The sequence below is a fragment of the Rhynchophorus ferrugineus genome, unplaced genomic scaffold (assembly GCF_030347505.1).
Source record: "Rhynchophorus ferrugineus isolate W39M unplaced genomic scaffold, kcgeb_rfMv2 rfM3, whole genome shotgun sequence".
Lineage (NCBI taxonomy): Eukaryota > Metazoa > Arthropoda > Insecta > Coleoptera > Curculionidae > Rhynchophorus > Rhynchophorus ferrugineus.
In genome coordinates this window covers 47,700,563-47,762,329 of record NW_027472582.1, presented here as the reverse complement: position 1 = coordinate 47,762,329, position 61,767 = coordinate 47,700,563, and the positions used below count along the sequence as shown (strand labels likewise).

At 31.4% G+C, this 61,767-nt stretch overlaps 3 protein-coding genes across 3 annotated transcripts; 2 read left to right on the top strand and 1 right to left on the bottom strand.

Moving 5' to 3' along the window:
* The first annotated feature begins 2,109 nt into the window (after positions 1 to 2,109).
* Positions 2,110 to 2,918, top strand: mRpL23 (mitochondrial ribosomal protein L23). Its single transcript, XM_076400034.1, has 3 exons — positions 2,110 to 2,263; positions 2,325 to 2,604; positions 2,661 to 2,918. Exons 1-3 carry the CDS (start codon positions 2,250 to 2,252, stop codon positions 2,817 to 2,819), a joined length of 453 nt encoding a protein of 150 aa, XP_076256149.1. The 5' UTR covers positions 2,110 to 2,249; the 3' UTR covers positions 2,820 to 2,918.
* A 446-nt stretch (positions 2,919 to 3,364) lies between these two features.
* On the top strand, positions 3,365 to 12,494 carry TTLL1B (Tubulin tyrosine ligase-like 1B). Its single transcript, XM_076401259.1, has 6 exons — positions 3,365 to 3,663; positions 3,713 to 4,072; positions 4,148 to 4,349; positions 4,777 to 5,007; positions 5,055 to 5,164; positions 12,237 to 12,494. The coding sequence occupies exons 1-6, from the start codon at positions 3,491 to 3,493 to the stop codon at positions 12,361 to 12,363; spliced, it is 1,203 nt and encodes a 400-aa protein (XP_076257374.1). The 5' UTR covers positions 3,365 to 3,490; the 3' UTR covers positions 12,364 to 12,494.
* Positions 12,495 to 17,280: 4,786 nt separating this feature from the next.
* On the bottom strand, positions 17,281 to 61,417 carry LOC143194441 (nose resistant to fluoxetine protein 6). Its single transcript, XM_076401238.1, has 11 exons — positions 61,051 to 61,417; positions 42,291 to 42,529; positions 33,131 to 33,342; positions 32,993 to 33,075; positions 32,739 to 32,935; positions 26,452 to 26,612; positions 26,230 to 26,398; positions 23,845 to 24,038; positions 21,403 to 21,734; positions 21,203 to 21,345; positions 17,281 to 17,519 (listed from the first exon to the last, which is right to left on the bottom strand). Exons 1-11 carry the CDS (start codon positions 61,265 to 61,267, stop codon positions 17,313 to 17,315), a joined length of 2,154 nt encoding a protein of 717 aa, XP_076257353.1. The 5' UTR covers positions 61,268 to 61,417; the 3' UTR covers positions 17,281 to 17,312.
* Between the last annotated feature and the right edge of the window lie 350 nt (positions 61,418 to 61,767).

Below are 61,767 nucleotides of genomic sequence, written 5' to 3'. Positions count from 1 at the left end.
CATTTACGACCGTGTCCCAGCAGGATTCGAACCCGCGATTATCGCAACAGTAGGTTTTAAACATCCTGTCGCCTTTAAAACTGCGCCAATTAAGCTGGCAGATGGCGCTTATATCGGTCTAAGAAACCTGACAAACCGTCAGAACAAGTCGTATCTTACAGGCCTATATCGGTGCTACCTGCGATATTAAAATTATTTGAGAAACTACTGTATGGCATTTGGGATTAATCTACAAAACGAGTAAATTGTTAATTACTGTCATCTGCTGGAATAATATCTTTTATCTGGAAAAAAAAGTAGAGTCTCACATGAAAGGGTATTCTTAACACTTAAACCTATTTCAGCTGGGGTTCTTCAGGGTAGTGTCTTGGGACCACTCCTGTATCTGCTATAGACTGTTGATATCCCACCAACAAAAGAAACAGTACTTGGGACATTTGCCGATGACAAAATTTGCAAAGCAGATTAGTCTCAAAATCAAGTAACTCTACTTACAAGTTTCAATAAAATCAAAGAGACTGATTTATCAGTCCATCATAAAGCCAATTTGGACCTATGGGGTTGCACTAAAACACCAAACCAACTGGCAATCCAACGCAGCCAAAATTATTTTGTACGATTAATTACCAATGTTTATCGCTACGTAACCAACAAAGAGCTGCAGGAAGACCGAAATCGAAGGGATTTTTAAGAAGTGATCCAAGATTTCGCCTTAAGGCATAAAATAAGGTTGCTAAATCACAGCAATATAGCTACTAGACAATACGCAGGAATCAGAAGATTAAAGTGAACCAAATCAAACGAACTTGTAAAACGTATAAGTGTTATACTTAACTTTATCTGAAGTAGTTTAGTTTTATTTTAATTTGGGAAATATAGATTTATGTATTAATCCTGTAGTCGCTTTGCTTGTCTGTTAATGCAAGTATAACATAATAGTCACAATAAAGATTGTATTAAGCATATCTAATGTATGAGCTAATTAATAAAAACATATTTGGTTACGAGAGGCATCTTCTCTCCCTTTAACATCTGAAGTACTTTTGTTTGTTTCATTAATGTGACGTTTTACACTTTAATACAATAGGTCTATTATCTCATTTCAGGCTTCTAAAATGTTCTAATAGTAACATACAATTTGAAATAAGTAACAACTACAATTTAATAAAAATGTGTATTGATCGATAACGTATCTATAAAACCAGACTCACCACTCGTTAATCTATTAAATTGCTGAAATGTTTTCCTATAAACTCAAATAGCTTCTATATAACAGTAATTTGCATATTATTATCGCTGATGTATTAGCAAGAATATTATAGGGTAACACGACAACCCTTTTATAAATAAATTAATGTTTATCTATCGCCCTGCGTCGGGTTCGGTGCGCATTAGGATTTAGACACTTTAACCTTCTTTGTAATTTATTAAAAGCGCTAATAATCATGTTTTCTTCAGGATTATGGATTTGTACACTTTAGACAAAATCTTAACTCAAGAAAAAATCAACAATTTTACAATTAGATTGAGTATTTACATTGTAAATATGTTGTCAGGATTACTACAAAAATGTCGCCCCGGGCAAATATTCCTTAACAAAAAATTTATACGGTGTGGTTTTGCATACCCATAGTACTTTTTTAAATAAGCTTTTCGGTCAGAAACAGTCAATCAGAAAATTTAAAATGGAGTACTTTGTATTTTGGCCTAGTAGTATTACTGGTAATCGCACAGTTTTACTTTTGCTGATGAAAATAAGTTGACATCATACCGAGATGACATAAAATAGATAACAAGAAAGAATTGAAACTTGTAAGACCGATTCATAAAAATAATATATTTCAGTTGAAAAGTTTAAAAGTTTCAGTTTTAAAAGAAAAAATGTTTATACCCTACGTTATATCTAGTATTGGTAATACTGTTCATAGCAGTTAATAATTTCTGTTCAGTTAAATTTAATTCATTGTTTTTATAGGGATGATTTAGATATAATATATTTCGGTCCTGCAACTTTTATTTACAACGTATTGAAATTTTGTGGCCACTAGAAATATACTTAATTTAAATCTGAATCAATGATGGATCATAAGTATTAATAATTATGGTACAACAAAATAGTCAACTAAACATACACAACTTAATCTGTAGCTGTATATTTCTTAACCTTAGTTCTTTTTTCCATAACCGCAAAGTATAGAGTTTGAGTTTATAGTACTTACAGACGATCATAGAATAGACGATATAATACAATGTCAAGTAGATGGTCACTCTTTTAATTATGTTTGGAGTAGGATAATTAATAATTGTAAATTTGTCTATTGTAGGTATCCAATATATCAGAAAGGAGGACCGCAATTGAGGGTCTTTTTACCAAATTTTTGGATGAAATTAGTAAAACCTAAGCACGAACAACCACCTAATATTGTTCAGTTTGCTTGTTCTATGGAAATGACGAAATATGATATTAAGAACTACTTAGAAAAAATATATAATGTAAGTGTAGTTGAGGTTCGTACTCGAATAGCTCTAGGTAAAACCAGAAGAGATCCTGGATTAGGGTATATTGTTAAGGATGATGACACAAAATATGCTTATGTGACTTTGGTAATAGAAATACTGTATTTATAAGCTTGTCAGATTATTAATTATAATTATTGTAGCCCAAGGAAGAAAAATTTGAATTTCCCACTTTATTCCCTAAAGTTTCTACTGATTTAGAAGATTATGAAAAAACTATTAAACAATCAAAGGATGGATTTAAAGCTTATGTAGATAGAAATAAAAATAGGCCAGGAATGCCAGGATGGTTTACGATTTAGATACTTATACAGTAGAAAATGTAAATTTGAATTTTTTTATAGTTCATGTAAATATATGTATTAAAAATATAAAATAAAGGGATTATTAATACACATATAGTCTAACAATTATAACTAGGTTTATTCAATCTATTATTCAAATATAGTATGAAAATTGGTCATTAATTTTAGAGGGTGGTTATTTTAAATAAAAGGAGTTAAATAGAAATTTCAATGTGTTATGAAAAATTCTTATAAAAATATTCCATAATGTACACTTTGACCTAGGTTTTAGCTACTGATTACTCTTAATTGATACATTATTTTATATATACATTAGTTCTGAAATTTGTGAGGTCTATTGATCAACTCTGTGATTGATCAATGTAGCAAACGTTTCATCATGCATCAGTCTTTATCTGGTTTACTTATTAATATGACTGAGATGATTATATCTTGTCAGAATTGTACATTTATCCCTAAACAATTACCCAATACTCATGTCCAGAGCATTATTGGGACTTACTATATTCTAGCAATAAGGCAAGTGGTTCACCAAAATTAAAACGCTCATTGTATATCTATGATATATGTTTTTGTAAAGTGACTTCATGCTGTGTTGCTATAACAATGAAAATGTTTAATCAATATGTTTAGGTTATATCCAAATTTCAATGTAAGTTTCAATCAGAATGAGGGTAAGTTTTTGTACTGACTTAGATAAAAGTGTCGTGGTGACTAATTGTGAAAAACGTGGGTGGATACAAGTGGGTCCTGAGGATGATTGGAATATATACTGGGCAGGAACGCAAACCTGCCGTAGTTTATTTAGCGTTGACAGTGGATATAGGATGAACGACAATCAGTAAATGGCTAATATATTTCTTTTCTTCTTAGACAATTTGTTTTTTTAGACTTATAAATCATTTTCCAAATCATTACGAAATATCTCGTAAAGATCTCCTGGTTAAAAACATTAAACGTTATAGAAGAGACCTGGAAAAAGAAGGCAATATGATGGCTGAAAGAGGCGATTCAAAGTATTTGCATTTAGATTTTATTCCAGTTACATTTGTCCTACCAGCTGATTATAATATGTTCGTGGAGGAGTACCGTAAAGCTCCACAAAGCACCTGGATTATGAAACCATGTGGCAGATCCCAAGGATCTGGTATCTTTCTTATCAACAAACTTTCAAAGCTGAAACGGTGGTCTAGAGAATCGAAAACTCCCTTCCAGCAACAATTAACCAAGGAAAGCTATGTCATATCAAAGTAGGTATACAGATCAGAATTTACAGGTAAAATAATGTTAATATCTAATATTGAAATAAAATGTTATGATTGTAGATACATTGACAATCCATTATTAATAGGTGGGAAGAAATTTGATCTCAGATTATATGTGCTCGTTACATCATTTAGACCCCTAAAAGCCTATCAATTCAAACTTGGATTTTGTCGTTTCTGTACAGTGAAGTACGATTCCAGTGTAGCTGAGCTGGATAATATGTACGTCCATTTAACAAATGTATCAGTTCAAAAGCATGGTGTAAGTTAAATGGTGATATACTAGGTGGAGTTAGTTTAATACGAGGGTTGGCTTTTTCATTTCGCGATTTGAGATCAAGTGATAAAAAACGCTTTTATATTTTCTTCAATATCATTGTTTTAGTGTAGGTTCTATATTTTTAATCAGTATCTATGCTGACACAAGAATATTGATTATGTAAGATGATTATAGAAAAAAGATGAAGATGATCTTAAAGGGTTTCACGATAAAAAATATCAATTGTCAGATGGCAGCACTGTGTTAGTATAATTGCGAAATATGAAAGGAAACCCTGGTATTTATTTGTGTTTTAAAATTTATGGAACTAAAATTTCTATTTAACAATTGCCAGCATAATATAATAAAATTACATAAACCTGCTTTTTAACATCTTGGATTTCGTAAATGTCTAAAATATTAATTTTAGGGCGAATATAACTCTTTACACGGAGGGAAATTAAGTGTACAAAATTTACGATTATACTTGGAGAGTACTAGGGGCAAGAAAGTGACAGAAAAACTCTTCGACGAGATTAGTTGGTTGATAATTCATTGTTTAAAAGCGATAGCGCCAGTGATAGCAACGGACCGTCATTGTTTTGAGTGTTATGGATACGATATTATTATCGATAATAAATTAAAACCGTGGCTTATAGAGGTAAGTTTTAGATGGATCTGTCAATTTGTCTCATTTATATTTTTTAGGTGAACGCTTCACCATCTCTAACGTCTACCACGGCTAATGATAGGATTTTGAAGCATAAATTATTGGATAATATTTTTAATATTGTCGTACCGCCTTGTGGCATACCCGAGTAAGTTCTATCTAACAATCCGTTCAAAACAGTGAACTTACGTCATTTAAATTTATGTCGCCAAAACGTTCCAATGTTGTCGCATCAACTTTGAGTTTTAGTTCATTTTGGCCTTGATATATAAAAAAATTCGAATCTAAATAAAACAATAAAAAGAAAATGTTATCAAACATAATTTATTTTAACATTATAATGCATTTAATGCTCCACAGTAATAATTTATCAAAACAAGCAAAGCTCCAACAAAAATATTTGCCAGTCTATAACTTGTAATTATTATCACTAATGTTTTGAAGAATTTTACAGACGTTTTACAACCATGCGAATTTTGTAGGCTGATTCGGTTACATGTTCGAACGTATCAGACAGCATTGTATCTCCTTTTAGCTAAAATAAAATGAGAAGGAATATATTGTCTAATTAATATACGATTATAATACGATTTTACAAATTGCGATAGGCAATTTTGATTGGCGATTAAATATTTTTATCTAAAAGGCTAGCTGAGTTAGATTAAATTCATGAAACATCTGCTCCTATGTTTGGTTTCTTTATAATTGGTCATTGAAAGTTGATCCAATGTATGTTTTTCAAAGTACTATGTGGTCCGCCGTTAGTTTTTTTCAGGCAGCATACTTGTTGATGTCTTGAGGCGAACTAAGAATCGATCTATAATTTGTTTTTTTTCGTAAGTAGTGAAGTATTGCTTAGTTAAGCAATACCAGGAGGGAATAATTGATGGTAAATATGACAGGAGAGGTAGAAAATCACAACATTCCTTGATTATTTTTGCAGCCGATGGAAATAAAATGCATTAATTTTCGGTTCGATTACATTAGTTCTCATTGGTAACGTTCCCTGGTTCAAATCACTTCAAGTTGATCCCATCAGTGTTATCATGTCATATTTTATTTGATACTTGAAGTTGATGAATCGAATTCATGTTTTTATTAATGTAGCACCAATGTGATTCACGCAGATGTCCGGCAGCTGCACTTTTCTTCAAAGCAAAATCGAAAGCAGTGCCATGTACAAGTTGTGTTTTGTTGGCATAAAGGTTTATGTGGTTAGAGTATAGAGAAAGTTAGATTTCATTAGAGTTCACAGGAATAACACGTATTGAATTTTAGTGGGAAATAATGATGTTTTAACATAAAGCTATCAAAACCTGTCAAAAACTACAATAAAGAATTTATCCAATTTTTGTTTTCAAGAGAAAGGCTTCTTATTGGAGCATGAAATGTACGAATGGGAAACTATGGAGGAAGGAGGTTATCGCTTTTAGAATTGTCAAAATGTAAAATCGCGCTCGCTGATGAAGTTTGCCGTGTTTTATGTTATGTTATGCTTACCTTGTTTGTTTTATGCCGGTAGTGAGCTAATGAGCAGGCGTCAGTTTCATGGTCGACAAAACAACGCCTTCCATAGTCTATCCAAAGTAGCAGTGAACATATGTTATCTAAATTTATGATGTCAAAATGTCGCAATGCTGTCGCATCTACTCTGAGTTTTAGTTTATTTTGGCTTTTACATCTAACAAAATTCTAGTTCAAATAAAATAATGAAACAAAAATATTATCAAATATAATTTATTTTAACATTATAGTACATCTAATGCATTTATTATCGAAAGACTTAAACTACAGTTAATTATATGGCCACAATAGTTTATAGGTTAGAGTTGTTTTATTAAATATACATTGAATTCTTTTCCCCACCACTCATAAGGTAGTACTAGGCGTGTTTTTTTAGGTAGTGGTATCCCCTAAGGGGCTAATCCACCTAATTAACAATTGTATATCCAAGTAATGTATTTTATTTTCATTAGAGAACATATTTACCTTTTACGTTTAATTCTTGTTTGATTCGATGGTGTATTTTCTTGTCAAGTAATTTTGGTATCACTGTATTTTTTGTTTTTTTTTCTGGTACTACATCTGTACACCATTGTTGATTAAATTAATTAGCGTTGGGAACTATCGACTGAAAACAGTCAAAACAGTCGATAGTTAAAAAATTAGCGACTGAAAATAGTAATTACTATTTTCACACTTTACAATACAACTTCCTACAGTTATCGTATATTCATTATATAGTCGTCATATAGTTGTTTCCACTCTCACTGTCCTGTTTTGGAAATTATCAGGAAATTATCAATTCTAACTAATTCTATTAGTTAACAGTCTATCTACCATTTGTTTACGATTACGATTTCATCATTTGTAAATTTCTTCTTCAATGTGCCTGATCAAGTTCATCCAAACCAAAGGTGTTATTAACCATTCCAACTCAAATCATTTAAATACACAAATTGAAATAATAAGTTTTCTTTGATTTTATTATATGTTTTAAAAATTGTATTATTTCAAAAGCCATGTCTGGAAGTTCCATTAGACCTCTCTAACCCTCGTGGGTTATATAACAGTGTACGAAGTGTGTGTTCTACATGCTTCAAAGACCATATCTCATAACTCAAGCTATTTATCGATACTTTCCAGACAGTTTTGTTTAAAATAATTGTATTAAATTATGTTAATATTAAAAAACTACTCACTGTTTTTATACTTTTTATATACTTGTTCTCTGATATACTTGTTCTCTCATATACTTGTCACTCGTATGAAGACTGTGTTTTTTCGTTGAATCCAAGATTATATTTTTCATTTTTGAGATATTTTAATGATCGTGCCCATACTAATATTTAGCGCATCTGCAACACGCTAAAATACTTTCAATACAAAACTTTAAAACTGAATATTTAACAGTAAAAATATTTACCTCTAACGAATTTTACTGACAAGAGGGGGCAAGAAGTAATTGATTAGAGACGCAATCTGTTCGGTCTGGCTTCGGCATTCTGTTATAACTAATATTTTTAAGAATTTTGACATCCGAACGGCTTTTGCAGGTCCCTTCGTTTACGTGTTTTTATGTTGTTACGTATCCTTTTTTAACTGGAATAAAATGAAAATATTGTCTGACTCTATAACAAATTTAAAAATTGCGACAGGGAATACGTTAAACATCTGGATGACGTATGTTCACTGCTCCTTTGGATAGACTCTAGTGCCATTGCTTCTCAGCCTAAATCAGATCGTGGTCCACGGTTCAGAACTACTAAAGATCGCTTCTACAACTAACTTCAACAAGTGTTTAATTCAACTCCAACAACTCTCAGTCTCAGCTAAAATTGGCTGGGAAGAAATTTGGCTATGGAGAAATGATTGACAGTGGTTTACGTTTATTGTCGTTTACCTTATTAAATAACTTTGTAGTGGGTAACACTGTATTTCAATACCTTCCGGAGTACCACGAACATAGTCAAATCCAAGATATATTGATTCAGCGGTGTTGGATTATATTTGCGTTAATACTCGGTTTCGTTCGATTCTTAACAATGTAGGAGCGATGCGAGGACCTGATTGTGGATCTCATCTCCTTCGTTCAACAGCGCAACTGCGACTTCAACGGGCAAATTGTAAAAAGTCACATACTGCTTTTCTTTCGTTTGTATATAAATTTCTTTCACTAGAACACCTAAACGATACAAATGTTGTAAAGCAAATATCTGAAACAATTGTTGATGTGCCACTAAAGTATGCATACCTGGGAAGGTCATCAGCCAATGACCTCGCCAAAGGTGTTATTACAAATGGTTAACAAATTATAAATACATTATATTATAAAGATTTTTCCTAATATGTAGATCGTAGGGTATCCTGGAACAGCTTGAGTGGGATCTGTTGGAGGAGGAGAACAAGCTTTGGCTCGTTAAGAAGAACTTCTTCTCCTCTGCTCTTTCTGCTCACTGTCAATTTGTCAAAAAATTTGCCCGATGAGCCAATACATTTGATATAATTTAAGTCCAAGTTGTTTTCGTTTAGAGAGTATGTGCTTCTTCCAGGTTAGGCGTCGATCTAAGTGCATACCAAGATATTTAACATGCTCTGCTTGAGGGAGTTGACGATGATTGATATTCACTGGTGGACATGTTCTTCTACGCAGGGTAAACGTTACATGGGTGGATTTTGTTTCATTGGCTTTAATGCGCCATGTCTTAAACTATAATTGTATTTGCTCCAGGTGGGTTTGTAAGTTTATTGATGCTGTGACTGAATCTTCATGGGATGCTAAGATTGCTGTGTAGTCTGCGTATGTTGCCACATTAGTTATTTTTGTGGTGGGCAGATCAGCCGTATACAGAAAATACAGTACTGGACCCATTACACTACCTTGCGGAACTCCTGAATATATGGGATGGAATTCGGTATGTTCATCGCCTTGATTTACAATAAAATGTCTATCAGTGCGTATGCCATACTTTGTCAAGAGCTTGAGATATATTTAAAAAAACAGCCAAACAATATCTTTTGGCATTTAAGTCAGTGTTTATTTTGTTCACAAGTCTATGCACTTGTTCTATAGTTCCATGCTTATTGCGAAACCCAAACTGATGTTCTGGAATAATTTTTCTTTTTTCTATCATACAGTTTAGCTTCTTTATAGGTAATAAACTAATAGGCCGGCAGGAGTTCACATCTTCTGGTATTTTTCCTGGTGTGAGAATCATTAATATTTTAGCTACTTTTCAGGGAAGTAATTAATTCGTAGCATAGCATTAAATATAAATGCTAATAGTTTTATACCCTTTTCCGATAGTTCTTTTAAAATTTTTCCTGTAATTAAGTCATAACAAGGAGCTTTTTTAATATTAATCTCTCTCATTATTGTTTGTTTAACTTTTTTGACCGTTAATTTCTCGTGCGGTAAGTACCTTTTGAAATGGCGAATCTAGAAAACTAGTAATTTTATTTTCGTCATCTTTATGTAGCTGAGACTGGAAAGGTTTAAAAACATTTTTTAAGTGTTTTGAGAAAATATCGGCCTGAATGATCAGAACAGGTCGAAAGGTCAATATTTTTTGTAATACAGAAATCTATTGTATCTGGTTTTTTATTTCTGTCTGAAGGCCAATATGTTGGTTCACTAGTAGAGTTTTTATTGCTTTTAGCAGTTCTCTACCTTTTGAGGTTATTATTCTTGAACCCCACATTAAATGTTTTGCATTGTAATCTCCTCCGGCTATAAATCTATTACCTAGCGTACTAAAAAATTCTTGAAAGTGTTCTACCTTGTTGTTATGTTTGGGTGGGCAATAAATCGCAAACATTGTTAATAATCCATGCACTCCCTATATGTTTATACTGGTTGCTTGCAGGTAGTCTTTGCGGAATTTTTCTTTTATTTGGTTGGAAGTTTATATTTGGGAATTTTCTAATAATGTTTGTCCGTAAAATGTGTTTCGGAAACCATCATAACGTCAATATTTTGTTCAGTTACGAAAATTTTTAGTTCCCTGTCGTGTTGTTGGAACTCATTGGCATTTCAGACTGCGATTTTGTAGTTAATGTTTTCAGGTATTAGGCAAGTTTGCTGACGACGGTTGTGAGTAGACCAAGCATCGTATTCATTTAATCCATTACTTTGGCCATCATGTTTTCTAATCTAGAGATGTTGCTGCTAATTTCAGTAGTTTGTGATGTTGTTTCTCGATTTTGTATTGAACCATTTTCAATCATTTGGGCATAAGTTATATCTGGTTGACTTGGTCTAGTGGGTAGACTCGTAGGTGTGGATTGTTTTTATTGCTGTTGATGACTTTTTTCTCTTAATGCAGGATATAGTTTCTGTTGTTTGTGAACTGCGCAACCCTTGCAGTTCGCTGGATGATTTGTTACAGTTAGCACATTTCACTTTATCATATCATTCTCGTGCACATTTTACGCATCTAAATGATTTGCGACAGTAAGTTTTTGTGTCCCGTACGCTTGACACCCCTTGCATTGTGGTATTATTGTTTTTGTATGTGGTGGTTCGCATTTAATAATATTGTTTTCTAATTTGGTTATTTTATACACCGCCTTATTATTTCCATTATGTTTTAAAACAATATAGAACATAGGCAAAGGTTTCTATCTCATGCGATGTCGTATATTGTGAACATTTACGACCTAGTGCCCTTGTTCAGCTGGCACAAGGTAGCGGTGGTATTAAAGTCCGTCCCGTGATGTAATCCTTTTTAAAACACGAATTTAAATGTTTTCTCGGATTTAGGCCTGAATGTATGGTACTGGGTATTTCTTTCGTCTAATTCTTTCACTAGAACTTTAAAGTGCTCCGCTTCGAACAATTGGATTTTTATTGTTTCATAGCTCACTGTTTTAATTATATAGTTCGTAGTAATAGTTTTCAGTACGTCATAGATTTGTTTCATGACTCCTACCTTATAAACTGTTATTGGTGGTGGTTTGGGAACAACTTTTTCAGGGCTTGGTTGTATATTCTCTTCAATTTCTTCCGATAGATCGCTAAAGCTGTCTTTTGTCTCTATTGCTTTCTGTAACCAATAGTCACTGATCCTTGTTTGTTTCCTCGCGATTTCGTCTTCTGAGCTTCTCAATCGTTTTTTGATAATGACTGTAGTCCATTCTGTTTGTGGGGTTTGCGTTATTGCTGATTCTTCGAATTTTGTACCATAGTGTGCAGGTGATTGGGTTGAATCGCTATGGTTTGCCATTTTTAGATTTTTAATATTTAATTTTTTTTACTTCCAAAGGTTAAAAAGATATAAAATAAAAATACATTGTTTATTTCACGCATTTCATTTTTCACTCGCGTATTATTTTTTGAACTAGTTTTTGACCAAAAATACTATAAATGAGTTTTAAAAGGACTGTAGTGAAGTAGGGAAAATAATTTTTAGAACACTAATAAAAACGAGATGCAGTCTTTTTGTCTGGTCACGTAAAAATGTATTCACTACACTTTAGGTCCACTGAGAGTCGGATATCCGCATCTGTTATGCGTTTTTAAGACTCAAATAACCGTAATAAAATACTGAATTTAATATGCGTCTTTACCCTACGAAGGTTGGAACCGAACTTTAATAATATTATAATATGATTATTTTTTAGTCGATATTATACCTTTTAATAAACATGTTTCGTATTAATTTACGTTATGTTATGTTAATTAGCTTTTTCGTTATTAATTTTTTATTTTTAACTTCTAGCGTTAGATGGAACAAAATTCCGCCGGCTGAAGCCTTGGGCGACTTTGAGTTACTCATCGATGAAGATTTGTTAAACCTAAACGAAAATGGAGAAAACGGCTCTATGCGAAACTCTAAGTGGAAATGAAACTATCATCTTGATTTTCTGTTTCATCTTATCTTTATTTATTCATATTCCATCACTGGACATATATTTAAACCTATTAATTTAATGTAGAGTATAGAAGAAATATATAAACTTCGATTATCACAATAAAAAGAAACAAATTAAATATTTAATGCGAAAAAACTATTTAATTTCTTATATAATAGTTTACAAATTACATTGCCACATTCAAATTTCCATATAGTTTAAGCTTGATTTTTATATAATTATCTAATTTTAATTTTTATGTATCTTTTGGTAATACATTATATAATATATTGCCTTTTTATAACACTCTTTGATTTTTGTATAACTATTTAAACTTAATTAATAAATTAGTTACAATTGATCCTTATTAGTGCTATTCACTTAATACGATGGCAGTTTGATAAATCGGTGCGTGTTTTCCCGCTGTAACTTTAAATCCATCACTGCGATCCTCAACTGCCATCTATAAACAGATGTCTGCAATGTGCTCCATGTAGTTGGTATTTAACTGCAGAGAACCTCTTGAATTTTAACAAAAATAGTATTTTCTGTGTGCTGGTTAAGCATAACTTTTTGTGCAAAAATGTCATAATCGAGACATAGAAAGGCTTAATAAGTACTATGGTCGTACCAGTCCAAAAGACACCAAATGTTCAGATTGTCCAAAAAGATCGTCGAGCCAGATAAAATCCATGGAAGTGTATGGATGATCGGAAAATAAACTTATGCGAAGTGGCTTCTACTGTAGGCATTTTATTTTAGTTCACCAGTCTGTAGGATACATCACATTTTACATGAACATTCGGATACAATATAGCTATCTATTGTTCAAACTCAAACTATAAGTTCGACCGTGTGACCTCTTCAAAGGAGTGCTTGGCGGCCTTCAGTCGTAATCTGAATGAGTTTTTGCGCCGTTTCGAAATATGAATATATCACGAAATACCGGAGATCAAAGGACATTTAAAACAGTGATTGTCTCCAGGTGAAAGTACACCAAAAATTCCAAGTAGACACAACTTGTCAAGTAGACACAACTTGTCAAGTAGACACAACTTGTCAAGTAGATAACACTCTGTCAGATATAGTTCTTGGGATGTACGCGTATCATTCATACCGATTATCTTGAAAAGTGTAAAATGTTCATCGGCGAAAACTATTAAAAGCTCTTAGACAGATTTGATGTTGATTTAAGAGAGACAAAGAAAAAAGTGTTGTTCCATCAAGACAATTCACGAATGTATACGTCTATAGTCTTCATGACAAAAATCCATAAATTGAGCTAGGAACAGCTACCCTATAGATTCTGTTTCTAAACTTGAAGAAATGGCTTAGAGATTAGGGTCGAATAAAGATGAGTGAAACAAACGTCTATTTTGAGGGCCTTAAGAAGCACTAATATTTCGAAGTAATTAGATAAGTGGAAAAATGGCAGTCTAAATGAAAAAATATCTTATATCTTTAAAAAGTCACCGAGAGCAGTAACCTGGGTTACCCTTTCTTGAATTGACCTCACCTTAATCCCACAAAGCATTTTCCCTTCTTTGGCATGGTCCTTTCCTATCACCATATGTCCTACTTTATAAATTCCATATTCACCCCTTAAGTAATCCTATAATATCACCAAATTCGACTGGTCTTTATGTAATATCTTTGTTTATCCCACTTATCATGATCTCGGGTGATTCTTCCCTAAACCTTATCAGATTTATAGCTGCGATAAAGCACGTAGTCTCCGTTTCAATTCTACTATATCAGTCTTATCCTTCACGTAATTCTGTTCCTTGATGGAATTAGCATTCTTGCCAAGCGATCAAAGATAGGATATGGGCGCTATCATGCGTTAGATCTCTCCAACATTGTTCAACAATAACAACAAAATTTCATCGGTCTGAATGAAGAAATATCTTTTATTTAAAAAGTAGCTTGGGCTACCCTTTCTTGAATTGACCTCACCCTAATCCCACAAAGTATTTTCCCCTCTTTGGCATGGTCCTTTCCTATCTCCATATCCGTTGCTTTATAAATTCCATATCACCAAATCCGATTGGTCTTTATATAATATTGTAGTTCACCCCACCTATCATGATCTCGGGTGATTCTTCTCTAAATCTTATCAGATTTATAGCTGCGATAAAGCACGTATTCTCCGTTTCAATCCTATTATATCAGTCTTATCCTTCACGTAATTCTGTTCCTTGGTGGAATTAGCATTCTTCCCTAGCGATCAGAGATAGGAAATGGGCGCTATCATTCGTTAGATCTCTCCAAAATTGTTCAACAATAACTACAAAATTTCATTGCTTCCAAGTATAAACGTGCTTTAGCTAGAAGGACCATTGCTAATGCCAAATGAACGTCCTGGTGAACCTTCGTCAAAAGGCTTAATTATCGTTCCTCTTTAGCATCATTTTGGAACAGGGTTGGAAAACTTAAAGATCGCTCCTCCAACTCTATCGCTGGCCTGTATTCTGAAGGCAATTCTATCTATCTATCCCGGATCCCAAATCTCTTAACGTCAGTTCAATAACATGAACATAAGCATTTTGCGTAAATCTCAAGAAATTACGATCACAGTACCTTCCAACCTCTCTCTGGCCTTACTGGATCCACATCCAATTGGGTTTTATCCACATCCATTAGAGTGGGCTAAACTACTCTAATGGGCCACCCATCAATCTCCTAATCTCCCAAGGACCTCTGTCCTCTTTCGCCACCGCCCCTCTACTCCTGGACCTGACAATATTCCCTTCCCTTCAATAAAGAATCTTTATTCTCAAGCATTTACCCTCTTGCTGGACATTTATAGTGAATGTTGTTTCACTTGGTTCCTTTCTGGTTCCTCAAACTACCATCCCATTTCTCTCACCAACCATTTGTGTAAGGTATTTGAGCGTTTATTAATCGACTTTCCTGGAAATCCATTCGTTAATATCTGACTTGTATCAATGTAGGTTGGACTCTGGTCGAACGACATAAGAAATACTTACTCGGACATAAAACATCTGTTAGTCTTATAATTGGATCTACAAAATGTATTTGATAAGGGTAGTAGGTCTTTAATCATCAGCAATCTAGACTCCTTTGGACTCATAAGTAACATCCTATACTTCATTAAGAACTATCTCAACAACAGATCCATTCGAGTCCGTTCGAGAGGGTTTCTCTTTCTCTATCGATTAGAGTTCCCTAGCGTTCAGTTGTTTGTCCAATTTCATTTATAACTTCCTTAGACTCAATAACCAAATTTCTCGACTCGAGGCTCACCTACCGATTTTTTGCTGACGGCATATTTATTCAAGTCTCTAAATCTTGAAGAAAGGCTTCTTCAAGGGTACTTAACCGCCTCTCTTCCTGGTCTTTCTCCACCTTATTCTTATTCATTATTTCCTCTATAAAGTTCTCTGTAAATAACCTCTATTGGAGGTTTAACTGTCTGTTTAACTGTTTCCTCTATCATAATGGCACTCCAATCCCAACTATTGACCGTATAAGGTTCTTGGGAGTTATTTTCGACAGCCGGCTGCTCTAGAAACATCACATTAACGATCTGAAAGCTTAAGATTTTAAAAATAAGAGCGATAAACAGCTTCATTGGGCTATGGAGAGGAACTCTTTAGAAGTAATAGGGAATTTTTCTTCTCTCTTCAAGTTCTTACCCTTCGTCACGGTACTATAGCACTGAATCGACTGAGATCGGGTTACTGTCGTTTCTCGCAGTCTTATTTGATGACTTCGAGCCCGTCTGCTGATTGTGAGTTATTGTCTATCATATACTACGCGACTGCCCACGTCTAACCCAGCTTAAGGCTATGTATTGGTTGCATAACTTCAGGAATTTCTTAATAGGAGATACAAAACGACTTGCGAGAGATCGACTATCTTCAAATAGTCTGACTCATGCTGAGATGCGTGTTGCTAACCAAATCACTATTGCCACATCGGTGTGGGTGCTAGTGTATGCGGTCTGCATGAATTCTCTACTTTGTTGTGGTGGTATTTGAATTTGTGCCTTAAATTGGACTTTAAATTGTATATATACTGTTTATATTTTTTGTCTCCCTGTTTGTCTTATTAATTTTATTTATTATTTTATACATACACTTTATCTTTGTTCTCGGTCGCAAAATGACGACATTCGTCAAAGCGACAAACAAGAGTCACTGACTTATTAAATTGTCCTCGTAGTTTTTTGTTCTGTCGAATTCGATACCTTTCAGCTTTAAAATTAATTATATCATGTATCTATATACAACGGTGATCAAAAAATAGTAAGATTTTTAAAATAAAACGAACCGTTTAATTGATTGATTGATGATTTTAATTGATTATTTAACTAATTGATTTTGTCTGAAGTAACTAAATCAGATGTATTGCATTTGAAAGTATATGAATTGTTATTGAATTATTATTATTATTATTATTATCCTTACGTACGATTAATTAATAATTGAAAAACATCTATTGGAATTAATATAATCGGTTATCGTCAATCGGTTAGCCATTGCTGTTTCTTTGAAGAAAAAAGGTGTTATGGTATTTTATTTATTGTATATTTTATCAATCAATTACAATGTTAATGATCTAAGTATTTTGTCCGTGTTTCTATCTATACGACTTTTTAAGAAGAATAATTATTAAAGAACTTGTTAAATAACGAAAACTAAATTTAATTGTTCAATATTTTCACTCAATATATATGTTAAAGAGTAGCTTAAGCATTCTTCTATTTAATATGGAAACTGTATGGATTGCTTGTAGAATTGACAGCTTAAGAATATTGCATCAAAAACTATTATTAAGTGAAAGTAATAATTTTCTATTGTATATTTTTCATTTCATTAAGTAGCTGTAGCTTCGTGTTTTAAAAATTCTATGGTACATATACATATAGTAATAACACATCTGTCAAACATTTAACTTTTTATTAAAATTACCTACATCTATAATTGATCACTTTTTTTGGTTTTATCCTGTTTGTTTATATCAACGATATTGAGAGGTTTCTCTGATTCATAGGCTGTCTCCTTTGATTGTGGCTTCTTTCTGTAAATTACCGATTCCAGTTGTGCCCAAGGTGCCTCGAAGAAGACCATTAAAAAGTAACCCAACAGGTACGATAAGAATATGTCCCCTAAACTCTGCCATAACTGAAAAAAACAGTTCATATTAAATATATGATTTTATACTAAATGTTATATTTAAAATCAACGTTTGATCTGTGTATGATATCTGATATTAAAATATTTGGTCATTTAAATTAAGTTAGTGTAGGTTTCTATCTGCGTTTGGTTCTGAAAAGAAAAAGAATATCCAATATTTTGACTACGTTTCGGCAGAATCTCATTTGCCATCCTCAGATCTCGCTTTCTTTCTTGCTACTCTTCGTTACACGAGCTGAAATGGTCTCCTGCTTTACTTTATTATTTTATTATTCTTTGGTTTTCTGTTAAAAAGTTTTTGCCCTCATATATATATTTACTAAATCTTAAGTAAACACAGAATCTGCGCAGCATCACACGTTATGTAATACTGGACAGCACGACGTTGTAACTCTGGTTTGACGGGCTAGGACTCGTATCTTAAAACTTATATCTAAACAGACTTAACCTAACTTAAAGTTAAATTAAACCTGCAATGAGTTTTTTTATAATGGCATTATCACTTCACTGGTTTACTATACACATACGCGCACTGCTAGTGTCTCGTTTTAGAGGAAATATTGCAGGAAGTGTATGTGTATCAGTTCTGGAGCAGAGAAACAAATAAAAAATGTACAAAGACTACGCCTGAGAAAACAAGAAGAAGAGAAAGAAAAACGATTGGGAAAGATTTGCATGCCATACAAAAAAGGCATCACAGAACCTTCCATTCCAGCTTAAACAGTGTATCATTCACAATTCAATGTCTCATTTATGTCAGCATTTTCAGCATGTGGCCTATTTCAATTTTCGTGTTACTCGTTATTACTTTATTATTACTGTAGTGCTTGTGTATTGCGTGTCTTTTTACTCAAAGTTTTATTGTACATACCTAATCAATATTTTTAATGTATTGCCTGCCGCAATTTATAAATTCGTTTCAGAATGAGACAATATTTTACTTCTCATTTTATTCGAGTTAAAAAGAGACACAATGCTGTCTGACAAGTTCGAACGTGAAACCGAACTAGCCTGTCAAAGTCACCCTGTTGTCAAACGTACGCAAAATTATTCAAAATATTAGTTATAATTATTACAGGTTATAAACTGGCAAACGTTATTTTAGCTTTTTGATTATTGTGATAAATTTTAAATCGCTGTGTAATATATCATATTACTTTGTTTGAGAATAGATAGTTAGGGTCACAAACTGATTGCGTCTTTAATAAGTTATTTCGAAAAGAATCGAGATAATGGAGGCCCCCTTTTGCCCGTAAATTCCGTTAGAGCGGTAAATAATATTGATGATATTAAATATTATAAGTTGCTGCAATTTTATTGAAAATTTTTTTAGTGTGTTGCTGCTGCGCTGAATATTAGTGTGGGTATTGTGACTAACATCACTTACAAAATGAAGAACAATATGTTAGATTCAACTAAGAAAACCCGTCTAGATACGAAGTGGCTGACGAATCTTGACCATCTTGATATTGGCTCTATTCGAGATCAAATATAGGAAACGTATAAGAACGGTGTACATAAACTATTTTAACGATATAAGCATAATTTAATAAAATTATTTCAGAAAAAAAATGTTAGTCTGAAAATTATACTAAACAGAGTATATTACATGCAGTTTTTTGAGGAATGTAAGACATCCTTTTACACACTTTTACGGGATTAGGTTTTAAATAAAAAGTACAGTGATATCAAGATGACTTGACAAGTAAACACACCATCGAGGGAAACAAGAAGTAAACGTAAAAGGGCAAATATGCACTCTAATGAAATTAAAATACATACTTATAATAATTAATTAATAATTAATATAATTGTTAATCGGATGGATTAGGCCTCCAGGGGTATACCACTACATCAAAAAATGCGCCTGAATTCTACCTCATCGATGGTATGGGAAAGAGTTCAATGTAAATATAATAAAACAACTCTGACCTACAAGCTATTATATCTGTAGTTTTCATTGTAGTTTTAAGTCCTTCGATGATACACGCATTAGATGTACTATATTGTTAAAATAAACTATATATGTTTGATAACATTTTTGTTGACGGATGTACAAAATAACTTTGAATAGACTATATATCTTACTAATCCCGCCATATCCACAGCAAGATTTTATGGCAGTGAATATTCCGTTTCCGCTTATTTTAGTGTTTGAAAGTTCTTTGAGAGTTTGGGTTGGGTATTCATTCAATAAGTGCAATTCATTGTCTTCGCCGAAAACGTCGAAATCACCACTTTTAAATCGTTGAAACTAAAACCCACAATTAGGATATGACGGCGCATCACCATAATAAATTTTTAAGTGTTCGATGGGTTTCAGATTTTCGTATTTCGTCAAATAAAATAGTAAAAGTAAGCAATGAAGAAAATGCAATTTTGAGCTTTCCAGGATTAGTATCTGTATATACTGGATAATTGAATAATGTCAAGTTAAATGAAAAATGGTTATTTTATGTAGAAAAATGTTAAAGCATTGACATTTCAATATGTTTTTAACCGATTTCAAAAAAGGAGGAGGTTCTATGTTCGACTGTATATTATTTTCTTAATGTATGTTCACCAATTTCTTTGTCAATTGTAGACCGATTCCCAAAATTATTTTTTTTTATTCGAAAGAGTGCACTTCCGAGGTGGTCCCATTGGAACCATTATCTATTTACAATATTATTTTAGTTGGTAGCAGTTAAAATAATATTGTAAATATATAATTGTTCCAATGGGACCACCTCGTGCAGTATTTCGAGTAAAAAAAAGTTTTTTTTTATTTTTATTTAGTTGAAAGGTTTTTTTTTGTGTTAAAAATCTAAGTTTGATTATTTTTTACTTTTTAATTCCTTATTTATTTTTTCAAGTCGGTTCAATTTTTTGTTAAAAATATTTTATTGTTAATAGATATTGTTGATAGAAATAGACTCAAGATACGGGCTGTGTCAAATCAATTAATGAAAGGGCGATAATTGTTATTCAAACTTGAAACTTGTTCTTGCGTAAATGTTAATCACTTTCATCGTATGGTTAGCATATTGCTATATTATAACACTTCCGTTATGCGGCCGTACATACACTAGAAGATCACTAGAGATAGTTTGAAGATCTTCAGAATATCATCACACAACTTTACTGATCAGCACAATCGTTGGGCCTGAACATAATTGAACCATTATGGGATGTTTTAAAGAAGAGACTAAAGAGTAGATTTCCATATTCATCATCATTGAAGCTATTTGCGGATGTCTTAGTAAACGAATGAGACAATATCCCGTTAGAAACTAGTTCTGCAAAGAAATGTAGCTGTTTTAAAAGCAAATGGTGACTCATGGTTAATACATAAATTTTGTGTATATGTCAGGTGTTCTTATTATATAGTCCATATTATTATTAGCCAATCATTAAATCTGAGCACCTATTCGCAATTAGTTATAGCAGATTAATTCCTGCTTTAACATTCGTATCGTTGATATCGTAGTCTGATTATGGCTGGTGATTTTCGGTTTTTTCAAATTTCGAAAAAGTTCGAAAATAGATAAAAAATAGCTAGAAACAAGCGAAAAATTGTGGACAATAATGGAAAATATTTTAATTAAACTTATCGAAAACGAATATTCAAGCGTATAACAATGATAATAATCCAATCTAGTACTTAATAGGTAACTTTATGGTATACATACCAGATAATATATGCTAAAATAAACCGGTGTTCTATTGATTCCTAAGCTGTATAATTGTGGACTCGCATGGACCAAAAATGCCGAAAACGTTATCCGATTTAAAAATATGAACGGATTCCACGAGGTGAGCGACTTCAACAGACCTGCAATAAAAATACGATAACCAATATATCCATAGATTTGATTTATATATATGGTACCTGAATGGCCTTCAGTGGAGGCTAGGATCATCCATCCCACGGCTAAAGACCAAGCTATTCTATGTGCCGGTGCGAATAGCGCCGAAAATATTTCACTCTTGTCTTCTTTTGGTACGTAGAGGAGTTTACAGAAGTAGATTGCACCGCACATGAAAATAGCGCTGACGGTCCAACATATACGCACCAACGGCTTATGGAACTTGTAACCCGTGGTTCTGATTTTATATTTGGCAAATCCATAGAATATGCCTATTAAGTATGGTATGATCCGCAAATGGGAGGGAACGTAGCTATCCCTAAATGAGTCACTTTTGGTGATCGTTTTAAAAGTACTGTAACAAAGTATAACAGTCACTTTAATGTTCTACTTAATTATTACATATTAATTGAATGATTTTGTGAAAAGTGATAATAATTTTATATATATGAATATTGCGATAGTAATAATAATAAGAGATGTTCAATGTTCTCCTTTAAGGGAGCGATAATGCTGTTTGGCTAAATTGATAGTAATAATAATACATCAGTATGTCTGGTCATGTTTAAACTCGTTAAATCAAAGATTGACACTGCTGTTGTAATACAGAGTTTCTAATATATACCCTTGTTTGTCCCTTAAGCCTCCTTCAATAGGCGACTTTTTAATGATTTGTTTGTTGTATATACAATATGAGAAACAATCAATGACCCATGGAAATGGAAATATAATTATGCCTTCTAGAAAGTCGTTTTTTGGGGGTCGCCAGTGCACATTCGAAACCCATCAAGCAACCAAACTGAATATAGTAGCATAGATCTCATCGTTCAAATAACTACCGTGATAGAGCAAAAGAACACAAAATGAAGCCAAGCAAGATCAAGAGTTCCATCTCTTAATGATATTGCGCAGGAATCTTAGCCGGCGCCCATTATGAATTTCACTACAATGTACACTTATTATAAAGTTGCAAATATAGGACTAGAAATAACACGTTATGGTCAAAACCCACACATTGTATTATGCATTAATATTAACAAGAATATATGCACAAAGATATTGTATAGAGTAGAGATATAGTATAGTAGTATACAGTATAGTTATAGTATACTATAGTATGGTGTAGATATATCTTAGCGAAACCTTAGAAATAGTTTTGGAAATCATGAACGGGATTTTTTACCATATATAATATATGGAAAACATCAATACCATGAATATTTTACACCTGATAATATATTACATTGTGGTGCAACCAAAATAGTTAGAACTATTGGTGTTAAAACAAAATGTCGATATAAAAAAGGTTAAATCGGGAAAGCCACGAACATCTAGCTAGACAAAGATACTATAACGAATAATCGAAATACTTCCAAGAGAAATAGGACAGAGTATGTAACTGGAAATCGAACAACGAGAATACTGATTAAAACAACAATAATTCGAGTATATTCTTATTATTTTCTAAGGTAATATAAGGTTAGGTATCTCCATTTTGAAAGAAGTGGGGATCAATAATAGACAATATAGGACGTTAATATAACCTATCGTTGTACTTTTGTCTAAAAGTGTCATGCTAAAATAGCGTATTAAAATAAAAAACGACTTACTGAATTTGCCAGGGTTTATTTAACTTTTTGTTAATTAATCAGCAACTGGGGTCAAATCATCAAATTAAACGATTGAGCACTAAGTTTAAAAGATAAATCTGTAATGAAAAAGTTATAACATATCTTGTATCCAGTGTCTAATCGATCCAGAATTTCAAAGTTAAGAAACGTTACTTCAATAGTTAAAAACGTTAAGAGTGCTCAAGCCGTAGTTTTAGGTTTTCTCAAAATAAATACTACACAAAACTATGTTACGGTTTTAATACATGATATTAGTATGTAAGGGACTTGAGCCCTTTAGCTCTCTCTGCATCAAGGGTGTCCATGATATATTTTTCTACCAGGATGATTATCACATGTTACACAGTGGATGTCTTCATGGATATTCTACGATTTGAGTTTTGGATATGTCTATAGAGAGATTTATATAGAGATTACGCTAATTTGTCGTTATGATAGGGTCGGTTAAATATGCCATAACCCAGGTAATCCTTCAAATTCAGCCACATTTATGCAAGAGAATAATTTTAAAAAATTTGACATTTGATATTTGGACGATATATTTGACGGGAAATGACGACGATCAACAACAAATATACCAACCAATGAGCTATTACTACCAATGAAAAATATTTTGAAATATATTACAAAACATTTTACAATAGTTATTTTTTTCAAAATAATTTTTCTTAGTAGTTTAATAGATTTTTATTGTTTATTAAGTTAAAATTAATTTATATAAAAATTATTTAAAAAATTTTAATTATAAATTTTTTAAATTATTTAAAAATATATATCAAAATAAAAGTTGGTAGTTGTTTCTACTTTCTTTTTAATTGCGACTCTTATACTTACTCGTAATAGACAAATATGATTGGATCGAAACCATTAATGTAGATGATGGCGAAAGTCATCACAGATGCGGCCCCAATAAGAGTTAGGATCATAACGAATGCTGTTTGGGGGTTTTTCTTGTATATCCAAACTATCAGCGGAGTTACCAGATAAAAATGAATATCACAGTTTAAATACCATGACTGAAAGACGCACTGAAACAATAATATAATTATAAATTTTTAGAAGGCATCATATTTAAGTCATAAGTTCAATTTATTTGTGAATAAAAAGTGTAAAAGGCAATGTTTTTAGATTGCTTAAATTTAGACTAAAAAATTAATATAAATGGAGATATAAAGTTAGTACAATATTGTATTTATATTCATAAAAAGGTGTATATTAGTTCAAAAAATAGATATCTGTTTTTTGTCCATACTTTTTTCAGAGCTGTTTGCTGTATCTTCCAATCAAAAGATCGCTACAGAAGTCTATGAGGAATTCGTTCACTTCCATTAGACAGACATATCCCAAACAATGTAATCTGCATCTCTGAATTTGTTCTTCAATTGTGCACTGATGATTGCATCTTAAACCAATGATTTCACTTCTAATATACGATCTTGAAGAGAAACATTTAGAATTTGCCTTATGTATCATTTGAAAAGACTTAAAGTTTACAGACGTTGGACTGTAACAAGTCTCGGAGCCTCACGGAAGGATTGCCAAGATAAGCGTTTGAAAGTGACCAATTTTGGTCGTGATTGTAGTATTTCGTCTCTTCCACACGCACCATATTAGAGAAGCCAAAGTTCCCTTAGCTTGACTGATTCGGCTTTTTACTTCGGCGGTAGATGCGTTCTTTTCCTTCCTAATTTATGCCAAATACTTGAACTCCTGTATTTACTCTAAGTGGCTCTCATTGAGATTTAGAATGGCAAGCGATCAGTAGTCGATAATTTGGTTTTTTTATTCATTAATTTTCAAGCCATATTCAGAGAAAATTATATCATGAAGAATGCTAGAAGCCTCAACGTTTGTATCAGTTTGTAACGTTTGTATCATCAGCGAACATGAGGTCGCCCAAAGAGTTTGTAGCATCATATTGAACGCCATGTGTGTTTTTGAAAACTTTTAGTTTTGTTGCATACATTACTATTTTGAAAAGCACTATTTTGAATGTTATTTTGCACTTGCATATTGCTAACGGAAGCATCGTAAGACACCTTACGGATTTTAATAACTTTTAGGGGAACAATCTCCCAAAGTTGGTTAAAGTGAAGGTCAGTATATATAGTTGAAAGCAGAGTGAAAATCGATAAATACGACAATCGCACGGTTTCGACATCTAATACGTTCAGCTAGCGTAGTGCGAAAATCTTATCTGCACAACGTCGATTCCCCTATCTGTTCTTCTGAATGATATGATCTTCATAAACAAGTTCTCGACAATTGCTAGGAGATTTATAACTTGACAGTTCTTACACTGTTTACTATCGCCCCTTTTTCGGAAGCTTATTTTTTTTCAATTATTGCTTTTTTCTATCCTGGTGGTACTCTCTCTGATCGCCAAGCTTGGTATGAGCAGCACGTGAACCCGTTGAAACAGCTTATCCCCTGGCCTTGATTATTTTCGTCGAATTAACTTGGTCGACTCCAGAGGTCCTACTGCACTTTAATGATTTTGTTGCTGTTTCTTTTATATTTAAATTATTCAAAATATTTTGGATTATAACAGGTCAATTGAAAAGTCCGCGGCTTACCATAGTAAAACAATTTTTTTTGGTAAAATTAGTTTTTTTATTGAACTAAATTCCCTTCAAAGGTGATACACTGATTATAGCGACCCTCCAACTTTTTGATACCATTTTTATAGTACGATTGGTTCTTTGCTTCAAAATAGTTTCGTCGATCACCTTTTCTTTCAACGAAAATTTCTTCCCAGCGAGCATTCTTTTGAGATCTGAGAGTATGAAATAGTCACTGGAGGCCAGATCTGGAGAATACGGTGGATAAGAAAGCAATTCGAAGCCCATTTCATAGATTTTTGTCATCATTTTCACTGACTTGTGACACGGTGCATAGTCTTGGTGAAGCAGCACTTTCTTTTTCTTCAAATGCGGCCGTGTGTGCTTTACTATGGTAGGCCGGGGACTTTTCCATTGACCTGTTAAAAGACTGATAATTATTGCGTTCAGTATTAATAAGTAAATTATTATAAATAATAACTATTTAATCATGGATATTATGTATTGATCTTATTATTATATACAGTAACACAATAAGCATTCCGATTTCGTTTCAGTTTTTGAGATAAAAATTCTCACAATATCGAAATTTTGAATCCCGCGAATTTGGCGCGATATAAACAAGGAATTTCCTAGGCTATAATCTAAATGTACTCACTATATTTTCGACATTGACGTAGTTACCAAGGAACAACAGGTTCGTCCACCAATTAGCTTGACAATTCTCCATTTGCTCTCCGACATATTGTTTCCATAATGGTCCTGAACCTAATTTGGCGAATATGGTGGCCGTAAAAGCTATAATTACTATATAGCCGGGCAAAAATCTATAAAAACCTAGTACGTGAAAAAAGAACAAATTTGTTTGCGATTTGCTTACCTAACTAAGCGATGCATGTAGAGTAAAGGTACATTCATGGATTTTGAGTGCGCCGTTCTTTGCAATATTAAATAGGCCGAGAGGAAACCAGTAATGGTGAAGAAACTATCAACTATTATAGTGCCATTCATAAATACGACTCCATGAATTTGGTGATATAGCTGGAAAAGAATAATAAGAGTAGTTGAAATTCGACCACAATGTATTAAATTAATAATGTTTCTCTCATACTAGAGTTAAAGGACTAATTTAAAAATGATATGTTACTAAAACTTGTCTTTAAAGTATTTTCAATATAAGATCAGAAATGTATTTGATATATAACATAAATTAAAATAATAAATGTCTGTATATTAAAACATCTTAAAATACATGCGAACTGTCTCGAACGAATACATTTATGTTTTACAATTTAGAAAAGTATATTAAAGGAATGCATTTACAATCATTAACTATTGATTTTCCAAAATTTAGGTCTATAAAGTAAATAATCAAAATAATTCATACAAGGTTCAAATAATAAATTGTCATATAGTTACATATTTTATTGCATTAATCTTTAAACACCTTAATATTTATCAATATGTCCTATGTGTTCCATTATGTAGTTAGTTTCATTATAAATCCTGCATATTTTCATTACTTAATTTATGTATTCATAGTCCTTATTTTTTATCCATATTTCTCACCTAAAATATATATATTACAAAAACAATATTTATTTACCAGGCAGATTAAAAGAATAATTTTTTTCCTAAGTTTTTAAATAAAATTGCATTATTCTTTACTTATTTATTTCACTATTCGAACTCGCCCTTGCATATAGCTCATCTTTAGTTTGTTTTCTATGACTTTAATTTATCTATTGCTTTGTACTTTCTTTTATGTCCCATATGTCCCAATTAAAATTTCATAAAACTATTTTATAACTTTTAATATTCTATGCAATGTTCATTTTAACTCTTAAAACTGATAAGAAGTCAATATCACTAAAATATACAGAAAAAATTTCACAACCTTTAAAATTACCATTGTACTTAAATTTTAAAATTTAAGTACTATGATATACTATCTCTTCAGAACCTTATCAATTAATAACAGTCTTTAGGACTGTAAGAACAATTTTTTTCTAGCTAGACATCAAACTAAATCAATATTGTGATTTCGAAAATCTAGAGCAAGCAAAAAATATAAAGAAGACAGACGATTCTTTTTATTTTCGAATTTTGTTAATCTATGTTTGGATGAAATTTGCATTTTATGTCGGGTTTTTCTGTCACAGCTGTATATACCTACCGATAAAGCGGGATCGTTAGTTTGTTTTCTCGGCAAAAAGTGCAAAATATACTTTTATGTGACCATACTATTCTTAATCGTTTTTTATCCAAACTTGCTGTAACTGTTTAATAATTCCAACAATACGAAAATAACCGAAAGTTATACAAAACACAGCTTAAAACTAAATAACTTCGTTTATAATAATGTTTTGATCACTCACTTTCTGTTTTCATATCGTTTAAAATGTAAGAAACAAATATTCACTTAAATTTAACGAGTACTATCCTTTATTTTATTTTAAGAACTTTTTAAAAATACCTTGATCTCCATTGAATATATATTATGTGTCACCGATGTGATGGATATTTCAGTTTACTCGACTTAAGTGTTTTTCGTTTTATGGGAATATAATTATTTGTAGCGCATATTATACAAAAATATTAGACCCAAAAATTCTCTCTCGATATTCCCCTTTTCGAACCGTGTAAAATTTGTAAAACGCCTCCAGGTGCCCTCGTTTCCTTCAAAAAGGGAGGCGTCATTTTCGCTAAGCCGATTAATATATAGATTTTAGAATCTACTAAATAACTAAATATATTCTAATGATATTTGCTATTTCATATTAGTATATAATACTTCTATTCCAATGATATTTTCGATGGCATTTTCTGCATAAATCCTGGAAAGGTTTAAATGATCCAATTTAGGAAAATATCCATTGATTTCTTCGATACATTGTTGCAATTTTGCACATAATGTCATCAGGGTATTCTCATGGAAACTCTTGTCTCTAATGTCATAAAAATTGTGACATTCATTTCTTATTAACAGGAATAGGTGGTGATAATTTGTTGTCAGGTCTAGACTTGCTAGGCGAAGAAACCAAACAAGCAGACTTCAAGTTCTATCGAGCTTTGAGTCGCTGTGTGTTATCTTGGGAGTTTGCGTCGTTTTGATGAAACAGAATTCTCGATCTAATGGTTAAAGTTGGCAGCCTGTTGGTAGATATTGCCTTCAGGTAGTCTAGTTGCCCACAGTACATGATCGAATTAGTGAGTTTTACCGCAGGTATCAAGTTCATAGTATATAATTTATTACCAATCCCACCAAATGCACAGAAAAACCTTCTTGACCATCAATCCTGGCTTTTTATCACCAGACTTCATCTTCTTCAGATATGAGTCGTTTTTGTTATTCACATATGGGAATTTGGTTTATGATTTTTCCGAGATCCAGTTTCTTTTTGCTATTAACCTTCTCCAAATGGTTCTAAATGGTTTTTAAAATTGTTTAGAAGTGTTTATCTGCAGGACTCCTACGTAACTTTGATATTGAAATTCCTAAAATGGAATCGACGAGACAAAAAATGCGCTTGTTTTGTTGTTAGAATACAATAAACATATAAGCACTTTAAGCCTTCTGGCTTTCGTTTTCATCTTTATCGAAGAAAAACTGTAAACTATAGCCTATTTTTTCTTTGTCTGTTTCCGTTTCCGTTTTGAGTTGAATCAAAATTGAGACCACAATAAAAATTATACTTAGAAGGGGATCTTAAATGGGTGACTTTGGAGTCATGTTTGTTATATTTAAGAAACACTAGAGGGCCTGAAGTATAAAAGGCGGCACAATTGACATATTTGTATTTTTTCTCCTGTGTTTTGGCCTGAGCCGGAAGGAATTTAATCGGATACCTTTGGTGACATATATAGTGACATTTTAGTTGTTTACAATTGATTTTGCAAATTTAATTAAAAAATTATTGCTTGCTAGAACCATATTATTTTAAATTATATTAACTAAGTATTTTTGTAGGAACTAACAGTTTTATCATGTCATTTTTGCAGCATTTACGATAAACTAGATGTTTAAGGGTAAATCCGAAAAAAAGATATTTCGTTCCAAGGTGTGAATAATACCAGCTCTAAGCCAGAAATGGCTTTTAAAAGCCAACAACGACAAACTAATCTGACTAATAACTGAATCCTTTGAAAGGTCTTATGTGAGTAAAAAGCGTTCATTTCAGACTAGATTACTATAGACCAAGATGCGGAATAGCATTGCTTAATAAAAATACAATTACCTAATTGCAAATTAGATAGTAAGTTTTTTATTATGATCTATGTACATTGAATTGAAATTCATAGTGTGTGTTTATTCACAGATTATTTTGGCAATTAAAAAGGAAATCATGGCGCCAAGCCCCATATTGGAATCATCAGAACTTTTTTCACATAAAAACCTTCAATTAGAACTAGGGGAAAGTATGAATATTTGTTTTAAAACAAAGTAAACTGTGATATTTTGAAGTTGAAATATAATTTAGCATGTGTTTCTATATAGATTAATGGTAACAGGTGAATCTACACCGCTAGCTTCAGGAAAACAAAAAGCATTTAGTACAAATCAAACAGTTTTTGATAACACTAACAGATCCAGAGGTTGATTTAATTGTTGAAAATCTCTTGTTGAAAAGAATAAAACTCGAAAAGAAGGTCTTGTTCATAAACTATAGAAAATGTTACCAAAACAATAGACCGAACTATTAAAATCATTCATTATAACCAGAATGTTTAGAGTCAAACAAGATTAAGCTTACTCTACAATAAAAGAAGCTAAAGCAGGTGTACCCCAAGGAAGTGTACTGGGGCCAATGCTTTATCTACTCTACACTTGTGATATACCACAAATGGAGAATATTACAATGGCTTCATTTGCTGATGATACTGAGATTATAGCTGTCGGAGACAATAGTGAAGAAGCCTCACAAAAATTACAACAGGGAAGTGACTATATAGATAATTGGACACAAGCTTGGAAAATAAAAATTGAAAGTAAATCTGTGCATGTGCAGTTCCCCTACAATTAGACCGTACAAATGCCAATAATATTTAATAATACTATCATTCTATACAGCAACAACCTAAATATCCCGGAATGAAACTTCAGTGGAGGGAACATTAATAGAATCAATTGTGTAGACCATGGTGAACGTGACACTGTTATGAGAAATAATTAGGTGTTGCTGTTCTTGGTTGTTGAAAAAAGCCAATTGAACTTTAAAGAGCAAAAATGAATAAATCTGAATTGCAAAATCTTTCAAGAAATATATTAGAAAGAAAAAAGGTTCAGAAAGGACAATATATTATTCAGTTAGCTAACATGTTTTTATAACCCTGTTTATAGTATGTATGTATGTATAAGTAACTATATATGTTTATTGTGGCAATGTAATTTTTCTCATATTTATACTCTCATGTAAGTACGGAAATTGTAATATAAAAGCTTGTATCTAAACATATTTTTAGATATTATATTAAAGTGTTAGTACTTGAACGTATCACATTGGAGAGATGGTGGAATTATACATATTAGCATTCCTGTTTGTTTTGAGTTTGCAAGGTATCGTGCATGTATTAAAAACATTAAGATTAGTAAACATATAAGTGGAACATATATTTTAAAATCGACCCTACTTTAGGAGTATATTCTTGCGAGAGGTTGGAATTATTATGACACAATTGGTTTTCTTCACGACTATATCTAATTACTGAGACAACTTGTAAGATGCTATTTAAGAGAAGTTGAAGGTTAATGCAAAATTAATCTATGAAAATTATTTTGAAGTATGCAAAAAACGTTAAGAAGGGTTGCCTTGAAAGTTATGTCATAAATATTGATAAATCCGCCAGAACAGGACACAGACTCAAAAGAATCAAACCATCTGATCTTGTGTAGTATTGTGTAGTGAGGTGCATATATTAAAAAATTCAGTAGTGACATGTATAAATATTATTTCACCAGAGACTGAGTTAGGGTGGACGGGTCCTCCTAGTTATATACCTAGATTTAAGTTATCGTAAAGACAAATTGTAGGTTAGACGGAAACGACTAGTAACAATGTATTAATTAAATAATAAAAAAAATTGATAAATAATTCAACAGTTTTCATTTTGTTGGCAGATTTATGGTCATAATGTAAACTCTAAAAAAAAATGTTGTTCAATCAGGCTTCGTTATCCTAAATGTTCCCGTTATTGTCTATGTACAGTCATTATGGCCACATGTTATTTATTTTACTAGCTTTTACTGTTTTATGTGCTCGTTTTTGTAGTTGTTTCTGGTTATGATACAATTTTAATGAAGTTGGATAGTAAAAAAATGTATAATTCCTTTAACTATTTTATCTTGCTTTAAACAATTTGATAATAATTGTGCAAAAAATATAGAGAATGTCTGTTTGGACTGACAAACATTTGCATAGAGCTAACTGAATTTACAAACTATGTCATTATAATGAGACTTTTTTTGATATTAACGATTGACATTTTTATTTATATATATATATATATATATATATATATATATATATATATATATAACTTTCCATTTCAATCATTTATTAATAAAAATTTGTGCAATATATACTAATCAAAATAATTTTCAGTATGCTCTACAACTTTTTCTTATCTTTCTGGTAATATGATAATACCGTGTTGAAAAAACGATTTTGGGTTGGCAGCGATCCAATCATCGATCTATTTTTGCACTTCTTTAGCATAATTAAAATGTGCACTAGAAAAGGCATGCTGCATTGACTGGAACAAGTGGTAATTAGAAGACACTATGTCTAGTCAGTATGCTAGCTCTATATGGCGAGCTACACGTTTCCGTTTATTACACGCTATTCCAATTCACTTTTAAGCAGTTACACGCCATAGAATAATGTTCTTTCTTGCGCCAGGCAAGCAAACGAAACCGTTATAATTCAAACGGTGTGAAATGGATTTTCCAATCAAGACCTGTGGTGGCCATTTTCGATCTTTTTACATCATGAGCATTGCTTAACCAAGATACAATTCCTAATTGTAATATTCTATTGATTCAAATATTTAACTTGTAGCCATATTTTCATGTTCCAAAGGTTAAGGGAATTTATCTGTGAATATACACATATTATGTATTTCAATTTAATTATCGATGTAAATTTTAATGATAGACGGTCCACTTACCTTTTCCAATGAACTTGGATTAATCAATGGTTGCGCAGCGTAGAACATTGATCTATGTCCAGCTATGACAAGGAATAGGGAAAGAACTTTGAAACCGGCCACATGATCTAAACCGTCGCCGAAATCATTGGGCATTTTTAGTAGTTTTCTTGTGTTCTCGGACAATGAAAAACATTTCATCACCTCTGACCACGTATCTGTCAAAAATTGTTCAAGATTTTATATCAAAAATAAATTTTTATTGAAAATCTTACCTTTTTGTAATCTTTGAGATAAAGCGTACTTGTAATAGAATGTAATTATTATAACAGCCAGCATATACCCACCAGTAATGTACCTATAACGAAACGGTTAGTCAGATACATGAAATAATTCTATACCCTTTTGTTTACATAAATACGAAATCTCCTGTGTTGAATTCGTATTGATTACTGGCTGTTTGACAATCACGTTCTTCTATGCTTAGTGTAAATTTTGATTTGCCCATTTTCGATAGTGTCTTTTCCATGCCTTCCTTGAAATCAAGGCGTGAGCAGGAAGAGGGTAAGCAGACACCCATAATCCAATTGTGTCGTCTGAGTCGGAATAAATCATGATGGAACGCCTGGAAATTAATAGTTATTGTTTAAATTGTGATATAAATCAAGTAATTTGGATGTTGTGTTTATAAGGTAGTACTTATTATAAGGATATGCATATTATTTGCCATATGAATATAGTAATTGCATATTTTCTCTAATGATATTACTCATATTTTAGCTAATAAAACAAAATAATCATTTTTAATTTTTTAGTATCTATTCATTATAATATACAATAACCTTAAATATGACGTTATTCGAACTACTGGTCCTCGTAACTATACAGGTCTTTTAGCAACTGTTATACCTTAATAAGTCTTACTGCTTTGTTCAGTTTAAGAGAAAATATTAAATATAATACTTTACATAGAACCATATACAACAGAAACCATAGAAATAGAAAAAATATTGGTAAATATTTTGTGTCCCTAGCACTATATTACTATACTAGTACTATATTAAGATAATTTAATGGTGACTACGCAGGCGCAGTAGAACTTCGAGCTGCATTTATCCGTCACAACTCTGTAGCGTTCTAGTTTTTCGGACCATCAGATCAGAAAGAGTGCTTTGGGGGGCGTTTGGCTTTGGTTCCTGCGGAGACGTGCTCTGGAATGGGCGTCGACCGATTGGTGACACTCATCCGAAAAAGAGAGTGGTTCCGTGGAGGTTCTTTGAAGTCGCCAAATCCTCAAAGGAGGTAAGTTTTTCCTTCTTTTTCTGGTATGTGGACTAAGAACACTATTTGTGCACAGGGTCTCAAGTTGGGATTTTGTTTCATGATCGACTGTTATTTCAAGTGAACATATATTTTCGGGACCGATATATTTTCGGAACAGATATATTTTCGAGATATTCTTCGATGAGAGAATATTTTTGTCGGAGTTATTGTCAGCTAGGACATTATTAATAGTTTGCGGTCTGTATAATTTGGTCTGAATTTTGACTCTTAGGAAATATTTATGGAAATTGGTTCGAATAAGACTATGAATATTATTTTTTATTAGTATATTATGTTTAGAGATTAGTTTAATTAGCAGTAAGTATTAGTATAGAGGTGTATATAATGTAACATATAATAGATATAAATAGATATAGGTATAGTTATATTGGGATATAGATATTGATGAAATCATCTATTTGTCTTGCTTGTGTTTAATAGAAGTAAGAACAGAACTGTAGTAATAAACTAATTTGTAAATTAAGACTATAATAAGCATATCTAATGTAAGATGTAACTACATCATCTTTCCATGTACCCTCCCATTAGCCCCTTTTATTTGGTGCATCCTGTATCCCCTTCGTGGTTTGGGGTATCGGAGAGAGTCAAGAATAGGATGGAGCCTATTAAGGCAAACCGTAAACCCGATCAGGAAATGTCGAATTTTTTCGACCCACGGCCTCCAGATTACCCCGGCAAAGAGCATCTAGCATTTATAGCTGCTAGGAGCTATAGTGAGATTTCGGCTGATGAAGAAAATAAGGCTACAGCTCTTTCAACGCGTGGCTAAACGTTATCATTGCAAAAGGACCACTTTTTGTCTGTTACTCAATATTGACGGTCTTTTTTGCAACAAAACATCATTCAATGTATTTATTTGACATTCATAGATATCCGCGGTAACAGATTCAATCGGTTTTAGCACCTCATAACACACTACATCTTACTGATCCCACCATATTTGCATAGCAATATTTTAAGACCATGCACATTCCGCTTAGGTCCTCCCTGGATTAACCCATTATCTTTTGGGCTTGAGGCAATTCAACTGCGTTATTTTAACTAATTTGTATATTAACATAATTTTTGCTATCTGTATTTTTTTTGAGGTTTTCGTCCAGTCAGTCCAGTCTTTCTATTAACCTATCTATTTTTGCACCTTGTCGTTGGTATTAAAATTGTCACTTTTAAATTGTTTAAACCGAAGCCACACGAAAATTACCACAGGCAAGTGACAATATACATAATTGGAGCCAAACCTCGAAAATAAAAATTAACGGCAATAAAACTGTGGATGTGCTATTCACATATTATCATACTACACACGCATCAATAACAATACATAATATTATAAATCCATATGGCAACAAGTATCTCGGAATGAATTTTGATGCAAAACTTCTCTGGAAGAAACACGTAAAATAAAAAAGGAAAGAACTGGAGTTCAAATATAGGAAAATGTATTGGTAAATTGGAAGAAAATCACAATTATCCTATATGGACATGTGGAATTCAATTATGGGGATGTTCGGCAAAAAATAATATAAACACAAGTTTACCCGAAAAATGTTCTGAAAAGAATTGTAGGCGCATGTATTTTATGTACCTAGATTTAAGTTTTTGTAAAGGTAAATTATAGGTTAGTCAGCGACGACCAGTAAAAATGCAATAAATAAATTTGGGATGACTCTATGTATTGCTTATTTATAAGTAGAATAATTCAGTCGGCGAAAAATGGCGTTAGGGCTGATTACCCCAGCAAGACTGTCACTTTGCCTTGTGATGTTTTTTGATGTTATTAAGTTAGGTAATCGTATTTGGCGAGAGGTTTATCGACATCTTCTTGTTGACATTGCCGGTCTAATTTTTAGTTTAAATATATTTTAGCCGGTGTTATTCCAATGATTCATAAATAAATGATGATCAAGAAAATTATTTACCGAACTTGTAAAACATTATATAATCACAACCGATTCACAATGTGCTGCAAAATTAGGTAAAGAGACTAGATTACATCTAATTAAATTACATTTAATAACTATTCAATTGAAGTAAAGTTTGTAATAACATTATTCGTCGATTAAAAATCATATTTTTTTATATATTCCAATTTCTACTATCATGTATTTTTTTCTGTTGAATTCAAAAACAAACCAAAATAGACCATAAAAAGTTACAAAACTAATTAGTTACAGTTTTAGAGATACAAGTGGTATTTTCTAGTTTCTATTATTGTTATTAAATTTTTACCATTTGCCGCTACAGTGGCCATTGATCCAGAATATCTTGTTTTGAAATGTTTTAAAAAATAAAATTTGTTATTTGTTGTTTATCAGCTTTTTACCCGCAAGTTCGTGAAGATGAAGTTAAATGCCCTTACTGCAGTGGTAATCATCCAGCGAGCTATACCGGTTGCGTCGTTCTCAAGTACTTCAACAAAAACTATATCCCACATTAAGGGAAAAAAGGCAACAAGCAACAACAAACCCACCAGTCCATCCAGCAGACCAGATCAACCAGATATAACATTTGCACAAATGGTTGATAATGGCCCAACTCAAAATTCTGAATTCACATCACAACCTACTGAAACTTGCAGCAACATCACTAAATTGGAAAGCATGATGATTAAACTAATGGGACAAATGAGTATGATGCTTAGTCTACTCACCAGGTAAGGTTTATGATACAAATCATCCAGATAAAAAAACACATGGAGGTACAGCCATAAACATGTAACGAGAGGATGTAAAACATTTTGGAAAAAAAAATACAACAAAGATTAGCTGCAAGCAACCAGTATAACTTTACAAGAAGCCCATGGACCATTAACAATGTCTGGGATTTATTGCCCATGTAAACATAATAACAAATCGGAATCTTGGAGCCAGTTTCTTTAAAAATTACCTTCAAATATCAACCTACTTCTCTGTGTAATAATAGAACTAACTGGCCGCTACTTAGAGAAAAATTGGACAGAACCATCTTTTTAAACTTACCATTACAAAGTGAAATTAATATAGAAACAGCAGCAATGAATATTACAAAAAATATACAGGAAACAGCATATTTCGCGACTCCTAAGAGTGAAACTTTTCCAAAAAAACATACACACATAATGTATAATTCGTGAAAAAATTGCAGAAGAAAAGAGAATTGTAAAAGAAATGACAACCGCCAACTACTGAAGAAAAGATAAGAAAATTTAATAAAGCAATAAAAGAGTTGAAAGAGTTGACACAAAATAAACAAAACTAAGGCATTCAGGAATACTTAGAAAATCTGACACCAATTGACACAACAGACTATTCATGTGGAAGACAACAAGAAAATTCAAAATCTCTCGGCAGCATAACCATCCTATTAAAATAGATGAAAATAATTGGACTAGAACGGAAAAAAATTTCGACATCTTGTCAAAGTATTTAAAAAATATCTTTAAACACTCCCCGTCTGAATTATGCCGAAAATAAAATTACTTGTTTTCTAAAGTCGCAATTTCAAATGGATTTACCACATAAAAAAATCACCATCAAAGAAGCTCAACAAATAATAATCATAGATTAACTTTTAAGAAGCACTTGGATATAATCTAATAATCGGAAAAATATTACAGGCACTATCATAGAAGGGCGTAAAATTAGTAACATTCATATTCAATGCTATATTACGAGTTAATTATTTTTCTAGCATCTGGAAAGCAGCTCAAATAATTATGCTTCTCAAAACACCTCCTAGCGGCCTATAAGTTTATTACTAATAATCTCAAAAGTTTTTGAGAATCTGTACATAAAGAGGCTCAATTGTATAATAGAAAAAAGAAAGATCATTCCAGAAGACCAATCTGGGTTTCGCAATAAGCATGGAACAATAGAACAAGTGCATAGACTTGTTACCAAAATAAATTAAGTCCATATTTAACGTCAAAATATATTGTTCAGCTGCATTCATAAACATATCTAAAGCCTTTGATAAAGTATGGCATTCGGTATTGCATGTTAAATTAAAGAAACTTCTCCCTCATCTGGATTATGAGCTGCTAAAATCTCACCTCACAGATCGTCATTTTACTGTAAAACAAGGCGGTGAACATACCGAATTACATGCAATATATTCAAGAGTTCCGCAAGGTAGTGTACTGTGTCCAATACTATATCTTCTGTACACAGCCGATCTATTTATAACAAAATTAACGACTGTGGCAACATAAGCAGACGACAGGGCAGTCTTAGCCTCTCATGAAGATCCAGTCATATTATCAATTAACCTACAAACACACCTAAATCAAATACAAATGTGGCTGAAAAGATGGCGTATAAAAGCCAATGAAACAAAATCCAGTCATATTTCTTCACAACCGGATACTGTCCCGACGCAATACGCAATAGACTCCAAATACTACTGAACCAAGCGATAGCGTGGTACAAATTCTGGCGGCTTAAGATTAACCCGAGCAAAACTCAGGCTATTCTGTTCCACCGCAAGAAGGAGCTTCGCGCCTATCGCCTCCAAATCGATAAAGTTCCTATCCCGTGGCTCCAGAAAGTTTCATATCTCGGTCTCCAGTTCGACCGCAGATTCCAATGGTCTGCCCAAATCTAGCACGTCCTTTGCAAAGGAAATGGCGCGTACAGCCTATTATTTCCTCTACTTTGCAGAAAAAGCAAACTGTCAATCCCATAGAAAGCGACTCAGTATAAAATGTTAGTCCGTCCAATCTACCTCAATGGAGCACAGGTATGGTACAAGTATGTCTCGGAGAGACAACTTGAACTACTCCAAGTGTTCCAATCCAAAAAAGTCCGTGCGTTACTCAGAGCCCCATGGTTTATGAAGAACGTCAATACACACCTCGAATCAGGCATCCCGTTTGTGAAAAATATCATAAATATGCTCAGTGTGAGGTTCTCCATAGGAACCTTAGAACATGATAACACTTTAATAAAATCCCTACCCGTCCACAAATCCCGGTAGTAAAAAAACTATGACAGCCCCAGTCATAACCCAGGGTCTCCGTCGCTCGCAAAACAATCATATCCCGAACCCGAAGCGACATCAGCCGAAGACCATTTGGTTCTAGCTGGTCATTCCAGTAAACGAAAAAAAAATCCAGTCATATAACTTTTACGTTCCGTACTAGAACATATCCACCTCCAACCATGGACACCAACACGTCAAACAACTTGAACTTAAACTCTACCAAATGTATTGGCTTATCGAGCACAAATCCAAATTATCATTAGATAACAACATATTACTGTATAAATCTATATTCAAGTCTATTTGATTATATTTCCATATAACCAAATCCAGTTGGATTCCCCAACTATAACCGAAGCAAGAACCGCTAGCAAGTCTAATATATTCATCACACAACGGTTACAACAAAGTGTTGTGTGCCATTGTCGATGCTCCGTACTATGTTTCAAATGAAGTGATACAACGCGATATTCCTCTAGAACCTATAACGAGTGTAATTCAACGTGTTTGTGTGAAGTACTTCGAAAGAGTGTCAGTGCATCCTAATGTACTTGCTAATCACCTAAATATGCGAAGTGACACTGAAAAGTGTGTCGACTAAAACGTCTACTACGTCAGTAAACGAAACACTATCCCATTTGATTATTGGTAATATATAGTCTCTAGAATAAGCTTTGAATAAGACTAATTAATTAAGATAGTATTTTATAGAGGATATCACTTATGTGATTTTCTACATGCCATGTATATATAATATAAAGATAACAAATATTATTGCCCTCTGGGCAGATTCCATTACTAAGATTAATAAAAAAAGCCTTTTACCAAGGTGTATAACTTCAGTCAACAGTGACGTAAAATATAGTTTTCTCCAGAAAAACGTAATTTACGCCTCTTGTGAAAAAAGTCATGGAATTATGACATTAAATTATAAATCAGAGTAAGTGATTTTGCTTAACATGTATGTCCCAATTTCGTTATATTACGAGAATAGTTGAAAGATAAAAAACTATCACTGACTCTTGTTGATTATTCCTATTCCACTAATAATGTACGGATTGGAAGTAGAACATAAAAGCATTTTGTCATATTTAATCATGAAGCGAATTTTTATTTCAATTTTTTCTCTGTCGCGCAGAGAAGACTTTAGGTAATTGTACTTGCTTTCTTAATGTTTAGAGGGTTTGCAAAAATAAATTTATATGTTAAAATGTATCACTCAGTATATGGTTACTGTTTTTTTTTTGGAATTTTCGATGTTGCGAACTTTACATTTTCAAGTGTATTTGACTCATTAAAAAGCTGGTTTAGCATTAAGGAAATACAAACATGCTTTACGAGTTTCTGATGTTCAAATATTGTGAAAAAGTAAATAATATTTTTCACATCGTTTTTGATCACGTGTGAATCATCAGTAAGTTATTTTCATTTTAATAACTATTTCATGATTTTATTCTGTGCGGTGGGCGATCGGTTGTCACATTTATTGATTTTAACTTTGGAATTTATTGCTTTTGGAAACCCCAAGAAGTTTGTATCAAGATCAGAAGTGGTAATTTTAATTTGTAGTTGCTGTTATGGCCCTTCAGAATTATTGTTAACAAAGTATTAATTTTTAATAAGAGTAAATAAAATACAGTATGTACATGTATGTATATGTATGTATGTTTGGTTTTTGTTTATAAATAACATGTTTTTGTTAATATATATTTTTAATATCATATCTCGTTACATAAATTTTTTATAAAGATTTATATTACACATCAGAACACATCAGAAGAAATCCATAGTTTGAGTTAAAATTACATGATTTTAATATTAGTAACATATTAAAAATACATTTATACATTTTATGCAAATATGCACTTAATATAAAGGATTTTGTTTTAAACTCTTTCACATCGTAACTGGCGCAGTCGGAACGATTCCAAGACAAGTTGATGTTGAATTGGCAGTGGTACTGCAGTTACTCGATGAATTCTTTAATACAGTTTCAGAGAAACAGATATTTAACTTTACAGGAAATTTTAGGGAAATGTTTCGCAACGTCCAACATGTAGAAGTCCTTAATTACGTTTAACTTATTACTTGTTTTAATCACCATGTTATGAGCCGCGACGGGAACTGATTGGTTCACTCGATGGATGGTGTATTTATTGTTTATTTGTTCTGGTGCCATTTCAGTGTGACTAACCTAAGGAATACTAACGATGTTGTATCAAAAAAATATAATAGAAAAAGAAGACGAAACAACTGATGCAATTAAAAAATTCATAGAGAATATATCCAAATATTAAAGAAGATATTATTGACATTTGGACTCATCTTAAAGAGTTGGTGGAATAAATAAGTAACTGTACACTACTCTTAAATATCAATAAAGACATAATGGGAATGAATATTATTGTTATTTTGTACAGTATTGAAAATTTACATCAAAAACAAAATAATATAGAATAATGCAAAATAAAATAGAATGTTACAAATGAAAAAGTACTTCTTTAGCTATTTAAAATTTGCCGATATTTCCAGATTTGTCAATAGCGTTATACAAAGTGAGGCAAAAGTCCCGCTACCATTAACGCAATTTCCGCTAAGTGGCAATAATGGAATGATTATTTTCAATAAATATTGTCACTATTTTTGCTCGTTATTGTATATCCATAATAAAATTTGGACGTCTACACAACACAATAGTTAAAGCGAAACTAAGCTAAACGTCACATAACCAAGATGGCGCGCTATTAAAATTGTAGCGGTACTTTTGCCCCATCTTATATATCTTTTATCGCTTTTTTATTTGATATTATTAATATGGTCGGCTATCTATTAATATGACAGTATTAACTCATATTGACTCATTTCATGAATTAGTATTTATCTTAAAATTGTACTAGATTCTAAAAATTTTAATTTATTGCATATTAGTGTAAAATATATAATAATATAATATAAAATATATTTGAAATGTTGTGCATTATATTTTAAGTTTATACAAAATATTGATAATTAGAAATAATTTTTGCGATCAAAGGCTAAAAGGACTAAAACTACAAGAAAAACAACAATTGTTTCAAATTTTTCCATAGTTTTCATGTGATTGTTTTCATCCCTATTTAATATATTACTTATGGAGATGATATATGAATTAAACTTTTAATGACATGTTTCGTTGGATTAATATTTTCACGGTAATAAGTAATTTAGAATTTTAAGTAATTTGATTGTTACTTACTTATCGCTTATTTATAGCTATCTTATGTAACTTACCGCTAGTTTCTCAGTAACTGATACGTTGAAAAACTTGGTATAATCGTCAAACTCCCAATCTATGTCGGGCCTAGTGGATTTACTGTGGGAATCCATCGTAATATTCATCAAACAGTATTTTCCATTGAATGGGTTTATATCCAGAGGTACTTTTATGTTGATACATTCGTCGAATATGCCGAAGTTGTAGCTGGAGCCATGTAGCATCCCGGTTGGGAACTTCGCCGTGGAATCGAACACTAAAAAATGTTTTTTATAAAATTAAATTTCATAAAAGAAATAAATCAAATTAACGGTAAAACATAATAAAATAATGAATTTATTGAATAATATATTTAATGAATTTGAAAACTAGAACCAATATTAAAAAACGGAATGCTGATTTGTGTTCAGTTCTCCAATTTACTTTATAAACAGTTTTTGGTTGTTCAGGTTCAAAATCGCGTGCATTTGTTTTATCGGCAGGCATGATTCAACTATAATTCTTATAAATAGTTATTTGAGCAAATATGGGCACATAAAATATTCACACTCAGATTCAAATAATTTTGAATTAATTTTTCAGACAGAATATTGTGCCAGCTTTTACTCTTTTATTGTAAAATAAAATATAGATTAGGATCAAATAGGTAATATGATGCATTATCAATTTAAAAATCAAAACCTTAATCTCCAAAAAAATAATACTTTTTTATGTAATATAATGGAATATTATTGAAAAGTAAAATATTATTCATTCATAATATGAATGAATATGAAATTTAAATATGTAATATAATATATTATAAAGTTCTAATGCGTCTAATATGTAATTAGTAATAATTTAGTAAAAGTAATTTACAATATAACATATACATTATTTCAGGTTTTTGTAAAATTTACAAATAAATATTGTAACCTTGTTTAAAATGCGTGTCAATGACAGCACAATTTTTTATTAATGATCAATGCATAATGAAAAATGCTCTGAGTAAGAGAAATTTGTTTGTATACTTTATCGAGCATGCTAAAAAACAAAAAACAGTTTTATCATTAATTTTGTTTTACGTTTATTGGTTGATGTGAATAATGGTGTGCTGGTTATCACTGGTTGACAAACATCTCAAAATAATAGATGTATTGAAATAGAAAAAATGATGTTTGTCTATCTTACTGTTAACATGGTTTTTGGTGGGAAGCCAATAAATGTAGTAACCATCCTAAAATACATCTGGATTTGCACAACATTAATACTCGCGTGCATTTACATCCGAGTCTGTTACAGTGGCGAAAGGATTGACAATTATAATATCTCTTAGAATATTTGTGATCGAACTTCAACTATAGCAAGATTTTGTGAAGAAAGCCCGGCGGTACTAACAATACATTATTGGTTAAGCAATATATATCGAAAATAGCCTTTTGGAATATATATTTTCAAATAGCAATAATATTTGACTATGTAAACGAATTACACTACCTTTTCTATGGATTCTATGGATTGTTACTTTTCAAATGTGCTATAGAACGACTTCAATGAATAAGCATTATTAGAGATATAGGACTTTAAGTCATCCATTAAGCGTAACCGAAATTATTTTTCTCCCAACGTTATTTATGTTATGTAATACGACCCTGACTATTCAACAATCTATTAAATAAAACTCCCTGTATGCCGAACTAGTGGGGCGGTTTGGTCTATTTTATAATTGATAAGAACCCTCAGTGTCGCTTTGTATCGCCGTTCAAGTCGCATTTCCTTTCCGTAAAATAAAATAGTTTTTTTTAAGTAAATTAATAGTTTTTATACTCGAAACCCTTTCATGTATTATAACTGGCGCAGTCGGTAAGAATCCGGGGAGATCATAAGGCTGTTCTCTTTTGAATTAATTCGAGTAACTGGAATCAAATTAATTATCAAGAAAAGAAGATAGGTTGACGTTGGATTGGAAATTGATCCACAGTTACTCGAAGGGTTTCTTGGTGTAGGTGGAGTTCGGGCAAAAATATCGTAGCTGAAGCTGTAATGTCACAAAAGGTACGTTGAAGGTGCTCGACGACCTCTAGCCATAAACTATTTGAAGTAAGAAACAGTGAAGTTTTGAAAAACATTCCAAGTCCGTGGATTCCAAGCATATGCATCACAGTTCAAAGTGTAAGGCCGCCAAAGGCGGACTAAAGTTTTGACAGGAGCTTGCAGTTCAGGGTGAATGATCACCAGAGGCGGATTGTAAAAGCTCAGTTTCTTAACTGGTTTTTAACGTTCTGGCTTCACCTTCCTAGTCTCGACTTCGATAACACTATATTGGAACTATTTTTCAAAATTTTTTAGTAATGAAATAGGGCAAAACGAAAATAATTTGTAGCGTATTTATGTTATCTTGGCAACTATTAAATATTTTTTTGATTGACTTTTTTGATTATCTAAGTCTCTCGATGTTTGTTCAAACCTTATGTATGTTACTTCTTTCATTGAAGTTTCACTGAATAATAATCTTAAAATATATTATATTACATATTATATATTACGTATTTTATAAATATATAAAATAAAAAAATAATATTACGTCATTAATGACACTGTTTTTTGGAACGTAATAGAATCCAGCATTTATCACTTTCCTCTTCTTTCCCAAAGAAAGTTCGAGAAAGAATAGTTACATCTCAATTACTTTTTCTATATTATTTCACTGTTTCTTTCCAAATATTAAATTACGGTTAAACGTATTTGGGATCGTTATTCCATTTCCCCTTTCACACTGCCGATTGCCAATTTAAAATTATTTAAAATGCACAGATAATCAAACAGTTATCTCTGTCCTTTCCTCACTCAACATTAATACGGGAATCACCTTTGTCTGTTATCACGAATAGAAAATCACTGGAAGCGTGCACTTGACTGAAATAGTAATTAGTATTTTCAGTCGCTAGTTTTTTTACTATCGAGTAGTTCTATCGACTGTTGCTACTATTTTCAGTCGATAGTTCCCAACGCTGGATAAAAAAACCTCAATGTCGCCTTGTATCGCCTCATCTTTCTATAAAATAAAACGTTTTTTAAAGTAAATGATTATTTTTTATTTTCCAAACTATTTTGCATTTTATTACTTATATAGGAATTACTATTACTTATAAGTTGCCAATTAAAAGGCTTTATTTTATTAATTTGTTAGTTATTAATTTGGACAGAAAACTATGAAAAATTAATAAAGATTCTACTAAAAAAGTTCAACAGTTTATTGCATTTAAAAGGTGTTGTAATATATATGATTTTAATATGATTTATAACCAACATCACAGCAACAAAACGTAGACGACATATGTTTTTACCAATATATCTCCAAATTAATGTTTACCTTGGTCGAAATGTGTGTCAATGCCATCACATTTTTTATATTACGAATCAATATATGATCAACTGTTTTGTTTTTATTTCACTTTTAATTCTTTTGTTTATTATGTATTATATATATATATATATATATATATTATATAAGTTATATATAGTATATATAATATATATTATATATTATTTATATATATTATATACTGTATATGTTATATATTATTTATATATTAAAACATATTTTAAGTTATTATTATATTATTGTGTTTTACTATTAAACGAAAAAACGAAGAGAAAAACATGAAAGTAAGCAATATATTTAACTTTATTTTTGATTAACAATAAATTATGGAACGTGATAATTTTTCGCAGTTGAGTGTAAAGAAGAAAAGTAAAAAGTGTAAAGAGCAATTAAAATTAGTCATAATTTTAATTTATCGATAGATAGAAAATTTTCTCTATAAATAATTGTCCAAGCTTGTATAAACGTATGGTACATATAACTTATGTTAATTCTCAAAATAAATAAGTTGAACCAAAATAAAAATGTTACTTAACTTTACATGTTGCAAAATGTACAATATATGTAACGTTGAACTAACACTATTTCTCATTATTATGAAATTTTAAGATTGAATCTAACTGTCTGAAAACTGTTGGAACATCTGTAATAACAATAAAATCACCTAGTAATCATGTAAACAAAAGAAGTTACTATGTGACAAGTGTCAATAATCTACAAAACTGTTTAAAATAAACATTTTGAATTACGTTCGTTATGGGTTCTGGAGATATAGTAGGGATCATCGATAATGGAACGCAACACTTTGTTTTGGAAGCATTTATTTTTAATTATCGAATACTAAACATTTTGTCATCAAAATGGAATATGACACACCTTGTGTATTTCCTTTCATTGGTAATCAATCCTGATACCTATCTTGGTAGTAAAACATATTAGTAAATATTAATATCACTTTAGGACATCTAATCATATTCAGGAATTTATTATACAGCCATTGTATTTTATGTTATGCACAATTAATTTAATGCTTTTTTGTTATTCACTATATAGTAATTTACATTAGCATTTTAACTCGTGTATTAGTTTAAAAATTCTGAAGGAAACAGGTTTTTTGGCCTTATTTACATTAATTTCACCGCAGCGTTATATATTTTATTTATTTTTTATTTTAAGTATTTATTATATATTAAACTCAACAATTTTATTAGCTGAGCAATACTTTTTGCTTAACGTGGGTTCCGAACTATGGTCCTTTTTAGAATGTATTTACATTATTTTTAATTGCATCAGTATAAATTATATTCCTTTCATTTTGTTCTCTGATATATATATTTAACATCACTGCTTTGATCAGCTAGGTAGGATTTAACGTAGGTCTTGAACTATGGACCTTTGGCACTGATTATTGCAAATCAACATGGATATAAATTTTGACAATTTGTGCAGTTCAATTACTGCCCAATGGCTAATCTAGAGATAAACCACAAAAAATATGTGACCTTTCCCGGTCTGATTAAACCTTGACAATTTCAACCAATACGCTACTTGATGTCGCAGGACCTCGAATATTGTTCATTACATCTCGCCTCCGATAGCGATCAGTTACAACTCTTTTATCTTTGGAAAATGTTCTTTATATTTTAGTCGCTTTTTATGAATCATCTTTTGGAACGTGTTTACTTTTTTCAATTAAAAGGACGATTTTGAACAATGGTTTATAAACCATTCTAATCTGCACTTCTCAATTTGTTCCTCAATTGTAGATTAATTGTCATATCTTCAAACAAATAACTTCATGTGGAATTTTTCGTAAACGTCAAATTTGAGAGACCTCAAGCTTACATATGCCAGACTGCAACAGTGTCCAAATCTAGGAAACTTATAAAATGATTGGTAAGTTATCGTTACAAAGAGACGGATTTTAGTTTTAATTATAATATTTCTTCTGTTAGACATCCATCACCTTAGACAAGCAAAAGCTCCCATAGCTTGTCAGATCCGACTTATGTTATTACTACAGCAGTAAACGTTGCTTTATTCTTTTATATTACTTATCCTGCACTTGAGCTAAATGAACCACGTCGATATTTTTAATAGTAAGCATCCATCATCCAAACACCGGATCAACTCTCAAATAATTTTGCATTAGCACAGGGTTAATAGAACTGTCCAAAGCCGTAAGATGCCTAAAGTTTAATAATTTTGAAAACCATGGAGACTTGAAGTTCAGCTTTCAGTGAATCATCATAGTCCTGAATAAAAACGGGATAACTGTTCTGTTTGTTTTTGTGAAAAATAAACAGAATTTGTTCGCGGGTTATCTCTAGGCCGGTAAAATAATAAACTAAAATTATTATTGTAACCTTTTCGATTAGCTGGAGGGAATTTTTTTAATCAATACAATGACCCCCCAATACCGGAACATAGAGTCTTACTCAGCCAGAGTTCCTTTATTCCAATATGTATTTAATTGTTCTGTTTCTGTTATATCACGTGACTGTTAACGGGCCTGACCATGAAAACTATGTATTTGAAGACGATGCGCGAGACTTATTGATGGCGATGAGTGAGACGTCTAGACATATGTATTTTGGTTTATGCTCGATTATACTTAGGCCCTTAGTGTCGTTTTGTATCTCCCTTCAATAGGTCGCATCTTGTTTCCATAAAATAAAATAATTTTAATAGTAAATTAAAAGTATTATTGTTTTAAACTCGTTTTTTATCACTCACTATTTCATAATTTTTTACATCTTCAATTTGGATATTTATTTATTCTGGCTCTCCCATTTTGCATAACTTTCGCTTTGCCTTTGCTCGTTATAAACTGAGTTGGCTTTAGACTTAATTGTTTTAGTCCTGCTTGAGTTGTGAAGGTGTTTTACGGATAGAAGAGGCGATTTTTGAACGGCGATACAAATAGTAAGGTTTTTATCTATTAGAAAACATTCTACACTTACTATCGTCTTACTCGTTCACCATTAAGATAGTTTTAAAATTATTATTCCGTCTGGACGGCTTATAATTATTATAAAAATTGTTATTGACAATCGATTGTACCTTCGTCCACCAGTTTACCTTTGAGGATCTTCGAAATGGCACAGTTTCTACCCAAATCTCCATAGTACTCCTCAATAGTCTACGGCTAAGAAACTAAGCTACTGCAATCCGTGGTGACCTTAGATCTTGATTTTGATTTATGATGCATGTGCCAAGAATCCACAGATTAGGGGTAATTTTTAAAGCTTGAATGTTTCTTACTTGGAATAGTTTATAGCTAGTGGTCGTTGAGCACCTCCAAACAAACTTTTGTGACCTTACAGATTCAGCTGCGATACTTTTGTCCTCAGAACAAGAAACTCTTTGTGTAACTGCGGAACAATTGTCAATCCAACGCCAACCTGCCATAATTTCTTGATAATTAATTTTTGATTTGATTATAAAAAAAAATTAGATTATTAATTATAAAACGTGAAAAGGTTTAGAAAACAAAAACTATTCATTTACTTTAAGAAACGGTTTAATTTTACTGAAAGAGGCGACTTGTTGAACGACGATACAAAGCGACACTTAGGGTCTTATATATTAGAGAACAGACCACCCCGTTTCACCCGTCCACCAAGCAGATAGTTTTAAAAAAGATGACCAGATCTCTGTGATTCTGTTAGCGTTTTATTATTTAATAGATTTTAGACGATTTGCTATTGTTTGGTCAAATATCTTCAAGGTTATTCGCAATACAATGAAATATAACATGTATTTCAAAATTTAATAACATTATTTAATTATCTTAAACATTTATTGCTAAGCATAAATATTGGTAGTGTATTAATTATTTTATTTTTTCTATGAAGGTCATAAGTGTTGCAAGAAATGATAACTTTCCAATATCAGCAGGTACCTTATTCTTACATGAGTATAAATCTTGTTTTCCCCAGCTTGTCTCGTTTGACAGGGCTGAGGCAATTTTTCAACCGCGTCATATTGACGTAATGGCATAATTTTGGTCGCCGGTAACACATCAACAAAATCTTATGACCATGAAATGTCCCTGGATGTTCGAGTAAACATATTGATTCGGTTTTTAAGTTAATCGAGTGAAATTGAGATGTCCTACGGATTTATATGTTCAGATTTCAACACTCACGATGTATTATTTTACATTAATGTTAACTGGCGGTAGCAAATAATATTAAATATCCTATTTCTAATTAATCCAAGGATTATATTATATTAACATTTTAATATATGCTTTAATTATATTAATACATATTAGTATTTTAATACAATTTGAAAAATAAAATTTCGATTTTAGGTCTGATTTTCAAATTTGTTAACATCGTATAAATATCATAATATAATCTACGTATTTGTTTAAGTATTTTTGAAATAACTTAATATATTTACTGGTGTTGTTCAAATATTGTCTATTTATAATTGAAGACTTTTGCAATAACTGGTCAGGTCTGTAAATCATAAATTTTTATGTAATTTTTGATTGACATATGTCCGTAAAAATTTTCACATCTGATTTAACATCTAACATAGAAGAAATCTTAAAACAGAAACGATTGAAAAGTCATATTAACGGCAATAAAATATATTTGTTTCGAATTTTAGCTTTGTGTTGTTTCATAATTTTGCAGACCTTATTAGACTTGCTTACATATATCAAAATGTGGTATTTATTTTACTGCCCAATACCTTAATTTTGAAGTTTCTGATGTTAGTCCTCATCAGGCAATTATCAGGCGCATCTGGCTTAAATATCAATGACGAAAAAAATTTATTCGGTATAAAATTTTTAAGGCGTAATTAAAATGAACATGGCGATTGCTACTGAATAATTTTTATATATTTATCCTCCACTTGTGTTGGTAATTGTGCGATGTCTTTGTTTAAGAAGTAAACATATTATAGTGTATATATAATATACGTAAAATTTCGATTTTAGGTCTGATTTTAAAATTTGTTAACATCGTATAAATATCATAATATATAATGTTACACACAATAATATATAATGTTATGTTGTGAGAAATAGCAGGACAGCAAACAGCGGCATAAAATGTACATGTTATATTTAATTATAATATACTATATTTTTGTATTATCAAATACTTTTGTATTAATAAAAATCGATACTTTTGTATTAATAAAGATTATCTGGTAAGCAAAATTAGTGCTTATTAATTTGGCACTTAGTTTATTAGATTATATTTTTTAATATCATAAAAAGACGTATGTGTTGCTTTTATATTTTATAGTACATCTTACTTTATAGTACCTCTAATGCAATATTTAATCTGATGCAAACACAAAAATGATTCAAATATTATAAAAAAGATGTTAAGAATATAGATACTGGAACGTTTTGTGAACAAACTTATTAATGGTATAAATCTTACATCTAGCAAAAGCATGTAGTTCAAGAATTTGATGCTAACTCCTCAGTAACAGCGATAGAACCCATGAAGACGAAAAATGGGAACCCTGTATTGTTGATTACACATGGTCATTTAAAATTTCCCACAAAGCATAAATGTCCCAAAATTTAACAAAAAAATGACCAAGTGGTCTTCGATGGCATTGTAAATACCATAAATATTCGAATTAGAATTTATGGGTTTCCTTGAATTGCATATGTTTTATTTTGTATTTTTAAAAAATATAAGGAATATAAAATAAAAACATATATGCTCTTACTTTTACGAATCACTGCCTGGCTGATAATGATTCGGGCAGGACGGAATTAATAACACCACTTATGGCTTTGCAGTATATCTTTAATTATTTCTTTACTATTATCAATATTAAAGTTGACTTGGTATATTTAGATATGATCTCGTAACCAGCGAAAATTATATAAGGCTGCCTTTTAATCTTCTATATAGTACCCTTTAAATTATTTCTTCACTTTTGGTGATATTAATGCCAATTGTAATCGGTGTTGCAATCTTCCACGTTCTCTCAAACAGTTGTTAAATGATGAGACGTTAAACACTTTTTCTGCCTTCCCTATTTCCATTAAACTGTCTACTTTTATACTTCATAAAGACTTTCCATTAAGTCCACTGTTTGCTTTTCCTGTCCTTTTACTAATGCATCAGCATTTAATATTGCTCCTCCAACTGTAACTTGTTCATCACCTTATTGAATCTTATGTGCCAACATTTTGATGAATTTCTTACATAGAGTTTACCCGAACAGTGCTTGATTTAATTGTTGTTATCCTGTTTCTGTGATTAAACCCTCTGATTTTCTGATTAGATCTTTAGTACGTCATTCCATTTAAAATATTCGGTTCAAACGTCAATTCTAATACTTTGCAACTAAACTCTTCTTCTTTGGTTTCAATGGCTTTTTATCCTACCTTTGACTCTGTTGGGCTTCATTTTGCTAGTTTTCAGTACCTCTCTGGTACTTGCAAATTAAAAAGTATTCTCTACGGTCTCCACGGTCGGTTTTATCCTACTTGTAAATCTGTTGCACCTCATGTTTCTAGTTTTCAGTACTTATATCTGGTTCTTGCAAATTAAAAAATCTTCTCGATTAGTTTGAATATTTCTTCTTATCCTACTGATAATTCTGTAGATCCCCATGTTTATAATTTTCTATTACTTCACTAAACCTTGCAAATTACACAGATTTGCATTACTAAACTTTTCTCCAATGATTACAATGTTTCTCTTTATCCTACCGATAATTCTGTTGCTTTCATATAGACAGCTGCTTTACTAAACTCTTGATTACTCCATTACTAATTACTACATTGATTACAACATTTCTGTCTATCCTACCAATAATTCAAGCTCACATGTTTCTAATTTTCTGATATTTCATTGATCCTTGAGTGCTCTAGTGCTCCATAATTTAATTCCGCCACTTGTTGCATATAGCCTTCTTCTACTTTCCTTTTCCTACTAGCCAAACTCGAACTTTATTTAACCTCCATTTCCCTGCACTCCTCCTTTCCCTTCCTCAGCCCCTGCTTCATCCCATTTATACCATGATAATGCACATAATCTGTTACGAATCACCTATGATTCTGGACGGGACTTTTTGGATCGCTGGTCTTTTATACCATTTTTGAACAGCCTCGATACAAATTACATCACCCTCTACTAGTTGTTCTTCTTCTTTCATACGTTGGCTCATGTATCGGCATAAATCATATATTTAACACTTACATAGTATACGTTTGAATGAGCATTTCACTATTTCAACTTCGGGACAGTTAATTGTCATTTATTACGAATAATATAAAAACTTATATTATTATATATTTTACAAACATATAAAATAAAATATATCTCACGTAATACTGTTGCAGTATACAGGGGATAATATTCAAGGGCTGCGATTGCAAAATACTTTATAAAGGAAGCCAACGTTAGGCTGCGAAAAAGTGATATAACGATCATAAAACCGGGTAATATTGGAAGAATGTGGTATGGTCTGACGAACGTTTTCATTGTTACGGAATGTATAAGCGGTGTCGTATTTATGAATAGGGTAATCTAAAAGAAGTCTATATCCGGACTACCTGCGTCTACATTCAACCACAGGAGAGGTTCCGTTATTATTTGGAGGGCAATATAATTGTATTTAACTGATACTCTGAATATTGCAGCCAATCGCTGCTATATTCAAAAATGATAATACTCAAATACACACAGTCAAAAAGGTTCAGTCTTTCAATCTTGGCTTGAGAAGCATCAACATATCATCAAACCTCTTCCTTGGTTAGCACAATGACTCAACATCATTACAACAACTATCATGGCCACCGTAATAAAGACTAAGGAGTAGATTTTCATCTTTAACATCATTGAAGCAACTGGCGGATGGTTTGGTACAAGAATGGGACAACATGCCGTTGAAAACAATTCAGACACTATACGAATCTATTCCGCGAAAAATTGCGTCTGTATTAAAAGTAAATTAATTAATGCTACTGATAGCTTTTTATGCAAATATTTTTGACCATTTTTTAAAAATGATGATTTTTTCACATCATCATTGTCTCCGAAGAAATGTTTAATTATATTTTTTGCAAATATGAGTTGAATTTCGATGCATTATTTTAGCCATGAGCTTCAACAAGCAAGTAGTGACGATTTTATTTTGATCAGAAAACTTAACAGTAGTTTAAGTATCAGTATTAGCAATATATTAATCGAATACTTACAGAAAATCGCATTTTAATATGATTAATGAACTGTTCTTAAAGTCATTAATTAATTAATGTCAACTGTGTCAACGTAATTAAGTCATTAATCATAATAAGACAATATTCCTATCAAATATACTCATACACAAGTTATATTTTTGTAATTTGTTTACAATATGCATAGAAAGTAAGAAAATAATGTCATCTTATTAATTATAGTTACTGTATTGGGCATTTGAATATATTCTGATCAGTTTTCCTCATTAGAGAGGTGTTTATTTAGAAAAATTGATACAAGTATATTAATCAAAATATTTACCATCATTTAATATAATTTCCTATCATCCTTCTGGAAACATGAAGGTACCGGGTCGGAAGAACGATGCTGGTTTGGCAGCGATCCAGTCTCAGCAATCAGAACCGCATGCTAGATAATACTGCATCGTTCTGAACAAATTCTCCTTTGATCTGCAAGAGCATACACTCACAAACCTTGCAAGGTATGACAGACATCTTCAGCAACAGTTCAATTTAGTTTTACCAGTTTGTAAGGCATTATACCTTGCTGATGTCGGAATCAGTAAGTTCACAGTAAGACTTTATGGCCATGATTATTCCGCTTTAGTATCGATTTATATGGCTTTTTTTTAATTAAATCAGGACTATTTACACTTAGGATAGTGGTAGTAGACTCTATTTTTAACCGACTTCAAAAAACGAGGAGGTTCTATATTGGGCTGTATATGTTTTTAAATGTATTTCATAGTAATACCGATTTCTCCATCAAATATACACCGATTTTCAAAATTCTCTTTTTATTCGAAAGAGTACACTTCGAAGGTGCTGTCATTGGAACCAAGTTAGGATCTGATGGCGGAATCCGGGGAACTCGAGGGAAACCCTATAATTTCAGATATTTGCTTTATTATGCTTTTTAAGCAATAACCATATCATATGAGAAGCCGTAGAAATGTTGTAGTCAACTGCTTCTATGGTGCAATGGTAAGAGCGTTCAGTTTTCAGGCGGAGTTCGCGGGTTCTATTTCCGGTGCGGACAATACCCCGGGGCCTGAGACGTTCCTTATTTGAATCATTGTTTCTTTATTCCAATTTATTCTCATACGGGCTTCACATTTACTTGGCCTACCCAAAAGAAAAAGAGAAATATTTAATAAAATAACTGCGTAATTTATTGAGTAACTATCTAACACTAAAAAGAGAAAAATGAGATATTTTTAATAAATTTGAACCGACTTCAAAAATAAATAACTCACTAAAAAGTAAAAAATAATCAAACTTATAATTTTGATACAAAAAAAATGCTTTAAAATTAAATATTTACATAATAATCGTAGTAATAAATAAACAAAAACCTTATTTAACCTACCTACTTCACGTATTTTATATTGTACTATATACACACAATTTAGCTTAATAGCTACCTAAACCTATACATCTATTTACAATATTATTTTAACTACTACCAACTGATCAGTTTGATGTCGGCATCGATCTCAAACGATACTAAAATAATAATATAACATTACATACACAAAATTAAATTATTAACAAAAGAAATCTAATTTGTTGTTCTGTATATATTAATAGTTCAATAATTTTAAGGAAAACTGTTATTTAACAAAATACAAACAAGCACCTAATATATTATTTTGCTCATAACCCTATATCATTCCATCAATTAGGGTAATTTAAGAACCTATTCGTGTACCTGTAATATACAATTAAACATGACCTTTTATATAAAGTTAAAATCTAAATCTCAGATCTAAAAAATTGTAACCTCGATAAAACTTGCAAAACTAGAATTAACATCAGCAATTTTATACGTTACACAATTATTCTTAAAACAGCATCGAATACTTTAAGCAAACTTACAGTGTAATCACACAGATCTTTTATATTTATGATTGTATGCCTAGAATGACAATAGTTAATATGACGTATTTTGAGTTATTAAGTAAACTTGTTCTCCGAAAATATTTTTTAACGACTTCAACAGAAATGTTGTTAAACACAAATATAAGAATCTGAATATTCGTGGACTATTAAGTTTAATATTTGCAGATTTTTAGGAGCCATATAAACAAATACCACATCACTATTTCGTTCTTATTACATAGTCGTTGTTTTATTTAAAATATTATTTTGACATTCACATTTACCATTCAATTTACTTCTAATATTATGGAATTCTTGTGAAAATCTAATATAGAAAGATCAAAAATAATACAACAATATTTTCCACCACTATTTCAGCCACTAAATGGTCGGATTTACTAAAAATTACTTTTTTGTTGGTTAGGAAATTTTATCGGAATATTGATTTTTGTTCACAAATTGGTCAACATTTTTTCCCATCTTCCTATCATCAAGTGTTAATCCGATTATTTCACTAATAAGCTGAAAACTGATATTTTTTATAGAAAATATATTAATCTGGAGGAAAATTGAGAGTATTTCAAGTTTATGTTTTTGGCGGGTGTTTACTATTATGTATGATATTTTACATCGAACAATTTTAACAAAACTTATTGGCTTTTTCCGAACTGTGGATACTTATTGGTATTACTTATACGTATAAGAGAAAAACAAAAATATTTAGAAAAAAACGTGTTTTCAAATTATCAAACTTAATTTTATAAAACTGCAATTATTTCATAAGGTTATTTAGGCTTTTAACAACCTCTTAATTTTAGTATTACTTTAATGGTGGAAATATAGATCATATACAAAGAGAGCCTGTGCTTTCCACATCATTTAAATATTGCTATGAGGCGTTTGCAAATAAGGGTGCAAGTTTGCAATATTAAATTTCATGAATGCTGCTCATGTGAATAAAAGTGCCAGGTAAAACCCTATAATTGGAAATAGTCAATTTTAATAAACTAGAAGAAAAATTATACAAGTTTTCTATTATGCGAAAAATGTCCTTTTACATCGCAACAGAAACATTTGCATTAACCATACAAATACGTTTATTTTAACTAAAAGAAAGTTAAGACATTGTTTTCTTTTCAAATCTTTCAATGAACATTCAATACCAGTAGTTTTCAGTTGCAGTAGTTCCTTTTTACAGATATTATTGTTAATATTCATTTTCTATTTGTGGCTAGGTGCTTGGGTGAATTCCAATATTTTTTTACTGTAATAAGGCAAAGAGATTGAGAAAAAAATATATAACAATAATTTTATAATGTTTAAAAATTTTATATCATAAATCAAAATATTTTCACGTTTCAGTGTCCATGGACTATTCCATGACTTTTTAAGATTTTCGTAGCATTATACGTCACAGAAAACTTTTCTTCCTTATCTCATCTGTCAAGCAATGGAACTGCCAGGTATGGTAGTCATTTTCTCTCCTTTTTCAATCGTTCAAACTGCCAAGCTGCCTGAAGCTGAAGGGTTTTAGTTGGTTTTCCGTCTAGTAAGTTTTGTCTTAACTCTTCATCAGTAGCATCAAAATCATCATAGTCACAATGACATGTCAAAATCAACAAATTTCACAGTTAGATTAGGTTGTTTAGTAGTTGATTTTTTTTCGAAACAAGACTTCCCAAGCCAATAAACATGTTTCAAACTTGTTTCCATAAGGTCATGTGGTATCCATTCTTTCTATTTCTAAGTTACATTTATTATCTTTTAAGCTTATATACTTTTATAATGATGTTTTATCATCAATATGGTATCGTTTATATTTATATTATAATCTAGTTTTACACATTTATCTATTATTTCAGATTACGCATAACTTACTACAGGGCATTTACAGTATATTTATAAAAAATTATAATGAAGGTTAAATATTAGATTGCGTTGAGATATATTTATTTCTCAGCGTGATTGCTACCTCTGCAAAAAAGCTGCATATATTTAGATTGCCTATAATAATTTTACTTAATGACATTAGGGTTTGACTGTATGTACATTAATGAAGATATTTCAATCCACTTTGTTCATTCAGTTTTGATACTTTTTGAGCAGTAGATCATACCATGAGACTGAAGAGACTGAAAAAAGTAATCAACAACAATCAACACAATCTAATGAATACTGCGGATTTTTACTTAAACATTTCCATGCATATATTCATAAATTGCAATTGGAATGCAAAATTGAAAAATAATTTACTGTAACAACTGTTTGTATTCAATGGTAATAATTTCAATTCATAGAGATCTTCCATGAATGTTTGATATGATCTGAACTCTTGATTTTCCGTCTTACTTTTTCATAAATTTTCAGCCACTAGCTTTCTTACCTTCGACATGAAATTCTCCATTCTTAGGTTTCCAAAACCACTCCTGATAACTTTTTTCTATATGAAATATTAATTTTCTTATTTTAAATAATAGTTATTTGTAATAGATGCTTTATTACAAATATCTAATAAACTAATAAACAATTATTAAAATGGATGTATTTAATACATCACCTATTGATTTTATTTTATATTACTGATTATGTATTAATTTATGTTGTATCATAGTGTTGTGAGTAATATATTTTATAATACAAACTTAATTAAAATAGTCTTGTGGTAAAATTGTTAATATATTACACCAAATTGATGACGTTATTACGGGTTTTACCAATTTTTAATATAAATATATGTTCGAGGGTAATTCTGGTGTATTTTAATATTCATAATAAATAACCTTTAAGAATTTGTCTTAGAAATAACAGTTTAAGATTCTAATAATTTATTCTAATTATTAGGTTATGGATATATATAAGTGCTTCTATCATTTTTTCCCATTAAATAGTAATAAATAATAATATAAAAAATAAAAATAATAAAAGCGGTAAGAAACAAAGAGCTAAAATTTGGAGATTTAAAATACTTAAACCTTTCTCTAAGGACGCATGCATAATGCTTGATTTGATTTGAATAATCAGAAAAGTTGCAACCCTGCAATGCTGCAATCAAATATCTTAGAAGAACATTGCATTTTTATTTGTATTTGGCAGTATCTTTATTAGATTTCAAATCATACTTATATAGATTTTTCTAAACTAAATTTATTTGGATTGGGCTTTTAGGTATTTCGTGTGGGTTTGGACGTTTTTGGTTTAATCCTACTGGCTTGCGCGTCATTTAAAGAGCATTCCACAAAATATCTGGTCCTACCTAGTGTGGTTACCGGTATGGCTCAAGTAATTGTTCCTTTTTCCACTACAAATAAAAATTAGAAGCACCCATGCAAGAGTGTTATTCGAACATTTAACTATTGAAACGATTGGAGTCTTGTGACCTAGTAGCGGCAACTGCTGCATGACTAAACAGGTTTATTTGAAATAAAATAATGCATGACATAAAATAATCATTATAATGACATTGCATCTCAGGGCATAAAAATGTTTATAACATGTAAAAAATATTTAAGACGTTAAAATGGGATAATTGAATAAGAATAAAATAAAATAAATATTTAACTAGATTGAAGTTTTGGCACTAGAACAATCATATTCGTAATTGCTTTTTTTATATTAACTGAAATAATTTGAACTTTTTTAAAAATAAAATGTATATTAGGCTCTTTAAAACTATTTGAAAATAGTTTTAAAAATGTATTTTGATGAAAAAGAATAGATTCCAATTTTAATACTTGAGTTTAGGATTAACAGCATTATCAATACGTAGCTGGCGTTCAAAGAGATTGCAACCATGTCCAAGTCTCTAAGAATTAGGATAAAATAGTATATGTAATTTCTGTTTTTTTTTAAATATGCTAGAACATAATACCAACGATTTCATCAGGTAGACCAACCTAATACTAACTAAGTTTATTACTAATTCCTTCCGTAGGGCTAACTGTGAATAAAGAATGGTAAGCGCCCTTTGTGCCAAGTTATTTGTATAATGAAGCCTTTTGTTATTTTACTACAATAGTTTGCCTTTTTACACAGTATTTTTCTATTCTAGAAAGTATTCTATTGTTTTCAAAAGTGTTGCTTTAGTTTAATTAGATAGAAAATTTGAAGACGAAAAGTTTCTAGGTGTTGCTCGAAAAACAACCTTGGTCTACCAAATTTCTTTGCCTTTTATGTCTATGGCATAGCAGAGATCGAGCAAATAACTGACCAAATAGTGTCGGCCAGCGAGGGAGTTTACAGTTGGTAAAAAGAACGTCCTCCAAGAAACGTTGTTATCTCAGCATAATTTCTTTTAGCACGACTGCACATAAGGATACACTTCTCAAAGATAGAGATTAATTCAAATACATAGTTTCAAAATCTCCAGGCTTTCCAGAAGCAAAGGTGAAGTAGAGTAGTTTTGTTGGGTCAGACATTAAATGGATTAAGGAGACCATAGAGATATTTTTAGGCAAATCTTAACTATAAACAAATTGTTAAGAGAATGGTAAAATAATTTCAATTTTTAGGTTGCCAAATGAGTCTAAAAGTATATTTTCTTCATTCCCACCTCAACTAATTAACGGAAAATTTGGAAGATATGAGCGAGGAGCAAGATGAATGATTTCATGGAACAATAGATACAGAAAAGATACTTAAAAAAATGAAGCGTCTCAATGATATCAGAATATACAGGCGAAAATGTATAAAATGTGAGCTTTTTGTTACTGTATAAACGTTTTAATAATTGATGTCAAGAAAAAATACTATGTATTACTAGCAAAATCTCATTTAAATAAATTAAAACAAATTTGGAGAAACAAATAACTTGTTCGCTTTATTTCTAAAAGCTATTTTTTTATCACAGTTTGATAAGTTGATATATATTATTTTCAAACGGACGTTTTATTTTTAAATAAAAATATTTCAGCAATTTTAAAATGAACTTTCAAAAAGTATTACATTAAAAATTATTATAGTATGTATTACAAAAGGAAAAATATTAAATACATTTAAATATTCAAGATATGAAATCGTAATGTAGTTTTCATGTTTTAACATCTATTTTCATTCAAATTTATATTAAACCTTATAAAACTAAAGAAATGTTTATGTTAATAAAAGGTAGTATCGATTTAGTGGATATAATATTATATAATAATAACACATATTAAGAATAAAATTATATAATAAATATTATTGAATACGAAATTGTATAAAGTTTCTGGGATTTAAAATGTTTTATATATTTATTATATCTTCAATGGCACCATTTCTTTTTAAATTTTTTTTTTTAAATTTAAACATAACATCGTAAAAGTTTTAAAAAAATATCAGCCGATTTATTATCTTTACTTACTTTCTGTTGCCCATAGTTTCGATTCTTTCAATTCCTTCAGATAAAGTTTACTGTGCTCCCTACATAATTCGTTCTTCGAACGAATCGTTGGTATATACAATTCTAAAACACTATCGACTTCATTTCCCGCCGAAATTACGTTCCCGAAAAAATGCGCGCTCACACACCCGAGTAGTACCACCGCCAAAACAAGAAATACGCTCGAACTGTACTGCATCGCGACTTCAAGTCTGCATATCCGACCTGAACGAAGCGGAATGAAATGATTCTCAAGACGAAACAAGACGAGAACGTCCAGAGACTGTTATATATATGTAAGTCTTGTAAGATGGCACAGTGGTCATGTCACGTTGTGCTTTTTGGTCGCAAAAATTACGTCCGCTGTACGAATTAAATGAGTTTTATAATTAATTACGTACGGACGTCACAACGAGGCCATTTTTATATGTCGAAGGGAGTAATCCTTGTAAATATAAATAAACAACTTGTTTTCTGTTACTTAATGGATTTAGGAATGTAAAAATTTATTATAATTAACAGGTCAAAACGAATATTCATTATGATAAACATTTTTTAAGAAAAATATTGAAACGACTTCAAAAAATTGTCGGTACGAGTAACAAATTAGATTTGTTTTGTTGACTTGATTCGGAAACTGATTGTAGTTCAAATAATATTGGTTTTATTTATTTCTTACTTATTTTTTGATGTCGTTTT

What these genes read in the sequence shown, in the direction of transcription:
- LOC143194441 (XM_076401238.1), bottom strand. Translation starts at nt 61,267, where the DNA reads ATGCAGTACAGTTCGAGCGTATTTCTTGTTTTGGCGGTGGTACTACTC. An exon ending in ACAGGAGATTTCGTATTTAT is followed by an intron (nt 33,076 to 33,130) that starts GTAAACAAAAGG and finishes GTTTCGTTATAG; the next exon opens with GTACATTACTGGTGGGTATA. An exon ending in ACGTCAATGTCGAAAATATA is followed by an intron (nt 24,039 to 26,229) that starts GTGAGTACATTT and finishes TTATTGTTTCAG; the next exon opens with TGCGTCTTTCAGTCATGGTA.
- mRpL23 (XM_076400034.1), top strand. An exon ending in AATATGCTTATGTGACTTTG is followed by an intron (nt 2,605 to 2,660) that starts GTAATAGAAATA and finishes TAATTATTGTAG; the next exon opens with CCCAAGGAAGAAAAATTTGA.
- TTLL1B (XM_076401259.1), top strand. Translation starts at nt 3,491, where the DNA reads ATGAGGGTAAGTTTTTGTACTGACTTAGATAAAAGTGTCGTGGTGACT. An exon ending in TATAGGATGAACGACAATCA is followed by an intron (nt 3,664 to 3,712) that starts GTAAATGGCTAA and finishes TTGTTTTTTTAG; the next exon opens with ACTTATAAATCATTTTCCAA. An exon ending in GAAAGCTATGTCATATCAAA is followed by an intron (nt 4,073 to 4,147) that starts GTAGGTATACAG and finishes TTATGATTGTAG; the next exon opens with ATACATTGACAATCCATTAT.